Source organism: Procambarus clarkii, chromosome 44 (genome assembly GCF_040958095.1).
Source record: "Procambarus clarkii isolate CNS0578487 chromosome 44, FALCON_Pclarkii_2.0, whole genome shotgun sequence".
NCBI classification, from domain to species: domain Eukaryota; kingdom Metazoa; phylum Arthropoda; class Malacostraca; order Decapoda; family Cambaridae; genus Procambarus; species Procambarus clarkii.
In genome coordinates this window covers 410,169-482,257 of record NC_091193.1, presented here as the reverse complement: position 1 = coordinate 482,257, position 72,089 = coordinate 410,169, and positions in this window count along the sequence as shown.

Genomic DNA, 72,089 nt, shown 5'->3' with positions numbered 1-72,089 from the left:
ATCAATTATGTGTTTGCATAATTTTTATCGTATATTTTTTGAATTAATAACAATAAACTGAAAATTCACAAAAACGTAGAAAAACGGTAAAATATTGCCTAATTCGATGATATTTTGTTTAAATCTCATAAAGTAAAAGGGGATGATAAAGGTCAAAATATTGCTAAATTCGATGATTTTTACTACAAAACAAAATGCAAGAAAACTTGCTTAAAAATGCAAAATTTTCGAAATTCTGAGATTTGAAGGCCAAATCACATATCGTGAGAAAACATGAAGTAGTATCGAAATATTGGTATAAATGAATATGTATACATGTAAAATCACACTACATGAATAACGTGAAAAAAGTCACTTTATTACCATATTTGAGGACTTTAACTTCAAATCATAGAGCGAGGTATCGTATTATTTAGATCCAAGAAAAGACATATGACAATGTTGTTTCAAATACAAATGATAAAAATTAAAGTGTTTTCATTAGAATTAACTAAAATGTTCCTGATTTTCCGTTTATATTACCGATGGAAGATGTACACGTACAACCACTCTAATCCGGCTGAAACGTCGATATATGCAATAAAAACAGAACTTCTCCCCATTCCAATATCTTGCTCAGTATTTTAACGAGAAACAAATAGTTGATTGAAAATGAAGTGTTTAAGGTTAATTTCTAATCAATTATGTGTTTGCATCATTTTTATCGTATATATAATGAATTAATAGCAATAAACTGAAAATTCACAAAAACGTGGATAAACAGCAAAATATTGCCTAATTCGATGATATTTTGTTTATATCACATAAAGGAAAAAGGGTTCATAAACGTCAAAATATTGCTGAATTCAGTGATTTTTAGTACGAAAAAAAATGCAAGAAAACTTGCTTAAAATGCAATATTATGCGAAATTATGAGATTTGAAGGCCAAATCACATATCGTGATACTACACGAAACAGTATCGAAATATTGGTAAAAATGAATATATTTACGTAATATCAAACTACATGAAAAACGTGAAAAAAGTCATTATTATACCAAATTTGAGGATTTTAACTTCGAATCATACAGCGACCTTTCGTATTTTTTAGACCCTAGAAAAGACGTATAAAGATGTTGCTTCCAATACAAATGATAAAAATCAATGTGTTTTCATTAAAATTAACTAAAATGTTCCTGATTTTCGGTTTATATTACCGATGGAAGATGTACACGTAAAACCGCTCTAATCCGGCTGAAACGTCGATATATGCAATAAAAACAGAATTTCTCCCCTTTCCAATATCTTACTCAGTATTTTAACGAGAAACAAATATTTGATTGAAAATGAAGTGTTTAAGGTTAATAATCATAACATCATAATCAATTATGTGTTTGCATCATTTTTATCGTATATTTAATGAACTAATAGCAATAAACTGAAAATTCACAAAAACGTGGATAAACAGCAAAATATTGCCTAATTCGATGATATTTTGTTTATATCACATAAAGGAGAAAGGGATCATAAACGTCAAAATATTGCTGAATTCAATGATTTTTAGTACGAAAAAAAATGCAAGAAAACTTGCTTAAAATGCAATATTATGCGAAATTATGAGATTTGAAGGCCAAATCTCATATCGTGATACTACATGAAACAGTATCGAAATATTGGTAAAAATGAATATATTTACGTAATATCAAACTACATGAAAAACGTGAAAAAAGTCATTATTATACCAAATTTGAGGATTTTAACTTCGAATCATACAGGGACCTTTCGTATTTTTTAGACCCTAGAAAAGACGTATAAAGATGTTGCTTCCAATACAAATGATAAAAATCAATGTGTTTTCATTAAAATTAACTAAAATGTTCCTGATTTTCGGTTTATATTACCGATGGAAGATGTACACGTAAAACCGTTCTAATCCGGCTAAAACGTCGTTATATGCAATAAAAACAGAACTTCTCCCCTTTTCAATATCTTACTCAGTATTTTAACGAGAAACAAATAGATGATTGAAAATGAAGTATTTAAGGTTATTTTCTGATCAATTATGTGTTTGCATAATTTTTATCGTATATATAATGAATTAATAACAATAAACTGAAAATTCACAAAACGTGGAAAAACGGCAAAATATTGCCTATTTCGATGATATTTTGTTTAAGTCACATAAAGGAAAAGGGGATGATAAAGGTCAAAATATTGCTAAATTCGATGATTTTTAGTACAAAACAAAATGGAAGAAAACTTGCTTAAAAATGCAAAATTTGCGAAATTTTGAGATTTGAAGGCCAAATCACATATCGTGAGAAAACATGTAGTATCGAAATATTGGTAAAAACGAATATATATACGTAAAATCACACTACATGAAGAACGTGAAAAAAGTCACTATATTACCATATTTGAGGATTTTACCTTCAAATCATAGAGCGAGGTTTCGTATTATTTAGATCCAAGAAAAGACATATGACAATGTTGTTTCAAATACAAATGATAAAAACCAAAGTGTTTTCATTAGAATTAACTGAAATGTTCCTGATTTTCCGGTTATATTACCGATGGAAGATGTACAGGTAAAACCGCTCTAATCCGGCTGAAACGTCGATATGTGCATTATAAACAGAACTTCTCCCCTTTCCAATATCTTACTCAGTATTTTAACGAGAAACAAATAGTTGATTGAAAATGAAGTGTTTTAGGTTAATTTCTAATCAATTATGTGTTTGCATCATTTTTATCGTATATATAATGAATTAATAGCAATAAACTGAAAATTCACAAAAACGTGGATAAACAGCAAAATATTGCCTAATTCGATGATATTTTGTTTATATCACATAAAGGAAAAAGGGATCGTAAACGTCAAAATTTTGCTGAATTCAATGATTTTTAGTACGAAAAAAAATGCAAGAAAACTTGCTTAAAATGCAATATTATGCGAAATTATGAGATTTGAAGGCCAAATCACATATCGTGATACTACATGAAACAGTATCGAAATATTGGTAAAAATGAATATATTTACGTAATATCAAACTACATGAAAAACGTGAAAAAAGTCATTATTATACCAAATTTGAGGATTTTAACCTCGAATCATACAGCGACCTTTCGTATTTTTTAGACCCGAGAACAGACGTATAAAGATGTTGCTTCAAATGCTTACAAATGATAAAAATCAATGTGTTTTCATTAAAATTAACTAAAATGTTCCTGATTTTCGGTTTATATTTCCGATGGAAGATGTACACGTAAAACCGCTCTAATCCAGCTGAAACGTCGATATATGCAATAAAAACAGAACTTCTCCCCTTTTCAATATCTTACTCAGTATTTTAACGAGAAACAAATAGATGATTGAAAAAGAAGTATTTAACTTTATTTTCTGATCAATTATGTGTTTGCATAATTTTTATCGTATATTTTTTGAATTAATAACAATAAACTGAAAATTCACAAAAACGTGGAAAAACGGCAAAATATTGCCTAATTCGATGATATTTTGTTTAAATCACATAAAGGAAAAGGGGATGATAAAGGTCAAAATATTGCTAAATTCGATGATTTTTAGTACAAAACAAAATGGAAGAAAACTTGCTTAAAAATGCAAAATTTGCGAAATTTTGAGATTTGAAGGCCAAATCACATATCGTGAGAAAACATGTAGTATCGAAATATTGGTAAAAACGAATATATATACGTAAAATCACACTACATGAAGAACGTGAAAAAAGTCACTATATTACCATATTTGAGGATTTTACCTTCAAATCATAGAGCGAGGTTTCGTATTATTTAGATCCAAGAAAAGACATATGACAATGTTGTTTCAAATACAAATGATAAAAACCAAAGTGTTTTCATTAGAATTAACTGAAATGTTCCTGATTTTCCGGTTATATTACCGATGGAAGATGTACAGGTAAAACCGCTCTAATCCGGCTGAAACGTCGATATGTGCATTATAAACAGAACTTCTCCCCTTTCCAATATCTTACTCAGTATTTTAACGAGAAACAAATAGTTGATTGAAAATGAAGTGTTTTAGGTTAATTTCTAATCAATTATGTGTTTGCATCATTTTTATCGTATATATAATGAATTAATAGCAATAAACTGAAAATTCACAAAAACGTGGATAAACAGCAAAATATTGCCTAATTCGATGATATTTTGTTTATATCACATAAAGGAAAAAGGGATCGTAAACGTCAAAATTTTGCTGAATTCAATGATTTTTAGTACGAAAAAAAATGCAAGAAAACTTGCTTAAAGATGCAAAATTTGCGAAATTCTGAGATTTGAAGGCCAAATCACATATCGTGAGAAAACATGAAGTAGTATCAAAATATTGGTAAAAACGAATATATATACGTAAAATCACTCTACATGAATAACGTGAAAAAAGTCAATATATTACCATATTTGAGGATTTTAACTTCAAATCATAGAGCGAGGTATCGTATTATTTAGATCCAAGAAAAGACATATGACAATGTTGTTTCAAATACAAATGATAAAAATCAATGTGTTTTCATTAGAATTAACTAAAATGTTAATGATTTTCCGTTTATATTACTGATGGAAGATGTACACGTAAAACCGTTCTAATCCGGCTGAAACGTCGATATATGCAATAAAAACAGAACTTCTCCCCTTTTAATCCTGATAATCCCCTTTTAATCTCCCTGAGTAATATCTTACTCAGTATTTTAACGAGAAACAAATAGATGATTGAAAATGATGTATTTAAGGTTATTTTCTGATCAATTATGCGTTTGCATAATTTTTATCGTATATATAATGAATTAATAACAATAAACTGAAAATTCACAAAAACGTAGAAAAACGGTAAAATATTGCCTAATTCGATGATATTTTGTTTAAATCTCATAAAGTAAAAGGGGATGATAAAGGTCAAAATATTGCTAAATTCGATGATTTTTACTACAAAACAAAATGCAAGAAAACTTGCTTAAAAATGCTAAATTTGCGAAATTCAGAGATTTGAAGGCCAAATCACATATCGTGAGAAAACATGAAGTAGTATCGAAATATTGGTAAAAATGAATATATATATGTAAAATCACACTACATGAATAACGTGAAAAAGTCACTTTATTACCATATTTGAGGATTTTAACTTCAAATCATAGAGCGAGGTATCGTATTATTTAGATCCAAGAAAAGACATATGACAATGTTGTTTCAAATACAAATGATAAAAATTAAAGTGTTTTCATTAAAATTAACTAAAATGTTCCTGATTTTCCGTTTATATTACAGAAGGAAGATGTACACGTACAACCACTCTAATCCGGCTGAAACGTCGATATATGCAATAAAAACAGAACTTCTCCCCATTCCAATATCTTACTCAGTATTTTAACGAGAAACTAATAGTTGATTGAAAATGAAGTGTTTAAGGTTAATTTCTAATCAATTATGTGTTTGCATCATTTTTATCGTATATATAATGAATTAATAGCAATAAACTGAAAATTCACAAAAACGTGGATAAACAGCAAAATATTGCCTAATTCGATGATATTTTCTTTATATCACATAAAGGAAAAAGGGTTCATAAACGTCAAAATATTGCTGAATTCAGTGATTTTTAGTACGAAAAAAATGCAAGAAAACTTGCTTAAAATGCAATATTATGCGAAATTATGAGATTTAAAGGCCAAATCACATATCGTGATACTACACGAAACAGTATCGAAATATCGGTAAAAATGAATATATTTACGTAATATCAAACTACATGAAAAACGTGAAAAAGTCATTATTATACCAAATTTGAGGATTTTAACTTCGAATCATACAGCGACCTTTCGTATTTTTTAGACCCTAGAAAAGACGTATAAAGATGTTGCTTCCAATACAAATGATAAAAATCAATGTGTTTTCATTAAAATTAACTAAAATGTTCCTGATTTTCCGGTTATAATACCGATGGAAGATGTACACGAGAAACCGCTCTAATCCGGCTGAAACGTCGATATATGCAATAAAAACAGAACTTCTCCCCTTTTCAATATCTTACTCAGTATTTTAACGAGAAACAAATAGATGATTGAAAATGAAGTATTTAGGGTTATTTTCTGATCAATTATGTGTTTGCATAATTTTTATCGTATATTTTTTGAATTAATAACAATAAACTGAAAATTCACAAAAACGTGGAAAAACGGCAAAATATTGCCTAATTTGATGATATTTTGTTTAAATCACATAAAGGAAAAGAGGATGATAAAGGTCAAAATATTGCTAAATTCGATGATTTTTAGTACAAAACAAAATGCAAGAAAATTTGCTTAAAGATGCAAAATTTGCGAAATTCTGAGATTTGAAGGCCAAATCACATATCGTGAGAAAACATGAAGAAGTATCAAAATATTGGTAAAAACGAATATATATACGTAAATTCACACTACATGAATAACGTGAAAAAAGTCAATATATTACCATATTTGAGGATTTTAACTTCAAATCATAGAGCGAGGTTTCGTATTATTTAGATCCAAGAAAAGACATATGACAATGTTGTTTCAAATACAAATGATAAAAATCAATGTGTTTTCATTAGAATTAACTAAAATGTTAATGATTTTTCGTATATAAAACCGATGGAAGATGTACACGTAAAACCACTCTAATCCGGCTGAAACGTCGATATATGCAATAAAAACAGAACTTCTCCAATTCCAATATCTTACTCAGTATTTTAACGAGAAACATATAGTTGATTGAAAATGAAGTGTTTAAGGTTAATTTCTGATCAATTATGTGTTTGCATCATTTGTATCGTATATTTAATGAATTAATAGCAATAAACTGAAAATTCACAAAAACGTGGAAAAACAGCAAAATATTGCCTAATTCGATGATATTTTGTTTAAATCACAATAGGAAAAGAGGATGATAAAGGTCAAAATATTGCTAAATTCGATGATTTTTAGTACAAAACAAAATGCAAGAAAACTTGCTTAAAAATGCAAAATTTGCGAAATTCTGAGATTTGAAGGCAAAATCATATATCGTGAGAAAACATGAAGTAGTATCGAAATATTGGTAAAAACGAATATATAAACGTAAAATCACACTACATAAATAACGTGAAAAAAGTCACAATATTACCATATTTGAGGATTTTAACTTCAAATCATAGAGTGAGGTTTCGTATTATTTAGACCCTAGAAAGACATATGACAATGTTTTTTCAAATACAAATGACAAAAATCAAAGTGTTTTCATTAGAATTAACTGAAATGTTCCTGATTTTCCGGTTATATTACCGATTGAAGATGTACACGTAAGACCGCTCTAATCCGGCTGAAACGTCGATATATGCAATAAAAACAGAACTTCTCCCCTTTTCAATATCTTACTCAGTGTTTTAACGAGAAACAAATAGATGATTGAAAATGAAGTATTTAGAGTTATTTTCTGATCAATTATGTGTTTGCATAATTTGTATCGTATATTTTTTGAATTAATAACAATAAACTGAAAATTCACAAAAACGTGGAAAAACGGCAAAATATTGCCTAATTCGATGATATTTTGTTTAAATCACAGAAAGAAAAAGAGGATGATAAAGGTCAAAATATTGCTAAATTCGGTGATTTTTAGTACAAAACAAAATGCAAGAAAACTTGCTTAAAGATGCAAAATTTACGAAATTCTGAGATTTCAAGGCCAAATCACATATCGTGAGAAAACATGAAGTAGTATCAAAATATTGGTAAAAACGAATATATATACGTAAAATCACACTACATGAATAACGTGAAAAAAGTCAATATATTACCATATTTGAGGATTTTAACTTCAAATCATAGAGCGAGGTATGGTATTATTTGGATCCAAGAAAAGACATATGACAATGTTGTTTCAAATACAAATGATAAAAATTAAAGTGTTTTCATTAGAGTTAACTAAAATGTTCCTGATTTTCCGTTTATATTACCGATGGAAAATGTACACGTACAACCACTCTAATCCGGCTGAAATGTCGATATATGCAATAAAAACAGAACTTCTCCCCATTCCAATATCTTACTCAGTATTTTAACGAGAAACAAATAGTTGATTGAAAATGAAGTGTTTAAGGTTAATTTCTAATCAATTATGTGTTTGCATCATTTTTATCGTATATATAATGAATTAATAGCAATAAACTGAAAATTCACAAAAACGTGGATAAACAGCAAAATATTGCCTAATTCGATGATATTTTGTTTATATCTCATAAAGGAAAAAGGGTTCATAAACGTCAAAATATTGCTGAATTCAGTGATTTTTAGTACGAAAAAAAATGCAAGAAAACTTGCTTAAAATGCAATATTATGCGAAATTATGAGATTTGAAGGCCAAATCACATATCGTGATACTACACGAAACAGTATCGAAATATTGGTAAAAATGAATATATTTACGTAATATCAAACTACATGAAAAACGTGAAAAAAGTCATTATTATACCAAATTTTAGGATTTTAACTTCGAATCATACAGCGACCTTTCGTATTTTTTAGACCCTAGAAAAGACGTATAAAGATGTTGCTTCCAATACAAATGATAAAAATCAATGTGTTTTCATTAAAATTAACTAAAATGTTCCTGATTTTCGGTTTATATTACCGATGGAAGATGTACACTTAAAACCGTTCTAATCCAGCTGAAACGTCGATATATGCAAAAAAACAGGACTTCTCCCCTTTTCAATATCTTACTCAGTATTTTAACGAGAAACAAATAGATGATTGAAAAAGAAGTATTTAACTTTATTTTCTAATCAATTATGTGTTTGCATACTTTTTATCGTATATTTATTGAATTAATAGCAATAAACTGAAAATTCACAAAAACGTGGAAAAACGGCAAAATATTGCCTAATTCGATGATATTTTGTTTAAATCACATAAAGGAAAAGAGGATGATAAAGGTCAAAATATTGCTAAATTCGATGATTTTTAGTACAAAACAAAATGCAAGAAAACTTGCTTAAAAATGCAAAATTTGCGAAATTCTGAGATTTGAAGGCCAAATCACATATCGTGAGAAAACATGAAGTAGTATCGAAATATTGGTAAAAATGAATATATATATGTAAAATCACACTATATGAATAACGTGAAAAAAGTCACTTTATTACCATATTTGAGGATTTTAACTTCAAATCATAGAGCGAGGTATCGTATTATTTGGATCCAAGAAAAGACATATGACAATGTTGTTTCAAATACAAATGATAAAAATTAAAGTGTTTTCATTAAAATTAACTAAAATGTTCCTGATTTTCCGTTTATATTACAGAAGGAAGATGTACACGTACAACCACTCTAATCCGGCTGAAACGTCGATATATGCAATAAAAACAGAACTTCTCCCCATTCCAATATCTTACTCAGTATTTTAACGAGAAACTAATAGTTGATTGAAAATGAAGTGTTTAAGGTTAATTTCTAATCAATTATGTGTTTGCATCATTTTTATCGTATATATAATGAATTAATAGCAATAAACTGAAAATTCACAAAAACGTGGATAAACAGCAAAATATTGCCTAATTCGATGATATTTTCTTTATATCACATAAAGGAAAAAGGGTTCATAAACGTCAAAATATTGCTGAATTCAGTGATTTTTAGTACGAAAAAAATGCAAGAAAACTTGCTTAAAATGCAATATTATGCGAAATTATGAGATTTAAAGGCCAAATCACATATCGTGATACTACACGAAACAGTATCGAAATATCGGTAAAAATGAATATATTTACGTAATATCAAACTACATGAAAAACGTGAAAAAGTCATTATTATACCAAATTTGAGGATTTTAACTTCGAATCATACAGCGACCTTTCGTATTTTTTAGACCCTAGAAAAGACGTATAAAGATGTTGCTTCCAATACAAATGATAAAAATCAATGTGTTTTCATTAAAATTAACTAAAATGTTCCTGATTTTCCGGTTATAATACCGATGGAAGATGTACACGAGAAACCGCTCTAATCCGGCTGAAACGTCGATATATGCAATAAAAACAGAACTTCTCCCCTTTTCAATATCTTACTCAGTATTTTAACGAGAAACAAATAGATGATTGAAAATGAAGTATGTAGGGTTATTTTCTGATCAATTATGTGTTTGCATAATTTTTATCGTATATTTTTTGAATTAATAACAATAAACTGAAAATTCACAAAAACGTGGAAAAACGGCAAAATATTGCCTAATTCGATGATATTTTGTTTAAATCACATAAAGGAAAAGAGGATGATAAAGGTCAAAATATTGCTAAATTCGATGATTTTTAGTACAAAACAAAATGCAAGAAAATTTGCTTAAAGATGCAAAATTTGCGAAATTCTGAGATTTGAAGGCCAAATCACATATCGTGAGAAAACATGAAGAAGTATCAAAATATTGGTAAAAACGAATATATATACGTAAATTCACACTACATGAATAACGTGAAAAAAGTCAATATATTACCATATTTGAGGATTTTAACTTCAAATCATAGAGCGAGGTTTCGTATTATTTAGATCCAAGAAAAGACATATGACAATGTTGTTTCAAATACAAATGATAAAAATCAATGTGTTTTCATTAGAATTAACTAAAATGTTAATGATTTTTCGTATATAAAACCGATGGAAGATGTACACGTAAAACCACTCTAATCCGGCTGAAACGTCGATATATGCAATAAAAACAGAACTTCTCCAATTCCAATATCTTACTCAGTATTTTAACGAGAAACATATAGTTGATTGAAAATGAAGTGTTTAAGGTTAATTTCTGATCAATTATGTGTTTGCATCATTTGTATCGTATATTTAATGAATTAATAGCAATAAACTGAAAATTCACAAAAACGTGGAAAAACAGCAAAATATTGCCTAATTCGATGATATTTTGTTTAAATCACAATAGGAAAAGAGGATGATAAAGGTCAAAATATTGCTAAATTCGATGATTTTTAGTACAAAACAAAATGCAAGAAAACTTGCTTAAAAATGCAAAATTTGCGAAATTCTGAGATTTGAAGGCAAAATCATATATCGTGAGAAAACATGAAGTAGTATCGAAATATTGGTAAAAACGAATATATAAACGTAAAATCACACTACATAAATAACGTGAAAAAAGTCACTATATTACCATATTTGAGGATTTTAACTTCAAATCATAGAGTGAGGTTTCGTATTATTTAGACCCTAGAAAGACATATGACAATGTTGTTTCAAATACAAATGACAAAAATCAAAGTGTTTTCATTAGAATTAACTGAAATGTTCCTGATTTTCCGGTTATATTACCGATTGAAGATGTACACGTAAGACCGCTCTAATCCGGCTGAAACGTCGATATATGCAATAAAAACAGAACTTCTCCCCTTTTCAATATCTTACTCAGTGTTTTAACGAGAAACAAATAGATGATTGAAAATGAAGTATTTAGAGTTATTTTCTGATCAATTATGTGTTTGCATAATTTGTATCGTATATTTTTTGAATTAATAACAATAAACTGAAAATTCACAAAAACGTGGAAAAACGGCAAAATATTGCCTAATTCGATGATATTTTGTTTAAATCACAGAAAGAAAAAGAGGATGATAAAGGTCAAAATATTGCTAAATTCGGTGATTTTTAGTACAAAACAAAATGCAAGAAAACTTGCTTAAAGATGCAAAATTTACGAAATTCTGAGATTTCAAGGCCAAATCACATATCGTGAGAAAACATGAAGTAGTATCAAAATATTGGTAAAAACGAATATATATACGTAAAATCACACTACATGAATAACGTGAAAAAAGTCAATATATTACCATATTTGAGGATTTTAACTTCAAATCATAGAGCGAGGTATGGTATTATTTGGATCCAAGAAAAGACATATGACAATGTTGTTTCAAATACAAATGATAAAAATTAAAGTGTTTTCATTAGAGTTAACTAAAATGTTCCTGATTTTCCGTTTATATTACCGATGGAAAATGTACACGTACAACCACTCTAATCCGGCTGAAATGTCGATATATGCAATAAAAACAGAACTTCTCCCCATTCCAATATCTTACTCAGTATTTTAACGAGAAACAAATAGTTGATTGAAAATGAAGTGTTTAAGGTTAATTTCTAATCAATTATGTGTTTGCATCATTTTTATCGTATATATAATGAATTAATAGCAATAAACTGAAAATTCACAAAAACGTGGATAAACAGCAAAATATTGCCTAATTCGATGATATTTTGTTTATATCTCATAAAGAAAAAAGGGTTCATAAACGTCAAAATATTGCTGAATTCAGTGATTTTTAGTACGAAAAAAAATGCAAGAAAACTTGCTTAAAATGCAATATTATGCGAAATTATGAGATTTGAAGGCCAAATCACATATCGTGATACTACACGAAACAGTATCGAAATATTGGTAAAAATGAATATATTTACGTAATATCAAACTACATGAAAAACGTGAAAAAAGTCATTATTATACCAAATTTTAGGATTTTAACTTCGAATCATACAGCGACCTTTCGTATTTTTTAGACCCTAGAAAAGACGTATAAAGATGTTGCTTCCAATACAAATGATAAAAATCAATGTGTTTTCATTAAAATTAACTAAAATGTTCCTGATTTTCGGTTTATATTACCGATGGAAGATGTACACTTAAAACCGTTCTAATCCAGCTGAAACGTCGATATATGCAAAAAAACAGGACTTCTCCCCTTTTCAATATCTTACTCAGTATTTTAACGAGAAACAAATAGATGATTGAAAAAGAAGTATTTAACTTTATTTTCTAATCAATTATGTGTTTGCATACTTTTTATCGTATATTTATTGAATTAATAGCAATAAACTGAAAATTCACAAAAACGTGGAAAAACGGCAAAATATTGCCTAATTCGATGATATTTTGTTTAAATCACATAAAGGAAAAGAGGATGATAAAGGTCAAAATATTGCTAAATTCGATGATTTTTAGTACAAAACAAAATGCAAGAAAACTTGCTTAAAAATGCAAAATTTGCGAAATTCTGAGATTTGAAGGCCAAATCACATATCGTGAGAAAACATGAAGTAGTATCGAAATATTGGTAAAAATGAATATATATATGTAAAATCACACTATATGAATAACGTGAAAAAAGTCACTTTATTACCATATTTGAGGATTTTAACTTCAAATCATAGAGCGAGGTATCGTATTATTTGGATCCAAGAAAAGACATATGACAATGTTGTTTCAAATACAAATGATAAAAATTAAAGTGTTTTCATTAGAGTTAACTAAAATGTTCCTGATTTTCCGTTTATATTACCGATGGAAAATGGACACGTACAACCACTCTAATCCGGCTGAAACGTCGATATATGCAATAAAAACAGAACTTCTCCCCATTCCAATATCTTACTCAGTATTTTAACGAGAAACAAATAGTTGATTGAAAATGAAGTGTTTAAGGTTAATTTCTAATCAATTATGTGTTTGCATCATTTTTATCGTATATATAATGAATTAATAGCAATAAACTGAAAATTCACAAAAACGTGGATAAACAGCAAAATATTGCCTAATTCGATGATATTTTGTTTATATCTCATAAAGGAAAAATGGTTCATAAACGTCAAAATATTGCTGAATTCAGTGATTTTTAGTACGAAAAAAAATGCAAGAAAACTTGCTTAAAATGCAATATTATGCGAAATTATGAGATTTGAAGGCCAAATCACATATCGTGATACTACACGAAACAGTATCGAAATATTGGTAAAAATGAATATATTTACGTAATATCAAACTACATGAAAAACGTGAAAAAAGTCATTATTATACCAAATTTGAGGATTTTAACTTCGAATCATACAGCGACCTTTCGTATTTTTTAGACCCTAGAAAAGACGTATAAAGATGTTGCTTCCAATACAAATGATAAAAATCAATGTGTTTTCATTAAAATTAACTAAAATGTTCCTGATTTTCGGTTTATATTACCGATGGAAGATGTACACTTAAAACCGTTCTAATCCAGCTGAAACGTCGATATATGCAAAAAAACAGGACTTCTCCCCTTTTCAATATCTTACTCAATATTTTAACGAGAAACAAATAGATGATTGAAAAAGAAGTATTTAACTTTATTTTCTAATCAATTATGTGTTTGCATACTTTTTATCGTATATTTATTGAATTAATAGCAATAAACTGAAAATTCACAAAAACGTGGAAAAACGGCAAAATATTGCCTAATTCGATGATATTTTGTTTAAATCACATAAAGGAAAAGAGGATGATAAAGGTCAAAATATTGCTAAATTCGATGATTTTTAGTACAAAACAATATGCAAGAAAACTTGCTTAAAAATGCAAAATTTGCGAAATTCTGAGATTTGAAGGCCAAATCACATATCGTGAGAAAACATGAAGTAGTATCGAAATATTGGTAAAAATGAATATATATATATGTAAAATCACACTACATGAATAACGTGAAAAAAGTCACTTTATTACCATATTTGAGGATTTAAACTTCAAATCATAGAGCGAGGTATCGTATTATTTAGATCCAAGAAAAGACATATGACAATGTTGTTTCAAATACAAATGATAAAAATCAAAGTGTTTTCATTAGAATTAACTTAAATGTTCCTGATTTTCTGGTTATATTACCGATGGAAGATGTACACGTAAAACCGCTCTAATCCGGCTGAAACGTCGATATATGCAATAAAAACAGAACTTCTCCCCTTTCCAATATCTTACTCAGTATTTTAACGAGAAACAAATAGTTGATTGAAAATGAAGTATTTAAGGTTATTTTCTGATCAATTATGTGTTTGCATAATTTTTATTGTATATATATTGAATTAATAACAATAAACTGAAAATTCACAAAAACGTGGAAAAACAGCAAAATATTGCCTAATTCGATGATATTTTGTTTATATCACATAAAGGAAAAGTGGATGATAAACGTCAAAATATTGCTGAATTCGATGATTTTTAGTACGAAACAAAATGCAAGAAAACTTGCTTAAAAATGCAATATTATGCGAAAATCTGAGATATGAAGGCCAAATCACATATTGTGATACTACATGAAATAGTATCGAAATATTGGTAAAAATGAATATATTTACGTAATCTCAAACTACATGAAAAACGTGAAAAAAGTCATTATTATACCAAATTTGAGGATTTTAACTTCGAATCATAGAGCGACGTTTCGTATTTTTTAGACCCTAGAAAAGACGTATAAAGATGTTGCTTCCAATACATATGATAAAAATCAGCGTGTTTTCATTAAAATTAACTAAAATGTTCCTGGTTTTCGGTTTATATTACCGATGAAAGATGTACACGTAAAACCGTTCTAATCCGGCTAAAACGTCGATATATGCAATAAAAACAGAACTTCTCCCCTTTCCAATATCTTACTCAGTATTTTAACGAGAAACAAATAGTTGATTGAAAATGAAGTATTTAAGGTTATTTTCTGATCAATTATGTGTTTGCATAATTTTTATCGTATATATAATGAATTATTAACAATAAACTGAAAATTCACAAAAACGTAGAAAAACGGTAAAATATTGCCTAATTCGATGATATTTTGTTTAAATCTCATGAAGTAAAAGGGGATGATAAAGGTCAAAATATTGCTAAATTCGATGATTTTTACTACAAAACAAAATGCAAGAAAACTTGCTTAAAAAAGCAAAATTTGCGAAATTCTGAGATTTGAAGGCCAAATCACATATCGTGAGAAAACATGAAGTAGTATCGAAATATTGGTAAAAATGAATATATATATGTAAAATCACACTACATGAATAACGTAAAAAAAATCACTATATTACCATATTTGAGGATTTTAACTTCAAATCATAGAGCGAGGTTTCGTATTATTTAGATCCAAGAAAATACATATGACAATGTTTGTTTCAAATACAAATGATAAAAATCAAGGTGTTTTCATTAGAATTAACTGAAATGTTCCTGATTTTCCAGTTATATTACCGATGGAAGATGTACACGTAAAACCGCTCTTATCCGGCTGAAACGTCGATATATGCAATAAAAACAGAACTTCTCCCCTTTCCAATATCTTACTCAGTATTTTAACGAGAAACAAATAGTTGATTGAAAATGAAGTATTTAAGGTTATTTTATGATCAATTATGTGTTTGCATAATTTTTTATGTATATATATATTGAATTAATAACAATAAACTGAAAATTCACAAAAACGTGGAGAAACGGCAAAATATTGCCTAATTCGATATTTTGTTTAAATCACATAAAGGAAAAGAGGATGATAAAGGTCAAAATATTGCTAAATTCGATGATTTTTAGTACAAAACAAAATGCAAGAAAATTTGCTTAAAGATGCAAAATTTGCGAAATTCTGAGATTTGAAGGCCAAATCACATATCGTGAGAAAACATGAAGTAGTATCAAAATATTGGTAAAAACGCATATATATACGTAAAGTCACACTACATGAATAACGTGAAAAAAGTCAATATATTACCATATTTGAGGATTTTAACTTCAAATCATAGAGCGAGGTTTCGTATTATTTAGATCCAAGAAAAGACATATGACAATGTTGTTTCAAATACAAATGATAAAAATCAATGTGTTTTCATTAGAATTAACTAAAATGTTAATGATTTTTCGTATATAAAGCCGATGGAAGATGTACACGTAAAACCACTCTAATCCGGCTGAAACGTCGATATATGCAATAAAAACAGAACTTCTCCAATTCCAATATCTTACTCAGTATTTTAACGAGAAACAAATAGTTGATTGAAAATGAAGTGTTTAAGGTTAATTTCTGATCAATTATGTGTTTGCATCATTTTTATCGTATATTTAATGAATTAATAGCAATGAACTGAAAATTCAGAAAAACGTGGAAAAACTGCAAAATATTGCCTAATTCGATGATATTTTGTTTATATCACATAAAGGAAAAGGGGATGATAAAGGTCAAAATATTGCTGAATTCGATGATTTTTAGTACGAAACAAAATGCAAGAAAACTTGCTTAAAAATGCAATATTATGCGATAATCTGAGATATGAAGGCCAAATCACATATTGTGATACTACATGAAATAGTATCGAAATATTGGTAAAAATGAATATATTTACGTAATCTCAAACTACATGAAAAACGTGAAAAAAGTCATTATTATACCAAATTTGAGGATTTTAACTTCGAATCATAGAGCGACGTTTCGTATTTTTTAGACCCTAGAAAAGACGTATAAAGACGTTGCTTCCAATACATATGATAAAAATCAGTGTGTTTTCATTAAAATTAACTAAAATGTTCCTGGTTTTCGGTTTATATTACCGATGAAAGATGTACACGTAAAACCGTTCTAATCCGGCTAAAACGTCGATATATGCAATAAAAACAGAACTTCACCCCTTTCCAATATCTTACTCAGTATTTTAACGAGAAACAAATAGTTGATTGAAAATGAAGTATTTAAGGTTATTTTCTGACCAATTATGTGTTTGCATAATTTTTATTGTATATTTATTGAATTAATAACAATAAACTGAAAATTCACAAAAACGTGGAAAAACGGCAAAATATTGCCTAATTCGATGATATTTTGTTTATATCACATAAAGGAAAAGGGGATGATAAAGGTCAAAATATTGCTAAATTCGATGATTTTTAGTACAAAACAAAATGCAACAAAACTTGCTTAAAAATGTAAAATTTTCGAAATTCTGAAATATGAAGGCCAAATCACATATCGTAAGAAAACATGAAGCAGTATCGAAATATTGCTAAAAACGAATATATATACGTAAAAGCACACTACATGAATAACGTGAAAAAAGTCATTATTATACCAAATTTGAGGATTTTAACTTCGAATCGTAGAGCGACGTTTCGTATTTTTTAGACCCTAAAAAAGACGTATAAAGATGTTGCTTCCAATACAAATAATAAAAATCAATGTGTTTTCATTAAAATTAACTAAAATGTTCCTGATTTTCGGTTTATATTACCGATGGAAGATGTACACTTAAAACCGTTCTAATCCAGCTGAAACGTCGATATATGCAAAAAAACAGGACTTCTCCCCTTTTCAATATCTTACTCAGTATTTTAACGAGAAACAAATAGATGATTGAAAAAGAAGTATTTAACTTTATTTTCTAATCAATTATGTGTTTGCATACTTTTTATCGTATATTTATTGAATTAATAGCAATAAACTGAAAATTCACAAAAACGTGGAAAAACGGCAAAATATTGCCTAATTCGATGATATTTTGTTTAAATCACATAAAGGAAAAGAGGACGATAAAGGTCAAAATATTGCTAAATTCGATGATTTTTAGTACAAAACAAAATGCAAGAAAACTTGCTTAAAAATGCAAAATTTGCGAAATTCTGAGATTTGAAGGCCAAATCACATATCGTGAGAAAACATGAAGTAGTATCGAAATATTGGTAAAAATGAATATATATATGTAAAATCACACTATATGAATAACGTGAAAAAAGTCACTTTATTACCATATTTGAGGATTTTAACTTCAAATCATAGAGCGAGGTATCGTATTATTTGGATCCAAGAAAAGACATATGACAATGTTGTTTCAAATACAAATGATAAAAATTAAAGTGTTTTCATTAGAGTTAACTAAAATGTTCCTGATTTTCCGTTTATATTACCGATGGAAAATGGACACGTACAACCACTCTAATCCGGCTGAAACGTCGATATATGCAATAAAAACAGAACTTCTCCCCATTCCAATATCTTACTCAGTATTATAATGAGAAACAAATAGTTGATTGAAAATGAAGTGTTTAAGGTTAATTTCTAATCAATTATGTGTTTGCATAATTTTTATCGTATATTTATTGAATTAATAGCAATAAACTGAAAATTCACAAAAAGTGGATAAACAGCAAAATATTGCCTAATTCGATGATATTTTGTTTATATCACATAAAGGAAAAAGCGTTCATAAACGTCAAAATATTGCTGAATTCAGTGATTTTTAGTATGAAAAAAATGCAAGAAAACTTGCTTAAAATGCAATATTATGCGAAATTATGAGATTTGAAGGCCAAATCACATATCGTGATACTACACGAAACAGTATCGAAATATTGGTAAAAATGAATATATTTACGTAATATCAAACTACATGAAAAACGTGAAAAAAGTCATTATTATACCAAATTTGAGGATTTTAACTTCGAATCATACAGCGACCTTTCGTATTTTTTAGACCCTAGAAAAGACGTATAAAGATGTTGCTTCCAATACAAATGATAAAAATCAATGTGTTTTCATTAAAATTAACTAAAATGTTCCTGATTTTCGGTTTATATTACCGATGGAAGATGTACACTTAAAACCGTTCTAATCCAGCTGAAACGTCGATATATGCAAAAAAACAGGACTTCTCCCCTTTTCAATATCTTACTCAATATTTTAACGAGAAACAAATAGATGATTGAAAAAGAAGTATTTAACTTTATTTTCTAATCAATTATGTGTTTGCATACTTTTTATCGTATATTTATTGAATTAATAGCAATAAACTGAAAATTCACAAAAACGTGGAAAAACGGCAAAATATTGCCTAATTCGATGATATTTTGTTTAAATCACATAAAGGAAAAGAGGATGATAAAGGTCAAAATATTGCTAAATTCGATGATTTTTAGTACAAAACAATATGCAAGAAAACTTGCTTAAAAATGCAAAATTTGCGAAATTCTGAGATTTGAAGGCCAAATCACATATCGTGAGAAAACATGAAGTAGTATCGAAATATTGGTAAAAATGAATATATATATATATGTAAAATCACACTACATGAATAACGTGAAAAAAGTCACTTTATTACCATATTTGAAGATTTAAACTTCAAATCATAGAGCGAGGTATCGTATTATTTAGATCCAAGAAAAGACATATGACAATGTTGTTTCAAATACAAATGATAAAAATCAAAGTGTTTTCATTAGAATTAACTTAAATGTTCCTGATTTTCTGGTTATATTACCGATGGAAGATGTACACGTAAAACCGCTCTAATCCGGCTGAAACGTCGATATATGCAATAAAAACAGAACTTCTCCCCTTTCCAATATCTTACTCAGTATTTTAACGAGAAACAAATAGTTGATTGAAAATGAAGTATTTAAGGTTATTTTCTGATCAATTATGTGTTTGCATAATTTTTATTGTATATATATTGAATTAATAACAATAAACTGAAAATTCACAAAAACGTGGAAAAACAGCAAAATATTGCCTAATTCGATGATATTTTGTCTATATCACATAAAGGAAAAGTGGATGATAAACGTCAAAATATTGCTGAATTCGATGATTTTTAGTACGAAACAAAATGGAAGAAAACTTGCTTAAAAATGCAATATTATGCGAAAATCTGAGATATGAAGGCCAAATCACATATTGTGATACTACATGAAATAGTATCGAAACATTGGTAAAAATGAATATATTTACGTAATCTCAAACTACAAGAAAAACGTGAAAAAAGTCATTATTATACCAAATTTGAGGATTTTAACTTCGAATCATAGAGCGACGTTTCGTATTTTTTAGACCCTAGAAAAGACGTATAAAGATGTTGCTTCCAATACATATGATAAAAATCAGCGTGTTTTCATTAAAATTAACTAAAATGTTCCTGGTTTTCGGTTTATATTACCGATGAAAGATGTACACGTAAAACCGTTCTAATCCGGCTAAAACGTCGATATATGCAATAAAAACAGAACTTCTCCCCTTTCCAATATCTTACTCAGTATTTTAACGAGAAACAAATAGTTGATTGAAAATGAAGTATTTAAGGTTATTTTCTGATCAATTATGTGTTTGCATAATTTTGATCGTATATATAATGAATTATTAACAATAAACTGAAAATTCACAAAAACGTAGAAAAACGGTAAAATATTGCCTAATTCGATGATATTTTGTTTAAATCTCATGAAGTAAAAGGGGATGATAAAGGTCAAAATATTGCTAAATTCGATGATTTTTACTACAAAACAAAATGCAAGAAAACTTGCTTAAAAATGCAAAATTTGCGAAATTCTGAGATTTGAAGGCCAAATCACATATCGTGAGAAAACATGAAGTAGTATCGAAATATTGGTAAAAATGAATATATATATGTAAAATCACACTACATGAATAACGTAAAAAAAATCACTATATTACCATATTTGAGGATTTTAACTTCAAATCATAGAGCGAGGTTTCGTATTATTTAGATCCAAGAAAAGACATATGACAATGTTTGTTTCAAATACAAATGATAAAAATCAAGGTGTTTTCATTTGAATTAACTGAAATGTTCCTGATTTTCCAGTTATATTACCGATGGAAGATGTACACGTAAAACCGCTCTTATCCGGCTGAAACGTCGATATATGCAATAAAAACAGAACTTCTCCCCTTTCCAATATCTTACTCAGTATTTTAACGAGAAACAAATAGTTGATTGAAAATGAAGTATTTAAGGTTATTTTATGATGAATTATGTGTTTGCATAATTTTTTATGTATATATATATTGAATTAATAACAATAAACTGAAAATTCACAAAAACGTGGAAAAACGGCAAAATATTGCCTAATTCGATATTTTGTTTAAATCACATAAAGGAAAAGAGGATGATAAAGGTCAAAATATTGCTAAATTCGATGATTTTTAGTACAAAACAAAATGCAAGAAAATTTGCTTAAAGATGCAAAATTTGCGAAATTCTGAGATTTGAAGGCCAAATCACATATCGTGAGAAAACATGAAGTAGTATCAAAATATTGGTAAAAACGCATATATATACGTAAAGTCACACTACATGAATAACGTGAAAAAAGTCAATATATTACCATATTTGAGGATTTTAACTTCAAATCATAGAGCGAGGTTTCGTATTATTTAGATCCAAGAAAAGACATATGACAATGTTGTTTCAAATACAAATGATAAAAATCAATGTGTTTTCATTAGAATTAACTAAAATGTTAATGATTTTTCGTATATAAAGCCGATGGAAGATGTACACGTAAAACCACTCTAATCCGGCTGAAACGTCGATATATGCAATAAAAACAGAACTTCTCCAATTCCAATATCTTACTCAGTATTTTAACGAGAAACAAATAGTTGATTGAAAATGAAGTGTTTAAGGTTAATTTCTGATCAATTATGTGTTTGCATCATTTTTATCGTATATTTAATGAATTAATAGCAATGAACTGAAAATTCAGAAAAACGTGGAAAAACTGCAAAATATTGCCTAATTCGATGATATTTTGTTTATTTCACATAAAGGAAAAGGGGATGATAAAGGTCAAAATATTGCTGAATTCGATGATTTTTAGTACGAAACAAAATGCAAGAAAACTTGCTTAAAAAATGCAAAATTTTCGAAATTCTGAAATATGAAGGCCAAATCACATATCGTAAGAAAACATGAAGCAGTATCGAAATATTGCTAAAAAACGAATATATATACGTAAAAGCACACTACATGAATAACGTGAAAAAAGTCATTATTATACCAAATTTGAGGATTTTAACTTCGAATCGTAGAGCGACGTTTCGTATTTTTTAGACCCTAAAAAAGACGTATAAAGATGTTGCTTCCAATACAAATAATAAAAATCAATGTGTTTTCATTAAAATTAACTAAAATGTTCCTGATTTTTGGTTTATATTACCGATGGAAGATGTACACGTAAAACCGTTCTAATCCGGCTGAAACGTCGATATATGCAATAAAAACAGAACTTCTCCCCTTTTCAATATCTTACTCAGTATTTTAAGGAGAAACAAATAGATCATTGAAAATTAAGTATTTAAGGTAATTTTCTGATCAATTATGTGTTTGCATAATTTTTATCGTATATTTATTGAATTAATAGCAATAAACTGAAAATTCACAAAAACGTGGAAAAACAGCAAAATATTGCCTAATTCGATGATATTTTGTTTATATCACATAAAGGAAAAGGAGATGATAAAGGTCAAAATATTGCTAAATTCGATGATTTTTAGTACAAAACAAAATGCAACAAAACTTGCTTAAAAATGCAAAATTTTCGAAATTTTGAGATATGAAGGCCAAATCACATATCGTGAGAAAACATGAAGCAGTATCGAAATATTGGTAAAAACGAATATATATACGTAAAAGCACACTACATGAATAACGTGAAAAAAGTCATTATTATATCAAATTTGAGGATTTTAACTTCGAATCATAGAGAGAGGTTTCGTATTTTTTAGACCCTAGAAAAGACGTATAAAGATGTTGCTTCCAATACAAATAATAAAAATCAATGTGTTTTCATTAAAATTAACTAAAATGTTCCTGATTTTTGGTTTATATTACCGATGGAAGATGTACACGTAAAACCGTTCTAATACGGCAGAAACGTCGATATATGCAATAAAAACAGAACTTCTCCCCTTTTTAATATCTTACTCAGTATTTTAACGAGAAACAAATAGTTGATTGAAAATGAAGTGTTTAAGGTTAATTTCTAATCAATTATGTGTTTGCATAATTTTTATCGTATATTTATTGAATTAATAGCAATAAACTGAAAATTCACAAAAAGTGGATAAACAGCAAAATATTGCCTAATTCGATGATATTTTGTTTATATCACATAAAGGAAAAAGCGTTCATAAACGTCAAAATATTGCTGAATTCAGTGATTTTTAGTATGAAAAAAATGCAAGAAAACTTGCTTAAAATGCAATATTATGCGAAATTATGAGATTTGAAGGCCAAATCACATATCGTGATACTACACGAAACAGTATCGAAATATTGGTAAAAATGAATATATTTACGTAATATCAAACTACATGAAAAACGTGAAAAAAGTCATTATTATACCAAATTTGAGGATTTTAACTTCGAATCATACAGCGACCTTTCGTATTTTTTAGACCCTAGAAAAGACGTATAAAGATGTTGCTTCCAATACAAATGATAAAAATCAATGTGTTTTCATTAAAATTAACTAAAATGTTCCTGATTTTCGGTTTATATTACTGATGGAAGATGTACACTTAAAACCGTTCTAATCCAGCTGAAACGTCGATATATGCAAAAAAACAGGACTTCTCCCCTTTTCAATATCTTACTCAATATTTTAACGAGAAACAAATAGATGATTGAAAAAGAAGTATTTAACTTTATTTTCTAATCAATTATGTGTTTGCATACTTTTTATCGTATATTTATTGAATTAATAGCAATAAACTGAAAATTCACAAAAACGTGGAAAAACGGCAAAATATTGCCTAATTCGATGATATTTTGTTTAAATCACATAAAGGAAAAGAGGATGATAAAGGTCAAAATATTGCTAAATTCGATGATTTTTAGTACAAAACAATATGCAAGAAAACTTGCTTAAAAATGCAAAATTTTCGAAATTCTGAGATTTGAAGGCCAAATCACATATCGTGAGAAAACATGAAGTAGTATCGAAATATTGGTAAAAATGAATATATATATATGTAAAATCACACTACATGAATAACGTGAAAAAAGTCACTTTATTACCATATTTGAGGATTTAAACTTCAAATCATAGAGCGAGGTATCGTATTATTTAGATCCAAGAAAAGACATATGACAATGTTGTTTCAAATACAAATGATAAAAATCAAAGTGTTTTCATTAGAATTAACTTAAATGTTCCTGATTTTCTGGTTATATTACCGATGGAAGATGTACACGTAAAACCGCTCAAATCCGGCTGAAACGTCGATATATGCAATAAAAACAGAACTTCTCCCCTTTCCAATATCTTACTCAGTATTTTAACGAGAAACAAATAGTTGATTGAAAATGAAGTATTTAAGGTTATTTTCTGATCAATTATGTGTTTGCATAATTTTTATTGTATATATATTGAATTAATAACAATAAACTGAAAATTCACAAAAACGTGGAAAAACAGCAAAATATTGCCTAATTCGATGATATTTTGTTTATATCACATAAAGGAAAAGTGGATGATAAACGTCAAAATATTGCTGAATTCGATGATTTTTAGTACGAAACAAAATGGAAGAAAACTTGCTTAAAAATGCAATATTATGCGAAAATCTGAGATATGAAGGCCAAATCACATATTGTGATACTACATGAAATAGTATCGAAACATTGGTAAAAATGAATATATTTACGTAATCTCAAACTACAAGAAAAACGTGAAAAAAGTCATTATTATACCAAATTTGAGGATTTTAACTTCGAATCATAGAGCGACGTTTCGTATTTTTTAGACCCTAGAAAAGACGTATAAAGATGTTGCTTCCAATACATATGATAAAAATCAGCGTGTTTTCATTAAAATTAACTAAAATGTTCCTGGTTTTCGGTTTATATTACCGATGAAAGATGTACACGTAAAACCGTTCTAATCCGGCTAAAACGTCGATATATGCAATAAAAACAGAACTTCTCCCCTTTCCAATATCTTACTCAGTATTTTAACGAGAAACAAATAGTTGATTGAAAATGAAGTATTTAAGGTTATTTTCTGATCAATTATGTGTTTGCATAATTTTGATCGTATATATAATGAATTATTAACAATAAACTGAAAATTCACAAAAACGTAGAAAAACGGTAAAATATTGCCTAATTCGATGATATTTTGTTTAAATCTCATGAAGTAGAAGGGGATGATAAAGGTCAAAATATTGCTAAATTCGATGATTTTTACTACAAAACAAAATGCAAGAAAACTTGCTTAAAAATGCAAAATTTGCGAAATTCTGAGATTTGAAGGCCAAATCACATATCGTGAGAAAACATGAAGTAGTATCGAAATATTGGTAAAAATGAATATATATATGTAAAATCACACTACATGAATAACGTAAAAAAAATCACTATATTACCATATTTGAGGATTTTAACTTCAAATCATAGAGCGAGGTTTCGTATTATTTAGATCCAAGAAAAGACATATGACAATGTTTGTTTCAAATACAAATGATAAAAATCAAGGTGTTTTCATTTGAATTAACTGAAATGTTCCTGATTTTCCAGTTATATTACCGATGGAAGATGTACACGTAAAACCGCTCTTATCCGGCTGAAACGTCGATATATGCAATAAAAACAGAACTTCTCCCCTTTCCAATATCTTACTCAGTATTTTAACGAGAAACAAATAGTTGATTGAAAATGAAGTATTTAAGGTTATTTTATGATGAATTATGTGTTTGCATAATTTTTTATGTATATATATATTGAATTAATAACAATAAACTGAAAATTCACAAAAACGTGGAAAAACGGCAAAATATTGCCTAATTCGATATTTTGTTTAAATCACATAAAGGAAAAGAGGATGATAAAGGTCAAAATATTGCTAAATTCGATGATTTTTAGTACAAAACAAAATGCAAGAAAATTTGCTTAAAGATGCAAAATTTGCGAAATTCTGAGATTTGAAGGCCAAATCACATATCGTGAGAAAACATGAAGTAGTATCAAAATATTGGTAAAAACGCATATATATACGTAAAGTCACACTACATGAATAACGTGAAAAAAGTCAATATATTACCATATTTGAGGATTTTAACTTCAAATCATAGAGCGAGGTTTCGTATTATTTAGATCCAAGAAAAGACATATGACAATGTTGTTTCAAATACAAATGATAAAAATCAATGTGTTTTCATTAGAATTAACTAAAATGTTAATGATTTTTCGTATATAAAGCCGATGGAAGATGTACACGTAAAACCACTCTAATCCGGCTGAAACGTCGATATATGCAATAAAAACAGAACTTCTCCAATTCCAATATCTTACTCAGTATTTTAACGAGAAACAAATAGTTGATTGAAAATGAAGTGTTTAAGGTTAATTTCTGATCAATTATGTGTTTGCATCATTTTTATCGTATATTTAATGAATTAATAGCAATGAACTGAAAATTCAGAAAAACGTGGAAAAACTGCAAAATATTGCCTAATTCGATGATATTTTGTTTATTTCACATAAAGGAAAAGGGGATGATAAAGGTCAAAATATTGCTGAATTCGATGATTTTTAGTACGAAACAAAATGCAAGAAAACTTGCTTAAAAAATGCAAAATTTTCGAAATTCTGAAATATGAAGGCCAAATCACATATCGTAAGAAAACATGAAGCAGTATCGAAATATTGCTAAAAACGAATATATATACGTAAAAGCACACTACATGAATAACGTGAAAAAAGTCATTATTATACCAAATTTGAGGATTTTAACTTCGAATCGTAGAGCGACGTTTCGTATTTTTTAGACCCTAAAAAAGACGTATAAAGATGTTGCTTCCAATACAAATAATAAAAATCAATGTGTTTTCATTAAAATTAACTAAAATGTTCCTGAATTTCGGTTTATATTACCGATGGAAGATGTACACGTAAAACCGTTCTAATCCGGCTGAAACGTCGATATATGCAATAAAAACAGAACTTCTCCCCTTTTCAATATCTTACTCAGTATTTTAAGGAGAAACAAATAGATCATTGAAAATTAAGTATTTAAGGTAATTTTCTGATCAATTATGTGTTTGCATAATTTTTATCGTATATTTATTGAATTAATAGCAATAAACTGAAAATTCACAAAAACGTGGAAAAACAGCAAAATATTGCCTAATTCGATGATATTTTGTTTATATCACATAAAGGAAAAGGAGATGATAAAGGTCAAAATATTGCTAAATTCGATGATTTTTAGTACAAAACAAAATGCAACAAAACTTGCTTAAAAATGCAAAATTTTCGAAATTTTGAGATATGAAGGCCAAATCACATATCGTGAGAAAACATGAAGCAGTATCGAAATATTGGTAAAAACGAATATATATACGTAAAAGCACACTACATGAATAACGTGAAAAAAGTCATTATTATATCAAATTTGAGGATTTTAACTTCGAATCATAGAGAGAGGTTTCGTATTTTTTAGACCCTAGAAAAGACGTATAAAGATGTTGCTTCCAATACAAATAATAAAAATCAATGTGTTTTCATTAAAATTAACTAAAATGTTCCTGATTTTTGGTTTATATTACCGATGGAAGATGTACACGTAAAACCGTTCTAATACGGCAGAAACGTCGATATATGCAATAAAAACAGAACTTCTCCCCTTTTTAATATCTTACTCAGTATTTTAACGAGAAACAAATAGTTGATTGAAAATGAAGTGTTTAAGGTTAATTTCTAATCAATTATGTGTTTGCATAATTTTTATCGTATATTTATTGAATTAATAGCAATAAACTGAAAATTCACAAAAAGTGGATAAACAGCAAAATATTGCCTAATTCGATGATATTTTGTTTATATCACATAAAGGAAAAAGCGTTCATAAACGTCAAAATATTGCTGAATTCAGTGATTTTTAGTATGAAAAAAATGCAAGAAAACTTGCTTAAAATGCAATATTATGCGAAATTATGAGATTTGAAGGCCAAATCACATATCGTGATACTACACGAAACAGTATCGAAATATTGGTAAAAATGAATATATTTACGTAATATCAAACTACATGAAAAACGTGAAAAAAGTCATTATTATACCAAATTTGAGGATTTTAACTTCGAATCATACAGCGACCTTTCGTATTTTTTAGACCCTAGAAAAGACGTATAAAGATGTTGCTTCCAATACAAATGATAAAAATCAATGTGTTTTCATTAAAATTAACTAAAATGTTCCTGATTTTCGGTTTATATTACTGATGGAAGATGTACACTTAAAACCGTTCTAATCCAGCTGAAACGTCGATATATGCAAAAAAACAGGACTTCTCCCCTTTTCAATATCTTACTCAATATTTTAACGAGAAACAAATAGATGATTGAAAAAGAAGTATTTAACTTTATTTTCTAATCAATTATGTGTTTGCATACTTTTTATCGTATATTTATTGAATTAATAGCAATAAACTGAAAATTCACAAAAACGTGGAAAAACGGCAAAATATTGCCTAATTCGATGATATTTTGTTTAAATCACATAAAGGAAAAGAGGATGATAAAGGTCAAAATATTGCTAAATTCGATGATTTTTAGTACAAAACAATATGCAAGAAAACTTGCTTAAAAATGCAAAATTTGCGAAATTCTGAGATTTGAAGGCCAAATCACATATCGTGAGAAAACATGAAGTAGTATCGAAATATTGGTAAAAATGAATATATATATATGTAAAATCACACTACATGAATAACGTGAAAAAAGTCACTTTATTACCATATTTGAGGATTTAAACTTCAAATCATAGAGCGAGGTATCGTATTATTTAGATCCAAGAAAAGACATATGACAATGTTGTTTCAAATACAAATGATAAAAATCAAAGTGTTTTCATTAGAATTAACTTAAATGTTCCTGATTTTCTGGTTATATTACCGATGGAAGATGTACACGTAAAACCGCTCTAATCCGGCTGAAACGTCGATATATGCAATAAAAACAGAACTTCTCCCCTTTCCAATATCTTACTCAGTATTTTAACGAGAAACAAATAGTTGATTGAAAATGAAGTATTTAAGGTTATTTTCTGATCAATTATGTGTTTGCATAATTTTTATTGTATATATATTGAATTAATAACAATAAACTGAAAATTCACAAAAACGTGGAAAAACAGCAAAATATTGCCTAATTCGATGATATTTTGTTTATATCACATAAAGGAAAAGTGGATGATAAACGTCAAAATATTGCTATATTCGATGATTTTTAGTACGAAACAAAATGCAAGAAAACTTGCTTAAAAATGCAATATTATGCGAAAATCTGAGATATGAAGGCCAAATCACATATTGTGATACTACATGAAATAGTATCGAAATATTGATAAAAATGAATATATTTACGTAATCTCAAACTACATGAAAAACGTGAAAAAAGTCATTATTATACCAAATTTGAGGATTTTAACTTCGAATCATAGAGCGACGTTTCGTATTTTTTAGACCCTAAAAAAGACGTATAAAGATGTTGCTTCCAATACATATGATAAAAATCAGCGTGTTTTCATTAAAATTAACTAAAATGTTCCTGGTTTTCGGTTTATATTACCGATGAAAGATGTACACGTAAAACCGTTCTAATCCGGCTAAAACGTCGATATATGCAATAAAAACAGAACTTCTCCCCTTTCCAATATCTTACTCAGTATTTTAACGAGAAACAAATAGTTGATTGAAAATGAAGTATTTAAGGTTATTTTCTGATCAATTATGTGTTTGCATAATTTTTATCGTATATTTAATGAATTAATAGCAATAAACTGAAAATTCCCAAAAACGTGGAAAAACAGCAAAATATTGCCTAATTCGATGATATATTGTTTATATCACATAAAGGAAAAGGGGATGATAAACGTCAAAATATTCCTGAATTCGATGACTTTTAGTACGAAAAAAAATGCAAGAAAACTTGCTTAAAATGCAATATTATGCGAAATTATGAGATTTGAAGGCCAAATCACATATCGTGATACTACATGAAACAGTATCGAAATATTGGTAAAAATGAATATATTTACGTAATATCAAACTACATGAAAAACGTGAAAAAAGTCATTATTATACCAAATTTGAGGATTTTAACCTCGAATCATACAGCGACCTTTCGTATTTTTTAGACCCGAGAAAAGACGTATAAAGATGTTGCTTCAAATGCTTACAAATGATAAAAATCAATGTGTTTTCATTAAAATTAACTAAAATGTTCCTGATTTTCCGTTTATATTACCGAAGGAAGATGTACACGTACAACCACTCTAATCCGGCTGAAACGTCGATATATGCAATAAAAACAGAACTTCTCCCCATTCCAATATCTTAATCAGTATTTTAACGAGAAACAAATAGTTGATTGAAAATGAAGTGTTTAAGGTTAATTTCTAATCAATTATGTGTTTGCATCATTTTTATCGTATATATAATGAATTGATAGCAATAAACTGAAAATTCACAAAAACGTGGATAAACAGCAAAATATTGCCTAATTCGATGATATTTTGTTTATATCACATAAAGGAAAAAGGGTTCATAAACGTCAAAATATTGCTGAATTCAGTGATTTTTAGTACGAAAAAAATGCAAGAAAACTTGCTTAAAATGCAATATTATGCGAAATTATGAGATTTGAAGGCCAAATCACATATCGTGATACTACACGAAACAGTATCGAAATATCGGTAAAAATGAATATATTTACGTAATATCAAACTACATGAAAAACGTGAAAAAGTCATTATTATACCAAATTTGAGGATTTTAACTTCGAATCATACAGCGACCTTTCGTATTTTTTAGACCCTAGAAAAGACGTATAAAGATGTTGCTTCCAATACAAATGATAAAAATCAATGTGTTTTCATTAAAATTAACTAAAATGTTCCTGATTTTCGGTTTATATTACCGATGGGAGATGTACACTTAAAACAGTTCTAATCCAGCTGAAACGTCGATATATGCAATAAAAACAGAACTTCTCCCCTTTTCAATATCTTACTCAGTATTTTAACGAGAAACAAATAGTTGATTGAAAATGAAGTGTTTAAGGTTAATTTCTAATCAATTATGTGTTTGCATCCTTTTTATCGTATATTTAATGAATTAATAGCAAAAAACTGAAAATTCCCAAAAACGTGGAAAAACAGCAAAATATTGCCTAATTCGATGATATATTGTTTATATCACATAAAGGAAAAGGGGATGATAAACGTCAAAATATTCCTGAATTCGATGATTTTTAGTACGAAACAAAATGCAAGAAAACTTGCTTAAAATGCAATATTATGCGAAAATCTGAGATATGAAGGCCAAATCACATATCGTGATACTACATGAAATAGTATCGAAATATTGGTAAAAATGAATATATTTACGTAATATCAAACTACATGAAAAACGTGAAAAAAGTCATTATTATACCAAATTTGAGGATTTAACTTCGAATCATACAGCGACGTTTCGTATTTTTTAGACCCTAGAAAAGACGAATAAAGATGTTGCTTCCAATACAAATGATAAAAATCAATGTATTTTCATTTAAATTAACTAAAATGTTCCTTATTTTCGGTTTATATTACTGATATAAGATGTACACGTAAAACTGTTCTAATCCGGCTGAAACGTCGATATTTCCAATAAAAACAGAACTTCTCCCCTTTTAAATATCTTACTCAGTATTTTAACGAGAAACAAATAGATGATTGAAAAAGAAGTATTTAACTTTATTTTCTGATCAATTATGTGTTTGCATACTTTTTATCGTATATTTATTGAATTAATAACAATAAACTGAAAATTCACAAAAACGTGGAAAAACGGCAAAATATTGCCTAATTCGATGATATTTTGTTTAAATCACATAAAGGAGAAGAGGATGATAAAGGTCAAAATATTGCTAAATTCGATGATTTTTAGTACAAAACAATATGCAAGAAAACTTGCTTAAAATGCAAAATTTGCGAAATTCTGAGATTTGAAGGCCAAATCACATATCGTGAGAAAACATGAAGTCGTATCAAAATATTGGTAAAAACGAATATATATACGTAAATTCACACTACATGAATAACGTGAAAAAAGTCAATATATTACCATATTTGAGGATTTTAACTTCAAATCATAGAGCGAGGTTTCGTATTATTTAGATCCATGAAAAGACATATGACAATGTTGTTTCAAATACAAATGATAAAAATCAATGTGTTTTCATTAGAATTAACTAAAATGTTAATGATTTTTCGTATATAAAACCGATGGAAGATGTACACGTAAAACCACTCTAATCCGGCTGGAACGTCGATATATGCAATAAAAACAGAACTTCTCCAATTCCAATATCTTACTCAGTATTTTAACGAGAAACATATAGTTGATTGAAAATGAAGTGTTTAAGGTTAATTTCTGATCAATTATGTGTTTGCATCATTTGTATCGTATATTTAATGAATTAATAGCAATAAACTGAAAATTCACAAAAACGTGGAAAAACAGCAAAATATTGCCTAATTCGATGATATTTTGTTTAAATCACAATAGGAAAAGAGGATGATAAAGGTCAAAATATTGCTAAATTCGATGATTTTTAGTACGAAACAAAATGCAAGAAAACTTGCTTAAAAATGCAAAATTTGCGAAATTCTGAGATTTGAAGGCAAAATCATATATCGTGAGAAAACATGAAGTAGTATCGTAATATTGGTAAAAACGAATATATAAACGTAAAATCACACTACATAAATAACGTGAAAAAGTCACTATATTACCATATTTGAGGATTTTAACTTCAAATCATAGAGTGAGGTTTCGTATTATTTAGACCCTAGAAAGACATATGACAATGTTGTTTCAAATACAAATGACAAAAATCAAAGTGTTTTCATTAGAATTAACTGAAATGTTCCTGATTTTCCGGTTATATTACCGATTGAAGATGTACACGTAAGACCGCTCTAATCCGGCTGGAACGTCGATATATGCAATAAAAACAGAACTTCTCCAATTCCAATATCTTACTCAGTATTTTAACGAGAAACATATAGTTGATTGAAAATGAAGTGTTTAAGGTTAATTTCTAATCAATGATGTGTTTGCATCATTTTTATCGTATATTTAATAAATTAATATCAATAAACTGAAAATTCAGAAAAACGTGGAAAAACAGCAAAATATTGCCTAATTCGATGATATTTTGTTTATATCACATAAAGGAAAAGGGGATGATAAACGTCAAAATATTGCTGAATTCGATGATTTTTAGTACGAAACAAAATGCAAGAAAACTTGCTTAAGAATGCAAAATTTTCGAAATTCTGAAATATGAAGGCCAAATCACATATCGTAAGAAAACATGAAGCAGTATCGAAATATTGGTAAAAACGAATATATATACGTAAAAGCACACTACATGAATAACGTGAAAAAAGTCATTATTATACCAAATTTGAGGATTTTAACTTCGAATCATAGAGCGACGTTTCGTATTTTTTAGACCCTAAAAAAGACGTATAAAGATGTTGCTTGTAATACAAATAATAAAAATCAATGTGTTTTCATTAAAATTAACTAAAATGTTCCTGATTTTCGGTTTATATTACCGATGGAAGATGTACACGTAAAACCGTTCTAATCCGGCTGAAACGTCGATATATGCAATAAAAACAGAACTTCTCCCCTTTTCAATATCTTACTCAATATTTTAAGGAGAAACAAATAGATCATTGAAAATGAAGTATTTAAGGTTATTTTCTGATCAATTATGTGTTTGCATAATTTTTATCGTATATTTATTGAATTAATAGCAATAAACTGAAAATTCACAAAAACGTGGAAAAACAGCAAAATATTGCCTAATTCGATGATATTTTGTTATATCACATAAAGGAAAAGGGGATGATAAACGTCAAAATATTGCTGAATTCGATGATTTTTAGTACGAAACAAAATGCAAGAAAACTTGCTTAAGAATGCAAAATTTTCGAAATTCTGAAATATGAAGGCCAAATCACATATCGTAAGAAAACATGAAGCAGTATCGAAATATTGGTAAAAACGAATATATATACGTAAAAGAACACTATATGAATAACGTGAAAAAAGTCGTTATTATACCAAATATGAGGATTTTAACTTCGAATCATAGAGCGACGTTTCGTATTTTTTAGACCCTAGAAAAGACGTATAAAGATGTTGCTTCCAATACAAATAATAAAAATCAATGTGTTTTCATTAGAATTAACTAAAATGTTAATGATTTTTCCGTTTATATTACTGATGGAAGATGTACACGTAAAACCACTCTAATCCGGCTGAAACGTCGATATATGCAATAAAAACAGAACTTCTCCCCATTCCAATATCTTACTCAGTATTTTAAGCAAGTTTTCCAAGTACACGTAAAACCACTCTAATCCGGCTGAAACGTCGATATATGCAATAAAAACAGAACTTCTCCCCATTCCAATATCTTACTCAGTATTTTAACGAGAAACAAATAGTTGATTGAAAATGAAGTGTTTAAGGTTAATTTCTAATCAATTATGTGTTTGCATCATTTTTATCGTATATATAATGAATTAATAGCAATAAACTGAAAATTCACAAAAACGTGGATAAACAGCAAAATATTGCCTTATTCGATGATATTTTGTTTATATCACATGAAGGAAAAAGGGTTCATAAACGTCAAAATATTGCTGAATTCAATGATTTTTAGTACGAAAAAAATGCAACAAAACTTGCTTAAAATGCAATATTATGCGAAATTATGAGATTTGAAGGCCAAATCACATATCGTGATACTACATGAAACAGTATCGAAATATTGGTAAAAATGAATATATTTACGTAATATCAAACTACATGAAAAACGTGAAAAAGTCATTATTATACCAAATTTGCGGATTTTAACTTCGACTCATAGAGCGAAGTTTCGTATTTTTTAGACCCTAGAAAAGACGTATAAAGATGTTCCTTCCAATACAAATGATAAAAATCAATGTGTTTTCATTAAAATTAACTAAAATGTTCCTGATTTTCGGTTTATATTACCGATGGAAGATGTACACGTAAAACCGTTCTAATCCGGCTGAAACGTCGATATATGCAATAAAAACAGAACTTCTCCCCTTTTCAATATCTTACTCAGTATTTTAACAAGACACAAATAGATGATTGAAAATGAAGTGTTTAAGGTTATTTTCTGATCAATTATGTGTTTGCATAATTTTTATCGTATATATAATGAATTAATAACAATAAACTGAAAATTCACAAAACGTGGAAAAACAGCAATATATTGCCTAATTCGATGATATTTTGTTTATATCACATAAAGGAAAAGGAGATGATAAACGTCAAAATATTGCTGAATTCGATGATTTTTAGTACGAAACAAAATGCAAGAAAACTTGCTTAAAATGCAATATTATGCGAAAATCTGTGATATGAAGGCCAAATCACATATCGTGATACTACATGAAATAATATCGAATTATTGGTAAAAATGAATATATTTACGTAATATCAAACTACATGAAAAACGTGAAAAAAGTCATTATTATACTAAATTTGAGGATTTTAACTTCGAATCATAGAGCGACGTTTTGTATTTTTAGACCCTAGAAAAGACGTATAAAGATGTTCCTTCCAATACAAATGATAAAAATCAATGTATTTTCATTAAAATTAACTAAAATGTTCCTGATTTTCGGTTTATATTACCGGTGGAAGATGTACACGTAAAACCGCTCTAATCCGGCTGAAACGTCGATATATGCAATAAAAACAGAACTTCTCCCCTTTTCAATATCTTACTCAGTATTTTAACGAGAAACAAATAGATGATTGGAAATGAAGTATTTAGGGTTATTTTCTGATCAATTATGTGTTTGCATAATTTTTATCGTATATTTTTTGAATTAATAACAATAAACTGAAAATTCACAAAAACGTGGAAAAACGGCAAAATATTGCCTAATTCGATGATATTTTGTTTATATCACATAAAGGAAAAAGGGATGATAAACGTCAAAATATTGCTGAATTCGATGATTTTTAGTACGAAACAGAATGCAAGAAAACTTGCTTAAAATGCAATATTATGCGAAATTCTGAGATTTCAAGGCCAAATCACATATCGTGAGAAAACATGAAGTAGTATCAAAATATTGGTAAAAACGAATATATATACGTAAAATCACACTACATGAATAACGTAAAAAAAGTCAATATATTACCATATTTGAGGATTTTAACTTCAAATCAAAGAGCGAGGTTTCGTATTATTTAGATCCAAGAAAAGACATATGACAATGTTGTTTCAAATACAAATGATAAAAATCAATGTGTTTTCATTAGAATTAACTAAAATGTTATTGATTTTCCGTTTATATTACTGATGGAAGATGTACACGTAAAACCGTTCTAATCCGACTGAAACGTCTATATATGCAATAAAAACAGAACTTCTCCCCTTTTAATCCTGATAATCCCCTTTTAATCTCCCTGAGTAATATCTTACTCAGTATTTTAACGAGAAACAAATAGATGATTGAAAATGATGTATTTAAGGTTATTTTCTGATCAATTATGCGTTTGCATAATTTTTATCGTATATATAATGAATTAATAACAATAAACTAAAAATTCACAAAAACGTAGAAAAACGGTAAAATATTGCCTAATTCGATGATATTTTGTTTAAATCTCATAAAGTAAAAGGGGATGATAAAGGTCAAAATATTGCTAAATTCGATGATTTTTACTACAAAACAAAATGCAAGAAAACTTGCTTAAAAATGCAAAATTTGCGAAATTTTGAGATTTGAAGGCCAAATCACATATCGTGAGAAAACATGAAGTAGTATTGAAATATTGGTAAAAATGAATATATATATATGTAAAATCACACTACATGAATAACGTGAAAAAAGTCACTTTATTACTATATTTGAGGATTTTAACTTCAAATCATAGAGCGAGGTATTGTATTATTTAGATCCAAGAAAAGACATATGACAATGTTGTTTCAAATACAAATGATAAAAATTAAAGTGTTTTCATTAGAGTTAACTAAAATGTTCCTGATTTTCCGTTTATATTACCGATGGAAGATGTACACGTACAACCACTCTAATCCGGCTGAAACGTCGATATATGCAATAAAAACAGAACTTCTCCCCATTCCAATATCTTACTCAGTATTTTAACGAGAAACAAATAGTTAATTGAAAATGAAGTGTTTAAGGTTAATTTCTAATCAATTATGTGTTTGCATAATTTTTATTGTATATTTATTGAATTAATAACAATAAACTGAAAATTCACAAAAACGTGGAAAAACGGCAAAATATTGCCTAATTCGATGATATTTTGTTTATATCACATAAAGGAAAAGGGGATGATAAAGGTCAAAATATTGCTAAATTCGATGATTTTTAGTACAAAACAAAATGCAACAAAACTTGCTTAAAAATGCAAAATTTTCGAAATTCTGAGATATGAAGGCCAAATCACATATCGTGAGAAAACATGAAGCAGTATCGAAATATTGGTAAAAACGAATATATATACGTAAAAGCACACTACATGAATAACGTGAAAAAGTCACTATATTACCATATTTGAGGATTTTAACTTCAAATAATAGAGCGAGGTTTCGAATTATTTAGATCCAAGAAAAGACATATGACAATGTTGTTTCAAATACAAATGATAAAAATCAAAATGTTTTCATTAGAATTAACTGAAATGTTCCTGATTTTCCGGTTATAATACCGATGGAAGATGTACACGAGAAACCGCTCTAATCCGGCTGAAACGTCGATATATGCAATAAAAACAGAACTTCTCCCCTTTTCAATATCTTACTCAGTATTTTAACGAGAAACAAATAGATGATTGAAAATGAAGTATTTAGGGTTATTTTCTGATCAATTATGTGTTTGCATAATTTTTATCGTATATTTTTTGAATTAATAACAATAAACTGAAAATTCACAAAAACGTGGAAAAACGGCAAAATATTGCCTAATTCGATGATATTTTGTTTAAATCACATAAAGGAAAAGAGGATGATAAAGGTCAAAATATTGCTAAATTCGGTGATTTTTAGTACAAAACAAAATGCAAGAAAACTTGCTTAAAGATGCAAAATTTACGAAATTCTGAGATTTCAAGGCCAAATCACATATCGTGAGAAAACATGAAGTAGTATCAAAATATTGGTAAAAACGAATATATATACGTAAAATCACACTACATGAATAACGTGAAAAAAGTCAATATATTACCATATTTGAGGATTTTAACTTCAAATCATAGAGCGAGGTTTCGTATTATTTAGATCCAAGAAAAGACATATGACAATGTTGTTTCAAATACAAATGATAAAAATCAATGTGTTTTCATTAGAATTAACTAAAATGTTAATGATTTTCCGTTTATATTACTGATGGAAGATGTACACGTAAAACCGTTCTAATCCGGCTGAAACGTCGATATATTCAATAAAAACAGAACTTCTCCCCTTTTAATCCTGATAATCCCCTTTTAATCTCCCTGAGTAATATCTTACTCAGTATTTTAACGAGAAACAAATAGATGATTGAAAATGATGTATTTAAGGTTATTTTCTGATCAATTATGCGTTTGCATAATTTTTATCGTATATATAATGAATTAATAACAATAAACTGAAAATTCACAAAAACGTAGAAAAACGGTAAAATATTGCCTAATTCGATGATATTTTGTTTAAATCTCATAAAGTAAAAGGGGATGATAAAGGTCAAAATATTGCTAAATTCGATGATTTTTACTACAAAACAAAATGCAAGAAAACTTGCTTAAAAATGCAAAATTTGCGAAATTCTGAGATTTGAAGGCCAAATCACATATCGTGAGAAAACATGACGTAGTATCGAAATATTGGTAAAAATGAATATATATATATGTAAAATCACACTACATGAATAACGTGAAAAAAGTCACTTTATTACCATATTTGAGGATTTTAACTTCAAATCATAGAGAGAGGTATCGTATTATTTAGATCCAAGAAAAGACATATGACAATGTTGTTTCAAATACAAATGATAAAAATTAAAGTGTTTTCATTAGAGTTAACTAAAATGTTCCTGATTTTCCGTTTATATTACCGATGGAAGATGTACACGTACAACCACTCTAATCCGGCTGAAACGTCGATATATGCAATAAAAACAGAACTTCTCCCCATTCCAATATCTTACTCAGTATTTTAAGCAAGTTTTCCAAGTACACGTAAAACCACTCTAATCCGGCTGAAACGTCGATATATGCAATAAAAACAGAACTTCTCCCCATTCCAATATCTTACTCAGTATTTTAACGAGAAACAAATAGTTGATTGAAAATGAAGTGTTTAAGGTTAATTTCTAATCAATTATGTGTTTGCATCATTTTTATCGTATATATAATGAATTAATAGCAATAAACTGAAAATTCACAAAAACGTGGATAAACAGCAAAATATTGCCTTATTCGATGATATTTTGTTTATATCACATGAAGGAAAAAGGGTTCATAAACGTCAAAATATTGCTGAATTCAATGATTTTTAGTACGAAAAAAATGCAACAAAACTTGCTTAAAATGCAATATTATGCGAAATTATGAGATTTGAAGGCCAAATCACATATCGTGATACTACATGAAACAGTATCGAAATATTGGTAAAAATGAATATATTTACGTAATATCAAACTACATGAAAAACGTGAAAAAGTCATTATTATACCAAATTTGCGGATTTTAACTTCGACTCATAGAGCGAAGTTTCGTATTTTTTAGACCCTAGAAAAGACGTATAAAGATGTTCCTTCCAATACAAATGATAAAAATCAATGTGTTTTCATTAAAATTAACTAAAATGTTCCTGATTTTCGGTTTATATTACCGATGGAAGATGTACACGTAAAACCGTTCTAATCCGGCTGAAACGTCGATATATGCAATAAAAACAGAACTTCTCCCCTTTTCAATATCTTACTCAGTATTTTAACGAGACACAAATAGATGATTGAAAATGAAGTGTTTAAGGTTATTTTCTGATCAATTATGTGTTTGCATAATTTTTATCGTATATATAATGAATTAATAACAATAAACTGATAATTCACAAAACGTGGAAAAACAGCAAAATATTGCCTAATTCGATGATATTTTGTTTATATCACATAAAGGAAAAGGAGATGATAAACGTCAAAATATTGCTGAATTCGATGATTTTTAGTACGAAACAAAATGCAAGAAAACTTGCTTAAAATGCAATATTATGCGAAAATCTGTGATATGAAGGCCAAATCACATATCGTGATACTACATGAAATAATATTGAATTATTGGTAAAAATGAATATATTTACGTAATATCAAACTACATGAAAAACGTGAAAAAAGTCATTATTATACCAAATTTAATGATTTTAACTTCGACTCATAGAGCGAAGTTTCGTATTTTTAGACCCTAGAAAAGACGTATAAAGATGTTCCTTCCAATACAAATGATAAAAATCAATGTATTTTCATTAAAATTAACTAAAATGTTCCTGATTTTCGGTTTATATTACCGGTGGAAGATGTACACGTAAAACCGTTTTAATCCGGCTGAAACGTCGATATATGCAATAAAAACAGAACTTCTCCCCTTTTCAATATCTTACTCAGTATTTTAACGAGAAACAAATAGATGATTGAAAATGAAGTATTTAGGTGAATTTCTAATCAATTATGTGTTTGCATCATTTTTATCGTATATATAATGAATTAATAGCAATAAACTGAAAATTCCCAAAAACGTGGAAAAATAGCAAAATATTGCCTAATTCGATGATATTTTGTTTATATCACATAAAGGAAAAAGGGATGATAAACGTCAAAATATTGCTGAATTCGATGATTTTTAGTACGAAACAGAATGCAAGAAAACTTGCTTAAAATGCAATATTATGCGAAAATCTGATATATGAAGGCCAAATAACATATCGTGATACTACATGAAATAGTATCGAAATATTGGTAAAAATGAATATATATACGTAATATCAAAGTACATGAAAAACGTGAAAAAAGTCATTATTATACTAAATTTGAGGATTTTAACTTCGAATCATAGAGCGACGTTTTGTATTTTTTAGACCCTAGAAAAGACGTATAAAGATGTTGCTTCCAATACAAATGATAAAAATCAATGTATTTTCATTAAAATTAACTAAAATGTTCCTGATTTTCGGTTTATATTACCGATGGAAGATGTACACGTAAAACCGCTCTAATCCGGCTGAAACGTCGATATATGCAATAAAAACAGAACTTCTCCCCTTTTCAATATCTTACTCAGTATTTTAACGAGAAACAAATAGATGATTGGAAATGAAGTATTTAGGGTTATTTTCTGATCAATTATGTGTTTGCATAATTTTTATCGTATATTTTTTGAATTAATAACAATAAACTGAAAATTCACAAAAACGTGGAAAAACGGCAAAATATTGCCTAATTCGATGATATTTTGTTTAAATCACATTAAGGAAAAGAGGATGATAAAGGTCAAAATATTGCTAAATTCGATGATTTTTAGTACAAAACAAAATGCAAGAAAACTTGCTTAAAGATGCAAAATTTGCGAAATTCTGAGATTTCAAGGCCAAATCACATATCGTGAGAAAACATGAAGTAGTATCAAAATATTGGTAAAAACGAATATATATACGTAAAATCACACTACATGAATAACGTAAAAAAAGTCAATATATTACCATATTTGAGGATTTTAACTTCAAATCAAAGAGCGAGGTTTCGTATTATTTAGATCCAAGAAAAGACATATGACAATGTTGTTTCAAATACAAATGATAAAAATCAATGTGTTTTCATTAGAATTAACTAAAATGTTATTGATTTTCCGTTTATATTACTGATGGAAGATGTACACGTAAAACCGTTCTAATCCGACTGAAACGTCTATATATGCAATAAAAACAGAACTTCTCCCCTTTTAATCCAGATAATCCCCTTTTAATCTCCCTGAGTAATATCTTACTCAGTATTTTAACGAGAAACAAATAGATGATTGAAAATGATGTATTTAAGGTTATTTTCTGATCAATTATGCGTTTGCATAATTTTTATCGTATATATAATGAATTAATAACAATAAACTAAAAATTCACAAAAACGTAGAAAAACGGTAAAATATTGCCTAATTCGATGATATTTTGTTTAAATCTCATAAAGTAAAAGGGGATGATAAAGGTCAAAATATTGCTAAATTCGATGATTTTTACTACAAAACAAAATGCAAGAAAACTTGCTTAAAAATGCAAAATTTGCGAAATTTTGAGATTTGAAGGCCAAATCACATATCGTGAGAAAACATGAAGTAGTATTGAAATATTGGTAAAAATGAATATATATATATGTAAAATCACACTACATGAATAACGTGAAAAAAGTCACTTTATTACTATATTTGAGGATTTTAACTTCAAATCATAGAGCGAGGTATTGTATTATTTAGATCCAAGAAAAGACATATGACAATGTTGTTTCAAATACAAATGATAAAAATTAAAGTGTTTTCATTAGAGTTAACTAAAATGTTCCTGATTTTCCGTTTATATTACCGATGGAAGATGTACACGTACAACCACTCTAATCCGGCTGAAACGTCGATATGTGCAATAAAAACAGAACTTCTCCCCATTCCAATATCTTACTCAGTATTTTAACGAGAAACAAATAGTTAATTGAAAATGAAGTGTTTAAGGTTAATTTCTAATCAATTATGTGTTTGCATCATTTTTATCGTATATTTAATGAATTAATAGCAATAAACAGAAAATTCACAAAAACGTGGAAAAACAGCAAAATATTGCCTAATTCGATGATATTTTGTTTATATCACATAAAGGAAAAGTGGATGATAAACGTCAAAATATTGCTGAATTCGATGATTTTTACTACAAAACAAAATGCAAGAAAACTTGCTTAAAAATGCAAAATTTGCGAAATTCTGAGATTTGAAGGCCAAATCACATATCGTGAGAAAACATGAAGTAGTATCGAAATATTGGTAAAAATGAATATATATATGTAAAATCACACTACATGAATAACGTGAAAAAAGTCACTTTATTACCATATTTGAGGATTTTAACTTCAAATCATAGAGCGAGGTATCGTATTATTTATATCCAAGAAAAGACATATGACAATGTTGTTTCAAATACAAATGATAAAAATTAAAGTGTTTTCATTAGAGTTAACTAAAATGTTCCTGATTTTCCGTTTATATTACCGATGGAAGATGTACACGTACAACCACTCTAATCCGGCTGAAACGTCGATATATGCAATAAAAACAGAACTTCTCCCCATTCCAATATCTTACTCAGTATTTTAACGAGAAACAAATAGTTAATTGAAAATGAAGTGTTTAAGGTTAATTTCTAATCAATTATGTGTTTGCATCATTTTTATCGTATATTTAATGAATTAATAGCAATAAACAGAAAATTCACAAAAACGTGGAAAAACAGCAAAATATTGCCTAATTCGATGATATTTTGTTTATATCATATAAAAGGAAAAGTGGATGATAAACGTCAAAATATTGCTGAATTCGATGATTTTTAGTACGAAACAAAATGCAAGAAAACTTGCTTAAAAATGCAATATTATGCGATAATCTGAGATATGAAGGCCAAATCACATATTGTGATACTACATGAAATAGTATCGAAATATTGGTAAAAATGAATATATTTACGTAATCTCAAACTACATGAAAAACGTGAAAAAGTCATTATTATACCAAATTTGCGGATTTTAACTTCGACTCATAGAGCGAAGTTTCGTATTTTTTAGACCCTAGAAAAGACGTATAAAGATGTTCCTTCCAATACAAATGATAAAAATCAATGTGTTTTCATTAAAATTAACTAAAATGTTCCTGATTTTCGGTTTATATTACCGATGGAAGATGTACACGTAAAACCGTTCTAATCCGGCTGAAACGTCGATATATGCAATAAAAACAGAACTTCTCCCCTTTTCAATATCTTACTCAGTATTTTAACGAGACACAAATAGATGATTGAAAATGAAGTGTTTAAGGTTATTTTCTGATCAATTATGTGTTTGAATAATTTTTATCGTATATATAATGAATTAATAACAATAAACTGAAAATTCACAAAACGTGGAAAAACAGCAAAATATTGCCTAATTCGATGATATTTTGTTTATATCACATAAAGGAAAAGGAGATGATAAACGTCAAAATATTGCTGAATTCGATGATTTTTAGTACGAAACAAAATGCAAGAAAACTTGCTTAAAATGCAATATTATGCGAAAATCTGTGATATGAATGCCAAATCACATATCGTGATACTACATGAAATAATATCGAATTATTGGTAAAAATGAATATATTTACGTAATATCAAACTACATGAAAAACGTGAAAAAAGTCATTATTATACCAAATTTAATGATTTTAACTTCGACTCATAGAGCGAAGTTTCGTATTTTTAGACCCTAGAAAAGACGTATAAAGATGTTCCTTCCAATACAAATGATAAAAATCAATGTATTTTCATTAAAATTAACTAAAATGTTCCTGATTTTCGGTTTATATTACCGGTGGAAGATGTACACGTAAAACCGTTTTAATCCGGCTGAAACGTCGATATATGCAATAAAAACAGAACTTCTCCCCTTTTCAATATCTTACTCAGTATTTTAACGAGAAACAAATAGATGATTGAAAATGAAGTATTTAGGTGAATTTCTAATCAATTATGTGTTTGCATCATTTTTATCGTATATATAATGAATTAATAGCAATAAACTGAAAATTCCCAAAAACGTGGAAAAATAGCAAAATATTGCCTAATTCGATGATATTTTGTTTATATCACATAAAGGAAAAAGGGATGATAAACGTCAAAATATTGCTGAATTCGATGATTTTTAGTACGAAACAGAATGCAAGAAAACTTGCTTAAAATGCAATATTATGCGAAAATCTGATATATGAAGGCCAAATAACATATCGTGATACTACATGAAATAGTATCGAAATATTGGTAAAAATGAATATATATACGTAATATCAAAGTACATGAAAAACGTGAAAAAAGTCATTATTATACTAAATTTGAGGATTTTAACTTCGAATCATAGAGCGACGTTTTGTATTTTTTAGACCCTAGAAAAGACGTATAAAGATGTTGCTTCCAATACAAATGATAAAAATCAATGTATTTTCATTAAAATTAACTAAAATGTTCCTGATTTTCGGTTTATATTACCGATGGAAGATGTACACGTAAAACCGCTCTAATCCGGCTGAAACGTCGATATATGCAATAAAAACAGAACTTCTCCCCTTTTCAATATCTTACTCAGTATTTTAACGAGAAACAAATAGATGATTGGAAATGAAGTATTTAGGGTTATTTTCTGATCAATTATGTGTTTGCATAATTTTTATCGTATATTTTTTGAATTAATAACAATAAACTGAAAATTCACAAAAACGTAGACAAACGGTAAAATATTGCCTAATTCGATGATATTTTGTTTAAATCTCATAAAGTAAAAGGGGATGATAAAGGTCAAAATATTGCTAAATTCGATGATTTTTACTACAAAACAAAATGCAAGAAAACTTGCTTAAAAATGCAAAATTTGCGAAATTTTGAGATTTGAAGGCCAAATCACATATCGTGAGAAAACATGAAGTAGTATTGAAATATTGGTAAAAATGAATATATATATATGTAAAATCACACTACATGAATAACGTGAAAAAAGTCACTTTATTACTATATTTGAGGATTTTAACTTCAAATCATAGAGCGAGGTATTGTATTATTTAGATCCAAGAAAAGACATATGACAATGTTGTTTCAAATACAAATGATAAAAATTAAAGTGTTTTCATTAGAGTTAACTAAAATGTTCCTGATTTTCCGTTTATATTACCGATGGAAGATGTACACGTACAACCACTCTAATCCGGCTGAAACGTCGATATATGCAATAAAAACAGAACTTCTCCCCATTCCAATATCTTACTCAGTATTTTAACGAGAAACAAATAGTTAATTGAAAATGAAGTGTTTAAGGTTAATTTCTAATCAATTATGTGTTTGCATCATTTTTATCGTATATTTAATGAATTAATAGCAATAAACAGAAAATTCACAAAAACGTGGAAAAACAGCAAAATATTGCCTAATTCGATGATATTTTGTTTATATCACATAAAGGAAAAGTGGATGATAAACGTCAAAATATTGCTGAATTCGATGATTTTTACTACAAAACAAAATGCAAGAAAACTTGCTTAAAAATGCAAAATTTGCGAAATTCTGAGATTTGAAGGCCAAATCACATATCGTGAGAAAACATGAAGTAGTATCGAAATATTGGTAAAAATGAATATATATATGTAAAATCACACTACATGAATAACGTGAAAAAAGTCACTTTATTACCATATTTGAGGATTTTAACTTCAAATCATAGAGCGAGGTATCGTATTATTTAGATCCAAGAAAAGACATATGACAATGTTGTTTCAAATACAAATGATAAAAATTAAAGTGTTTTCATTAGAGTTAACTAAAATGTTCCTGATTTTCCGTTTATATTACCGATGGAAGATGTACACGTACAACCACTCTAATCCGGCTGAAACGTCGATATATGCAATAAAAACAGAACTTCTCCCCATTCCAATATCTTACTCAGTATTTTAACGAGAAACAAATAGTTAATTGAAAATGAAGTGTTTAAGGTTAATTTCTAATCAATTATGTGTTTGCATCATTTTTATCGTATATTTAATGAATTAATAGCAATAAACAGAAAATTCACAAAAACGTGGAAAAACAGCAAAATATTGCCTAATTCGATGATATTTTGTTTATGTCATATAAAAGGAAAAGTGGATGATAAACGTCAAAATATTGCTGAATTCGATGATTTTTAGTACGAAACAAAATGCAAGAAAACTTGCTTAAAAATGCAATATTATGCGATAATCTGAGATATGAAGGCCAAATCACATATTGTGATACTACATGAAATAGTATCGAAATATTGGTAAAAATGAATATATTTACGTAATCTCAAACTACATGAAAAACGTGAAAAAAGTCATTATTATACCAAATTTGAGGATTTTAACTTCGAATCATAGAGCGACGTTTCGTATTTTTTAGACCCTAGAAAAGACGTATAAAGATGTTGCTTCCAATACATATGATAAAAATCAGTGTGTTTTCATTAAAATTAACTAAATGTTCCTGGTTTTCGGTTTATATTACCAATGAAAGATGTACACGTAAAACCGTTCTAATCCGGCTAAAACGTCGATATATGCAATAAAAACAGAACTTCACCCCTTTCCAATATCTTACTCAGTATTTTAACGAGAAACAAATAGTTGATTGAAAATGAAGTATTTAAGGTTATTTTCTGACCAATTATGTGTTTGCATAATTTTTATTGTATATTTATTGAATTAATAACAATAAACTGAAAATTCACAAAAACGTGGAAAAACGGCAAAATATTGCCTAATTCGATGATATTTTGTTTATATCACATAAAGGAAAAGGGGATGATAAAGGTCAAAATATTGCTAAATTCGATGATTTTTAGTACAAAACAAAATGCAACAAAACTTGCTTAAAAATGCAAAATTTTCGAAATTCTGAGATATGAAGGCCAAATCACATATCGTGAGAAAACATGAAGCAGTATCGATATATTGGTAAAAACGAATATATATACGTAAAAGCACACTACATGAATAACGTGAAAAAGTCACTATATTACCATATTTGAGGATTTTAACTTCAAATAATAGAGCGAGGTTTCGAATTATTGAGATCCAAGAAAAGACATATGACAATGTTGTTTCAAATACAAATGATAAAAATCAAAATGTTTTCATTAGAATTAACTGAAATGTTCCTGATTTTCCGGTTATAATACCGATGGAAGATGTACACGAGAAACCGCTCTAATCCGGCTGAAACGTCGATATATGCAATAAAAACAGAACTTCTCCCCTTTTCAATATCTTACTCAGTATTTTAACGAGAAACAAATAGATGATTGAAAATGAAGTATTTAGGGTTATTTTCTGATCAATTATGTGTTTGCATAATTTTTATCGTATATTTTTTGAATTAATAACAATAAACTGAAAATTCACAAAAACGTGGAAAAACGGCAAAATATTGCCTAATTCGATGATATTTTGTTTAAATCACATAAAGGAAAAGAGGATGATAAAGGTCAAAATATTGCTAAATTCGGTGATTTTTAGTACAAAACAAAATGCAAGAAAACTTGCTTAAAGATGCAAAATTTACGAAATTCTGAGATTTCAAGGCCAAATCACATATCGTGAGAAAACATGAAGTAGTATCAAAATATTGGTAAAAACGAATATATATACGTAAAATCACACTACATGAATAACGTGAAAAAAGTCAATATATTACCATATTTGAGGATTTTAACTTCAAATCATAGAGCGAGGTTTCGTATTATTTAGATCCAAGAAAAGACATATGACAATGTTGTTTCAAATACAAATGATAAAAATCAATGTGTTTTCATTAGAATTAACTAAAATGTTAATGATTTTCCGTTTATATTACTGATGGAAGATGTACACGTAAAACCGTTCTAATCCGGCTGAAACGTCGATATATTCAATAAAAACAGAACTTCTCCCCTTTTAATCCTGATAATCCCCTTTTAATCTCCCTGAGTAATATCTTACTCAGTATTTTAACGAGAAACAAATAGATGATTGAAAATGATGTATTTAAGGTTATTTTCTGATCAATTATGCGTTTGCATAATTTTTATCGTATATATAATGAATTAATAACAATAAACTGAAAATTCACAAAAACGTAGAAAAACGGTAAAATATTGCCTAATTCGATGATATTTTGTTTAAATCTCATAAAGTAAAAGGGGATGATAAAGGTCAAAATATTGCTAAATTCGATGATTTTTACTACAAAACAAAATGCAAGAAAACTTGCAAAAAAATGCAAAATTTGCGAAATTCTGAGATTTGAAGGCCAAATCACATATCGTGAGAAAACATGACGTAGTATCGAAATATTGGTAAAAATGAATATATATATATGTAAAATCACACTACATGAATAACGTGAAAAAAGTCACTTTATTACCATATTTGAGGATTTTAACTTCAAATCATAGAGAGAGGTATCGTATTATTTAGATCCAAGAAAAGACATATGACAATGTTGTTTCAAATACAAATGATAAAAATTAAAGTGTTTTCATTAGAGTTAACTAAAATGTTCCTGATTTTCCGTTTATATTACCGATGGAAGATGTACACGTACAACCACTCTAATCCGGCTGAAACGTCGATATATGCAATAAAAACAGAACTTCTCCCCATTCCAATATCTTACTCAGTATTTTAACGAGAAACAAATAGTTGATTGAAAATGAAGTGTTTAAGGTTAATTTCTAATCAATTATGTGTTTGCATCATTTTTATCGTATATATAATGAATTATTAGCAATAAACTGAAAATTCACAAAAACGTGGATAAACAGCAAAATATTGCCTAATTCGATGATATTTTGTTTATATCACATAAAGGAAAAAGGGTTCATAAACGTCAAAATATTGCTGAATTCAGTGATTTTTAGTACGAAAAAAATGCAAGAAAACTTGCTTAAAATGCAATATTATGCGAAAATATGAGATTTGAAGGCCAAATCACATATCGTGATACTACACGAAACAGTATCGAAATATTGGTAAAAATGAATATATTTACGTAATATCAAACTACATGAAAAACGTGAAAAAAGTCATTATTATACCAAATTTGAAGATTTTAACTTCGAATCATACAGCGACCTTTCGTATTTTTTAGACCCTAGAAAAGACGTATAAAGATGTTGCTTCCAATACAAATGATAAAAATCAATGTGTTTTCATTAAAATTAACTAAAATGTTCCTGATTTTCGGTTTATATTACCGATGGAAGATGTACACTTAAAACCGTTCTAATCCAGCTGAAACGTCGATATATGCAAAAAAACAGAACTTCTCCCCTTTTCAATATCTTACTCAGTATTTTAACGAGAAACAAATAGTTGATTGAAAATGAAGTGTTTAAGGTTAATTTCTAATCAATTATGTGTTTGCATCATTTTTATCGTATATTTAATGAATTAATAGCAATAAACTGAAAATTCCCAAAAACGTGGAAAAACAGCAAAATATTGCCTAATTCGATGATATATTGTTTATATCACATAAAGGAAAAGGGGATGATAAACGTCAAAATATTGCTGAATTCGATGATTTTTAGTACGAAACAAAATGTAAGAAAACTTGCTTAAAATGCAATATTATGCGAAAATCTGAGATATGAAGGCCAAATCACATATCGTGATACTACATGAAATAGTATCGAAATATTGGTAAAAATGAATATATTTACGTAATATCAAACTACATGAAAAACGTGAAAAAAGTCATTATTATACCAAATTTGAGGATTTTAACTTCGAATCATAGAGCGACGTTTCGTATTTTTTAGACCCTAGAAAAGATGTATAAAGATGTTGCTTTCAATACAAATGATAAAAATCAATGTATTTTCATTTAAATTAACTAAAATGTTCCTGATTTTCGGTTTATATTACCGATGGAAGATGTACACGTAAAACCGTTCTAATCCGGCTGAAACGTCGATATTTGCAATAAAAACAGAACTTCTCCCCATTCCAATATCTTACTCAGTATTTTAAGCAAGTTTTCCAAGTACACGTAAAACCACTCTAATCCGGCTGAAACGTCGATATATGCAATAAAAACAGAACTTCTCCCCATTCCAATATCTTACTCAGTATTTTAACGAGAAACAAATAGTTGATTGAAAATGAAGTGTTTAAGGTTAATTTCTAATCAATTATGTGTTTGCATCATTTTTATCGTATATATAATGAATTAATTGCAATAAACTGAAAATTCACAAAAACGTGGATAAACAGCAAAATATTGCCTTATTCGATGATATTTTGTTTATATCACATGAAGGAAAAAGGGTTCATAAACGTCAAAATATTGCTGAATTCAATGATTTTTAGTACGAAAAAAATGCAACAAAACTTGCTTAAAATGCAATATTATGCGAAATTATGAGATTTGAAGGCCAAATCACATATTGTGATACTACATGAAACAGTATCGAAATATTGGTAAAAATGAATATATTTACGTAATATCAAACTACATGAAAAACGTGAAAAAGTCATTATTATACCAAATTTGCGGATTTTAACTTCGACTCATAGAGCGAAGTTTCGTATTTTTTAGACCCTAGAAAAGACGTATAAAGATGTTCCTTCCAATACAAATGATAAAAATCAATGTGTTTTCATTAAAATTAACTAAAATGTTCCTGATTTTCGGTTTATATTACCGATGGAAGATGTACACGTAAAACCGTTCTAATCCGGCTGAAACGTCGATATATGCAATAAAAACAGAACTTCTCCCCTTTTCAATATCTTACTCAGTATTTTAACGAGACACAAATAGATGATTGAAAATGAAGTGTTTAAGGTTATTTTCTGATCAATTATGTGTTTGCATAATTTTTATCGTATATATAATGAATTAATAACAATAAACTGAAAATTCACAAAACGTGGAAAAACAGCAAAATATTGCCTAATTCGATGATATTTTGTTTATATCACATAAAGGAAAAGGAGATGATAAACGTCAAAATATTGCTGAATTCGATGATTTTTAGTACGAAACAAAATGCAAGAAAACTTGCTTAAAATGCAATATTATGCGAAAATCTGTGATATGAAGGCCAAATCACATATCGTGATACTACATGAAATAATATCGAATTATTGGTAAAAATGAATATATTTACGTAATATCAAACTACATGAAAAACGTGAAAAAAGTCATTATTATACCAAATTTAATGATTTTAACTTCGACTCATAGAGCGAAGTTTCGTATTTTTAGACCCTAGAAAAGACGTATAAAGATGTTCCTTCCAATACAAATGATAAAAATCAATGTATTTTCATTAAAATTAACTAAAATGTTCCTGATTTTCGGTTTATATTACCGGTGGAAGATGTACACGTAAAACCGTTTTAATCCGGCTGAAACGTCGATATATGCAATAAAAACAGAACTTCTCCCCTTTTCAATATCTTACTAAGTATTTTAACGAGAAACAAATAGATGATTGAAAATGAAGTATTTAGGTGAATTTCTAATCAATTATGTGTTTGCATCATTTTTATCGTATATATAATGAATTAATAGCAATAAACTGAAAATTCCCAAAAACGTGGAAAAATAGCAAAATATTGCCTAATTCGATGATATTTTGTTTATATCACATAAAGGAAAAAGGGATGATAAACGTCAAAATATTGCTGAATTCGATGATTTTTAGTACGAAACAGAATGCAAGAAAACTTGCTTAAAATGCAATATTATGCGAAAATCTGATATATGAAGGCCAAATAACATATCGTGATACTACATGAAATAGTATCGAAATATTGGTAAAAATGAATATATATACGTAATATCAAAGTACATGAAAAACGTGAAAAAAGTCATTATTATACTAAATTTGAGGATTTTAACTTCGAATCATAGAGCGACGTTTTGTATTTTTTAGACCCTAGAAAAGACGTATAAAGATGTTGCTTCCAATACAAATGATAAAAATCAATGTATTTTCATTAAAATTAACTAAAATGTTCCTGATTTTCGGTTTATATTACCGATGGAAGATGTACACGTAAAACCGCTCTAATCCGGCTGAAACGTCGATATATGCAATAAAAACAGAACTTCTCCCCTTTTCAATATCTTACTCAGTATTTTAACGAGAAACAAATAGATGATTGGAAATGAAGTATTTAGGGTTATTTTCTGATCAATTATGTGTTTGCATAATTTTTATCGTATATTTTTTGAATTAATAACAATAAACTGAAAATTCACAAAAACGTGGAAAAACGGCAAAATATTGCCTAATTCGATGATATTTTCTTTAAATCACATTAAGGAAAAGAGGATGATAAAGGTCAAAATATTGCTAAATTCGATGATTTTTAGTACAAAACAAAATGCAAGAAAACTTGCTTAAAGATGCAAAATTTGCGAAATTCTGAGATTTCAAGGCCAAATCACATATCGTGAGAAAACATGAAGTAGTATCAAAATATTGGTAAAAACGAATATATATACGTAAAATCACACTACATGAATAACGTAAAAAAAGTCAATATATTACCATATTTGAGGATTTTAACTTCAAATCAAAGAGCGAGGTTTCGTATTATTTAGATCCAAGAAAAGACATATGACAATGTTGTTTCAAATACAAATGATAAAAATCAATGTGTTTTCATTAGAATTAACTAAAATGTTATTGATTTTCCGTTTATATTACTGATGGAAGATGTACACGTAAAACCGTTCTAATCCGACTGAAACGTCTATATATGCAATAAAAACAGAACTTCTCCCCTTTTAATCCTGATAATCCCCTTTTAATCTCCCTGAGTAATATCTTACTCAGTATTTTAACGAGAAACAAATAGATGATTGAAAATGATGTATTTAAGGTTATTTTCTGATCAATTATGCGTTTGCATAATTTTTATCGTATATATAATGAATTAATAACAATAAACTAAAAATTCACAAAAACGTAGAAAAACGGTAAAATATTGCCTAATTCGATGATATTTTGTTTAAATCTCATAAAGTAAAAGGGGATGATAAAGGTCAAAATATTGCTAAATTCGATGATTTTTACTACAAAACAAAATGCAAGAAAACTTGCTTAAAAATGCAATATTATGCGATAATCTGAGATATGAAGGCCAAATCACATATTGTGATACTACATGAAATAGTATCGAAATATTGGTAAAAATGAATATATTTACGTAATCTCAAACTACATGAAAAACGTGAAAAAAGTCATTATTATACCAAATTTGAGGATTTTAACTTCGAATCATAGAGCGACGTTTCGTATTTTTTAGACCCTAGAAAAGACGTATAAAGACGTTGCTTCCAATACATATGATAAAAATCAGTGTGTTTTCATTAAAATTAACCAAAATGTTCCTGGTTTTCGGTTTATATTACCGATGAAAGATGTACACGTAAAACCGTTCTAATCCGGCTAAAACGTCGATATATGCAATAAAAACAGAACTTCACCCCTTTCCAATATCTTACTCAGTATTTTAACGAGAAACAAATAGTTGATTGAAAATGAAGTATTTAAGGTTATTTTCTGACCAATTATGTGTTTGCATAATTTTTATTGTATATTTATTGAATTAATAACAATAAACTGAAAATTCACAAAAACGTGGAAAAACGGCAAAATATTGCCTAATTCGATGATATTTTGTTTATATCACATAAAGGAAAAGGGGATGATAAAGGTCAAAATATTGCTAAATTCGATGATTTTTAGTACAAAACAAAATGCAACAAAACTTGCTTAAAAATGTAAAATTTTCGAAATTCTGAGATATGAAGGCCAAATCACATATCGTGAGAAAACATGAAGCAGTATCGAAATATTGGTAAAAACGAATATATATACGTAAAAGCACACTACATGAATAACGTGAAAAAGTCACTATATTACCATATTTGAGGATTTTAACTTCAAATAATAGAGCGAGGTTTCGAATTATTTAGATCCAAGAAAAGACATATGACAATGTTGTTTCAAATACAAATGATAAAAATCAAAATGTTTTCATTAGAATTAACTGAAATGTTCCTGATTTTCCGGTTATAATACCGATGGAAGATGTACACGAGAAACCGCTCTAATCCGGCTGAAACGTCGATATATGCAATAAAAACAGAACTTCTCCCCTTTTCAATATCTTACTCAGTATTTTAACGAGAAACAAATAGATGATTGAAAATGAAGTATTTAGGGTTATTTTCTGATCAATTATGTGTTTGCATAATTTTTATCGTATATTTTTTGAATTAATAACAATAAACTGAAAATTCACAAAAACGTGGAAAAACGGCAAAATATTGCCTAATTCGATGATATTTTGTTTAAATCACATAAAGGAAAAGAGGATGATAAAGGTCAAAATATTGCTAAATTCGGTGATTTTTAGTACAAAACAAAATGCAAGAAAACTTGCTTAAAGATGCAAAATTTACGAAATTCTGAGATTTCAAGGCCAAATCACATATCGTGAGAAAACATGAAGTAGTATCAAAATATTGGTAAAAACGAATATATATACGTAAAATCACACTACATGAATAACGTGAAAAAAGTCAATATATTACCATATTTGAGGATTTTAACTTCAAATCATAGAGCGAGGTTTCGTATTATTTAGATCCAAGAAAAGACATATGACAATGTTGTTTCAAATACAAATGATAAAAATCAATGTGTTTTCATTAGAATTAACTAAAATGTTAATGATTTTCCGTTTATATTACTGATGGAAAATGTACACGTAAAACCGTTCTAATCCGGCTGAAACGTCGATATATTCAATAAAAACAGAACTTCTCCCCTTTTAATCCTGATAATCCCCTTTTAATCTCCCTGAGTAATATCTTACTCAGTATTTTAACGAGAAACAAATAGATGATTGAAAATGATGTATTTAAGGTTATTTTCTGATCAATTATGCGTTTGCATAATTTTTATCGTATATATAATGAATTAATAACAATAAACTGAAAATTCACAAAAACGTAGAAAAACGGTAAAATATTGCCTAATTCGATGATATTTTGTTTAAATCTCATAAAGTAAAAGGGGATGATAAAGGTCAAAATATTGCTAAATTCGATGATTTTTACTACAAAACAAAATGCAAGAAAACTTGCTTAAAAATGCAAAATTTGCGAAATTCTGAGATTTGAAGGCCAAATCACATATCGTGAGAAAACATGACGTAGTATCGAAATATTGGTAAAAATGAATATATATATATGTAAAATCACACTACATGAATAACGTGAAAAAAGTCACTTTATTACCATATTTGAGGATTTTAACTTCAATTCATAGAGAGAGGTATCGTATTATTTAGATCCAAGAAAAGACATATGACAATGTTGTTTCAAATACAAATGATAAAAATTAAAGTGTTTTCATTAGAGTTAACTAAAATGTTCCTGATTTTCCGTTTATATTACCGATGGAAGATGTACACGTACAACCACTCTAATCCGGCTGAAACGTCGATATATGCAATAAAAACAGAACTTCTCCCCATTCCAATATCTTACTCAGTATTTTAACGAGAAACAAATAGTTGATTGAAAATGAAGTGTTTAAGGTTAATTTCTAATCAATTATGTGTTTGCATCATTTTTATCGTATATATAATGAATTAATAGCAATAAACTGAAAATTCACAAAAACGTGGATAAACAGCAAAATATTGCCTAATTCGATGATATTTTGTTTATATCACATAAAGGAAAAAGGGTTCATAAACGTCAAAATATTGCTGAATTCAGTGATTTTTAGTACGAAAAAAATGCAAGAAAACTTGCTTAAAATGCAATATTATGCGAAAATATGAGATTTGAAGGCCAAATCACATATCGTGATACTACACGAAACAGTATCGAAATATTGGTAAAAATGAATATATTTACGTAATATCAAACTACATGAAAAACGTGAAAAAAGTCATTATTATACCAAATTTGAAGATTTTAACTTCGAATCATACAGCGACCTTTCGTATTTTTTAGACCCTAGAAAAGACGTATAAAGATGTTGCTTCCAATACAAATGATAAAAATCAATGTGTTTTCATTAAAATTAACTAAAATGTTCCTGATTTTCGGTTTATATTACCGATGGAAGATGTACACTTAAAACCGTTCTAATCCAGCTGAAACGTCGATATATGCAAAGAAACAGAACTTCTCCCCTTTTCAATATCTTACTCAGTATTTTAACGAGAAACAAATAGTTGATTGAAAATGAAGTGTTTAAGGTTAATTTCTAATCAATTATGTGTTTGCATCATTTTTATCGTATATTTAATGAATTAATAGCAATAAACTGAAAATTCCCAAAAACGTGGAAAAACAGCAAAATATTGCCTAATTCGATGATATATTGTTTATATCACATAAAGGAAAAGGGGATGATAAACGTCAAAATATTGCTGAATTCGATGATTTTTAGTACGAAACAAAATGTAAGAAAACTTGCTTAAAATGCAATATTATGCGAAAATCTGAGATATGAAGGCCAAATCACATATCGTGATACTACATGAAATAGTATCGAAATATTGGTAAAAATGAATATATTTACGTAATATCAAACTACATGAAAAACGTGAAAAAAGTCATTATTATACCAAATTTGAGGATTTTAACTTCGAATCATAGAGCGACGTTTCGTATTTTTTAGACCCTAGAAAAGATGTATAAAGATGTTGCTTTCAATACAAATGATAAAAATCAATGTATTTTCATTTAAATTAACTAAAATGTTCCTGATTTTCGGTTTATATTACCGATGGAAGATGTACACGTAAAACCGTTCTAATCCGGCTGAAACGTCGATATTTGCAATAAAAACAGAACTTCTCCCCATTCCAATATCTTACTCAGTATTTTAAGCAAGTTTTCCAAGTACACGTAAAACCACTCTAATCCGGCTGAAACGTCGATATATGCAATAAAAACAGAACTTCTCCCCATTCCAATATCTTACTCAGTATTTTAACGAGAAACAAATAGTTGATTGAAAATGAAGTGTTTAAGGTTAATTTCTAATCAATTATGTGTTTGCATCATTTTTATCGTATATATAATGAATTAATTGCAATAAACTGAAAATTCACAAAAACGTGGATAAACAGCAAAATATTGCCTTATTCGATGATATTTTGTTTATATCACATGAAGGAAAAAGGGTTCATAAACGTCAAAATATTGCTGAATTCAGTGATTTTTAGTACGAAAAAAATGCAACAAAACTTGCTTAAAATGCAATATTATGCGAAATTATGAGATTTGAAGGCCAAATCACATATTGTGATACTACATGAAACAGTATCGAAATATTGGTAAAAATGAATATATTTACGTAATATCAAACTACATGAAAAACGTGAAAAAGTCATTATTATACCAAATTTGCGGATTTTAACTTCGACTCATAGAGCGAAGTTTCGTATTTTTTAGACCCTAGAAAAGACGTATAAAGATGTTCCTTCCAATACAAATGATAAAAATCAATGTGTTTTCATTAAAATTAACTAAAATGTTCCTGATTTTCGGTTTATATTACCGATGGAAGATGTACACGTAAAACCGTTCTAATCCGGCTGAAACGTCGATATATGCAATAAAAACAGAACTTCTCCCCTTTTCAATATCTTACTCAGTATTTTAACGAGACACAAATAGATGATTGAAAATGAAGTGTTTAAGGTTATTTTCTGATCAATTATGTGTTTGCATAATTTTTATCGTATATATAATGAATTAATAACAATAAACTGAAAATTCACAAAACGTGGAAAAACAGCAAAATATTGCCTAATTCGATGATATTTTGTTTATATCACATAAAGGAAAAGGAGATGATAAACGTCAAAATATTGCTGAATTCGATGATTTTTAGAACGAAACAAAATGCAAGAAAACTTGCTTAAAATGCAATATTATGCGAAAATCTGTGATATGAAGGCCAAATCACATATCGTGATACTACATGAAATAATATCGAATTATTGGTAAAAATGAATATATTTACGTAATATCAAACTACATGAAAAACGTGAAAAAAGTCATTATTATACCAAATTTAATGATTTTAACTTCGACTCATAGAGCGAAGTTTCGTATTTTTAGACCCTAGAAAAGACGTATAAAGATGTTCCTTCCAATACAAATGATAAAAATCAATGTATTTTCATTAAAATTAACTAAAATGTTCCTGATTTTCGGTTTATATTACCGGTGGAAGATGTACACGTAAAACCGTTTCAATCCGGCTGAAACGTCGATATATGCAATAAAAACAGAACTTCTCCCCTTTTCAATATCTTACTAAGTATTTTAACGAGAAACAAATAGATGATTGAAAATGAAGTATTTAGGTGAATTTCTAATCAATTATGTGTTTGCATCATTTTTATCGTATATATAATGAATTAATAGCAATAAACTGAAAATTCCCAAAAACGTGGAAAAATAGCAAAATATTGCCTAATTCGATGATATTTTGTTTATATCACATAAAGGAAAAAGGGATGATAAACGTCAAAATATTGCTGAATTCGATGATTTTTAGTACGAAACAGAATGCAAGAAAACTTGCTTAAAATGCAATATTATGCGAAAATCTGATATATGAAGGCCAAATAACATATCGTGATACTACATGAAATAGTATCGAAATATTGGTAAAAATGAATATATATACGTAATATCAAAGTACATGAAAAACGTGAAAAAAGTCATTATTATACTAAATTTGAGGATTTTAACTTCGAATCATAGAGCGACGTTTTGTATTTTTTAGACCCTAGAAAAGACGTATAAAGATGTTGCTTCCAATACAAATGATAAAAATCAATGTATTTTCATTAAAATTAACTAAAATGTTCCTGATTTTCGGTTTATATTACCGATGGAAGATGTACACGTAAAACCGCTCTAATCCGGCTGAAACGTCGATATATGCAATAAAAACAGAACTTCTCCCCTTTTCAATATCTTACTCAGTATTTTAACGAGAAACAAATAGATGATTGGAAATGAAGTATTTAGGGTTATTTTCTGATCAATTATGTGTTTGCATAATTTTTATCGTATATTTTTTGAATTAATAACAATAAACTGAAAATTCACAAAAACGTGGAAAAACGGCAAAATATTGCCTAATTCGATGATATTTTCTTTAAATCACATTAAGGAAAAGAGGATGATAAAGGTCAAAATATTGCTAAATTCGATGATTTTTAGTACAAAACAAAATGCTTTTAACTTGCTTAAAGATGCAAAATTTGCGAAATTCTGAGATTTCAAGGCCAAATCACATATCGTGAGAAAACATGAAGTAGTATCAAAATATTTGTAAAAACGAATATATATACGTAAAATCACACTACATGAATAACGTAAAAAAAGTCAATATATTACCATATTTGAGGATTTTAACTTCAAATCAAAGAGCGAGGTTTCGTATTATTTAGATCCAAGAAAAGACATATGACAATGTTGTTTCAAATACAAATGATAAAAATCAATGTGTTTTCATTAGAATTAACTAAAATGTTATTGATTTTCCGTTTATATTACTGATGGAAGATGTACACGTAAAACCGTTCTAATCCGACTGAAACGTCTATATATGCAATAAAAACAGAACTTCTCCCCTTTTAATCCTGATAATCCCCTTTTAATCTCCCTGAGTAATATCTTACTCAGTATTTTAACGAGAAACAAATAGATGATTGAAAATGATGTATTTAAGGTTATTTTCTGATCAATTATGCGTTTGCATAATTTTTATCGTATATATAATGAATTAATAACAATAAACTAAAAATTCACAAAAACGTATAAAAACGGTAAAATATTGCCTAATTCGATGATATTTTGTTTAAATCTCATAAAGTAAAAGGGGATGATAAAGGTCAAAATATTGCTAAATTCGATGATTTTTACTACAAAACAAAATGCAAGAAAACTTGCTTAAAAATGCAATATTATGCGATAATCTGAGATATGAAGGCCAAATCACATATTGTGATACTACATGAAATAGTATCGAAATATTGGTAAAAATGAATATATTTACGTAATCTCAAACTACATGAAAAACGTGAAAAAAGTCATTATTATACCAAATTTGAGGATTTTAACTTCGAATCATAGAGCGACGTTTCGTATTTTTTAGACCCTAGAAAAGACGTATAAAGACGTTGCTTCCAATACATATGATAAAAATCAGTGTGTTTTCATTAAAATTAACTAAAATGTTCCTGGTTTTCGGTTTATATTACCGATGAAAGATGTACACGTAAAACCGTTCTAATCCGGCTAAAACGTCGATATATGCAATAAAAACAGAACTTCACCCCTTTCCAATATCTTACTCAGTATTTTAACGAGAAACAAATAGTTGATTGAAAATGAAGTATTTAAGGTTATTTTCTGACCAATTATGTGTTTGCATAATTTTTATTGTATATTTATTGAATTAATAACAATAAACTGAAAATTCACAAAAACGTGGAAAAACGGCAAAATATTGCCTAATTCGATGATATTTTGTTTATATCACATAAAGGAAAAGGGGATGATAAAGGTCAAAATATTGCTAAATTCGATGATTTTTAGTACAAAACAAAATGCAACAAAACTTGCTTAAAAATGCAAAATTTTCGAAATTCTGAGATATGAAGGCCAAATCACATATCGTGAGAAAACATGAAGCAGTATCGAAATATTGGTAAAAACGAATATATATACGTAAAAGCACACTACATGAATAACGTGAAAAAGTCACTATATTACCATATTTGAGGATTTTAACTTCAAATAATAGAGCGAGGTTTCGAATTATTTAGATCCAAGAAAAGACATATGACAATGTTGTTTCAAATACAAATGATAAAAATCAAAATGTTTTCATTAGAATTAACTGAAATGTTCTTGATTTTCCGGTTATAATACCGATGGAAGATGTACACGAGAAACCGCTCTAATCCGGCTGAAACGTCGATATATGCAATAAAAACAGAACTTCTCCCCTTTTCAATATCTTACTCAGTATTTTAACGAGAAACAAATAGATGATTGAAAATGAAGTATTTAGGGTTATTTTCTGATCAATTATGTGTTTGCATAATTTTTATCGTATATTTTTTGAATTAATAACAATAAACTGAAAATTCACAAAAACGTGGAAAAACGGCAAAATATTGCCTAATTCGATGATATTTTGTTTAAATCACATAAAGGAAAAGAGGATGATAAAGGTCAAAATATTGCTAAATTCGGTGATTTTTAGTACAAAACAAAATGCAAGAAAACTTGCTTAAAGATGCAAAATTTACGAAATTCTGAGATTTCAAGGCCAAATCACATATCGTGAGAAAACATGAAGTAGTATCAAAATATTGGTAAAAACGAATATATATACGTAAAATCACACTACATGAATAACGTGAAAAAAGTCAATATATTACCATATTTGAGGATTTTAACTTCAAATCATAGAGCGAGGTTTCGTATTATTTAGATCCAAGAAAAGACATATGACAATGTTGTTTCAAATACAAATGATAAAAATCAATGTGTTTTCATTAGAATTAACTAAAATGTTAATGATTTTCCGTTTATATTACTGATGGAAAATGTACACGTAAAACCGTTCTAATCCGGCTGAAACGTCGATATATTCAATAAAAACAGAACTTCTCCCCTTTTAATCCTGATAATCCCCTTTTAATCTCACTGAGTAATATCTTACTCAGTATTTTAACGAGAAACAAATAGATGATTGAAAATGATGTATTTAAGGTTTTTTTCTGATCAATTATGCGTTTGCATAATTTTTATCGTATATATAATGAATTAATAACAATAAACTGAAAATTCACAAAAACGTAGAAAAACGGTAAAATATTGCCTAATTCGATGATATTTTGTTTAAATCTCATAAAGTAAAAGGGGATGATAAAGGTCAAAATATTGCTAAATTCGATGATTTTTACTACAAAACAAAATGCAAGAAAACTTGCTTAAAAATGCAAAATTTGCGAAATTCTGAGATTTGAAGGCCAAATCACATATCGTGAGAAAACATGACGTAGTATCGAAATATTGGTAAAAATGAATATATATATATGTAAAATCACACTACATGAATAACGTGAAAAAAGTCACTTTATTACCATATTTGAGGATTTTAACTTCAAATCATAGAGAGAGGTATCGTATTATTTAGATCCAAGAAAAGACATATGACAATGTTGTTTCAAATACAAATGATAAAAATTAAAGTGTTTTCATTAGAGTTAACTAAAATGTTCCTGATTTTCCGTTTATATTACCGATGGAAGATGTACACGTACAACCACTCTAATCCGGCTGAAACGTCGATATATGCAATAAAAACAGAACTTCTCCCCATTCCAATATCTTACTCAGTATTTTAACGAGAAACAAATAGTTGATTGAAAATGAAGTGTTTAAGGTTAATTTCTAATCAATTATGTGTTTGCATCATTTTTATCGTATATATAATGAATTAATAGCAATAAACTGAAAATTCACAAAAACGTGGATAAACAGCAAAATATTGCCTAATTCGATGATATTTTGTTTATATCACATAAAGGAAAAAGGGTTCATAAACGTCAAAATATTGCTGAATTCAGTGATTTTTAGTACGAAAAAAATGCAAGAAAACTTGCTTAAAATGCAATATTATGCGAAAATATGAGATTTGAAGGCCAAATCACATATCGTGATACTACACGAAACAGTATCGAAATATTGGTAAAAATGAATATATTTACGTAATATCAAACTACATGAAAAACGTGAAAAAAGTCATTATTATACCAAATTTGAAGATTTTAACTTCGAATCATACAGCGACCTTTCGTATTTTTTAGACCCTAGAAAAACGTATAAAGATGTTGCTTCCAATACAAATGATAAAAATCAATGTGTTTTCATTAAAATTAACTAAAATGTTCCTGATTTTCGGTTTATATTACCGATGGAAGATGTACACTTAAAACCGTTCTAATCCAGCTGAAACGTCGATATATGCAAAAAAACAGAACTTCTCCCCTTTTCAATATCTTACTCAGTATTTTAACGAGAAACAAATAGTTGATTGAAAATGAAGTGTTTAAGGTTAATTTCTAATCAATTATGTGTTTGCATCATTTTTATCGTATATTTAATGAATTAATAGCAATAAACTGAAAATTCCCAAAAACGTGGAAAAACAGCAAAATATTGCCTAATTCGATGATATATTGTTTATATCACATAAAGGAAAAGGGGATGATAAACGTCAAAATATTGCTGAATTCGATGATTTTTAGTACGAAACAAAATGCAAGAAAACTTGCTTAAAATGCAATATTATGCGAAAATCTGAGATATGAAGGCCAAATCACATATCGTGATACTACATGAAATAGTATCGAAATATTGGTAAAAATGAATATATTTACGTAACATCAAACTTCATGAAAAACGTGAAAAAAGTCATTATTATACCAAATTTGAGGATTTTAACTTCGAATCATAGAGCGACGTTTCGTATTTTTTAGACCCTAGAAAAGATGTATAAAGATGTTGCTTTCAATACAAATGATAAAAATCAATGTATTTTCATTTAAATTAACTAAAATGTTCCTGATTTTCGGTTTATATTACAGATGGAAGATGTACACGTAAAACCGTTCTAATCCGGCTGAAACGTCGATATTTGCAATAAAAACAGAACTTCTCCCCTTTTCAGTATCTTACTCAGTATTTTAACGAGAAACAAATAGATGATTGAAAAAGAAGTATTTAACTTTATTTTCTGATCAATTATGTGTTTGCATACTTTTTATCGTATATTTATTGAATTAATAACAATAAACTGAAAATTCACAAAAACGTGGAAAAACGACAAAATATTGCCTAATTCGATGATATTTTGTTTAAATCACATAAAGGAAAAGAGGATGATAAAGGTCAAAATATTGCAAAAATTCGATGAATTTTAGTACAAAACAATATGCAAGAAAACTTGCTTAAAAATGCAAAATTTGCGAAATTCTGAGATTTGAAGGCCAAATCACATATCATGAGAAAACATGAAGTAGTATCGAAATATTGGTAAAAATGAATATATATATGTAAAATCACACTACATGAATAACGTAAAAAAAATCACTATATTACCATATTTGAGGATTTTAACTTCAAATCATAGAGCGAGGTTTCGTATTATTTAGATCCAAGAAAAGACATATGACAATGTTTGTTTCAAATACAAATGATAAAAATAAAGGTGTTTTCATTAGAATTAACTTAAATGTTCCTGATTTTCCAGTTATATTACCGATGGAAGATGTTCACGTAAAACCGCTCTTATCCGGCTGAAACGTCGATATATGCAATAAAAACAGAACTTCTCCCCTTTCCAATATCTTACTCAGTATTTTAACGAGAAACAAATAGTTGATTGAAAATGAAGTATTTAAGGTTATTTTCTGATCAATTATGTGTTTGCATAATTTTTATTGTATATTTATTGAATTAATAACAATAAACTGAAAATTCACAAAAACGTGGAAAAACGGCAAAATATTGCCTAATTCGATGATATTTTGTTTATATCACATAAAGGAAAAGGGGATGATAAAGGTCAAAATATTGCTAAATTCGATGATTTTTAGTACAAAACAAAATGCAACAAAACTTGCTTAAAAATGCAAAATTTTCGAAATTCTGAGATATGAAGGCCAAATCACATATCGTGAGAAAACATGAAGCAGTATCGAAATATTGGTAAAAACGAATATATATATGTAAAATCACACTACATGAATAACGTGAAAAAAGTCACTTTATTACCAAATTTGAGGATTTTAACTTCGAATCATAGAGCGACGTTTCGTATTTTTTAGACCCTAGAAAAGACGTATAAAGATGTTGCTTCCAATACAAATAATAAAAATCAATGTGTTTTCATTAGAATTAACTAAAATGTTAATGATTTTCCGTTTATATTACTGATGGAAGATGTACACGTAAAACCACTCTAATCCGGCTGAAACGTCGATATATGCAATAAAAACAGAACTTCTCCCCATTCCAATATCTTACTCAGTATTTTAAGCAAGTTTTCCAAGTACACGTAAAACCACTCTAATCCGGCTGAAACGTCGATATATGCAATAAAAACAGAACTTCTCCCCATTCCAATATCTTACTCAGTATTTTAACGAAGAAACAAATAGTTGATTGAAAATGAAGTGTTTAAGGTTAATTTCTAATCAATTATGTGTTTGCATCATTTATATCGTATATATAATGAATTAATAGCAATAAACTGAAAATTCACAAAAACGTGGATAAACAGCAAAATATTGCCTTATTCGATGATATTTTGTTTATATCACATCAAGGAACAAGGGTTGATAAACGTCAAAATATTGCTGAATTCAATGATTTTTAGTACGAAAAAAAATGCAAGAAAACTTGCTTAAAATGCAATATTATGCAAAATTATGAGATTTGAAGGCAAACCACATATCGTGATACTATATGAAACAGTATCGAAATATTGGTAAAAATGAATATATTTACGTAATATCAAACTACATGAAAAACGTGAAAAAGTCATTATTATACCAAATTTCCGGATTTTAACTTCGAATCATACAGCGACCTTTCGTATTTTTTAGACCCGAGAAAAGACGTATAAAGATGTTGCTTCCAATACAAATGATAAAAATCAATGTGTTTTCATTAAAATTAACTAAAATGTTCCTGATTTTCGGTTTATATTACCGATGGAAGATGTACACGTAAAACCGTTCTAATCCGGCGGAAACGTCGATATATGCAATAAAAACAGAACTTCTCCCCTTTTCAATATCTTACTCAGTATTTTAACGAGACACAAATAGATGATTGAAAATGAAGTATTTAAGGTTATTTTCTGATCAATTATGTGTTTGCATAATTTTTATCGTATATATAATGAATTAATAACAATAAACTGAAAATTCACAAAACGTGGAAAAACGGCAAAATATTGCCTAATTCGATGATATTTTGTTTATATCACATAAAGGAAAAGGAGATGATAAACGTCAAAATATTGCTGAATTCGATGATTTTTAGTACGAAACAAAATGCAAGAAAACTTGCTTAAAATGCAATATTATGCGAAAAATCTGTGATATGAAGGCCAAATCACATATCGTGATACTACATGAAATAATATCGAATTATTGGTAAAAATGAATATATTTACGTAATATCAAACTACATGAAAAACGTGAAAAAAGTCATTTTTATACCAAATTTGAGGATTTTAACTTCGAATCATAGAGCGACGTTTCGTATTTTTTAGACCCTAGAAAAGATGTATAAAGATGTTGCTTTCAATACAAATGATAAAAATCAATGTATTTTCATTTAAATTAACTAAAATGTTCCTGATTTTCGGTTTATATTACCGATGGAAGATGTACACGTAAAACCGTTCTAATCCGGCTGAAACGTCGATATTTGCAATAAAAACAGAACTTCTCCCCTTTTCAATATCTTAGTATTTTAACGAGAAACAAATAGATGATTGAAAAAGAAGTATTTAACTTTATTTTCTAATCAATTATGTGTTTGCATACTTTTTATCGTATATTTATTGAATTAATAGCAATAAACTGAAAATTCACAAAAACGTGGAAAAACGGCAAAATATTGCCTAATTCGATGATATTTTGTTTAAATCACATAAAGGAAAAGAGGATGATAAAGGTCAAAATATTGCTAAATTCGATGATTTTTAGTACAAAACAATATGCAAGAAAACTTGCTTAAAAATGCAAAATTTGCGAAATTCTGAGATTTGAAGGCCAAATCACATATCGTGAGAAAACATGAAGCAGTATCGAAATATTGGTAAAAATGAATATATATATATGTAAAATCACACTACATGAATAACGTGAAAAAAGTCACTTTATTACCATATTTGAGGATTTAAACTTCAAATCATAGAGCGAGGTATCGTATTATTTAGATCCAAGAAAAGACATATGACAATGTTGTTTCAAATACAAATGATAAAAATCAAAGTGTTTTCATTAGAATTAACATAAATGTTCCTGATTTTCTGGTTATATTACCGATGGAAGATGTACACGTAAAACCGCTCTAATCCGGCTGAAACGTCGATATATGCAATAAAAACAGAACTTCTCCCCTTTCCAATATCTTACTCAGTATTTTAACGAGAAACAAATAGTTGATTGAAAATGAAGTATTTAAGGTTATTTTCTGATCAATTATGTGTTTGCATAATTTTTATTGTATATATATATTGAATTAATAACAATAAACTGAAAATTCACAAAAACGTGGAAAAACAGCAAAATATTGCCTAATTCGATGATATTTTGTTTATATCACATAAAGGAAAAGTGGATGATAAACGTCAAAATATTGCTGAATTCGATGATTTTTAGTACGAAACAAAATGCAAGAAAACTTGCTTAAAAATGCAATATTATGCGAAAATCTGAGATATGAAGGCCAAATCACATATTGTGATACTACATGAAATAGTATCGAAATATTGGTAAAAATGAATATATTTACGTAATCTCAAACTACATGAAAAACGTGAAAAAAGTCATTATTATACCAAATTTGAGGATTTTAACTTCGAATCATAGAGCGACGTTTCGTATTTTTTAGACCCTAGAAAAGACGTATAAAGATGTTGCTTCCAATACATATGATAAAAATCAGCGTGTTTTCATTAAAATTAACTAAAATGTTCCTGGTTTTCGGTTTATATTACCGATGAAAGATGTACACGTAAAACCGTTCTAATCCGGCTAAAACGTCGATATATGCAATAAAAACAGAACTTCTCCCCTTTCCAATATCTTACTCAGTATTTTAACGAGAAACAAATAGTTGATTGAAAATGAAGTATTTAAGGTTATTTTCTGATCAATTATGTGTTTGCATAATTTTTATCGTATATATAATGAATTATTAACAATAAACTGAAAATTCACAAAAACGTAGAAAAACGGTAAAATATTGCCTAATTCGATGATATTTTGTTTAAATCTCATGAAGTAAAAGGGGATGATAAAGGTCAAAATATTGCTAAATTCGATGATTTTTACTACAAAACAAAATGCAAGAAAACTTGCTTAAAAATGCAAAATTTGCGAAATTCTGAGATTTGAAGGCCAAATCACATATCGTGAGAAAACATGAAGTAGTATCGAAATATTGGTAAAAATGAATATATATATGTAAAATCACACTACATGAATAACGTAAAAAAAATCACTATATTACCATATTTGAGGATTTTAACTTCAAATCATAGAGCGAGGTTTCGTATTATTTAGATCCAAGAAAAGACATATGACAATGTTTGTTTCAAATACAAATGATAAAAATCAAGGTGTTTTCATTATAATTAACTGAAATGTTCCTGATTTTCCAGTTATATTACCGATGGAAGATGTACACGTAAAACCGCTCTTATCCGGCTGAAACGTCGATATATGCAATAAAAACAGAACTTCTCCCCTTTCCAATATCTTACTCAGTATTTTAACGAGAAACAAATAGTTGATTGAAAATGAAGTATTTAAGGTTATTTTCTGATCAATTATGTGTTTGCATAATTTTTATTGTATATATATTGAATTAATAACAATAAACTGAAAATTCACTAAAACGTGGAAAAACGGCAAAATATTGCCTAATTCGATGATATTTTGTTTAAATCACATAAAGGAAAAGAGGATGATAAAGGTCAAAATATTGCTAAATTCGATGATTTTTAGTACAAAACAAAATGCAAGAAAATTTGCTTAAAGATGCAAAATTTGCGAAATTCTAAAATTTGAAGGCCAAATCACATATCGTGAGAAAACATGAAGTAGTATCAAAATATTGGTAAAAACGCATATATATACGTAAAGTCACACTACATGAATAACGTGAAAAAAGTCAATATATTACCATATTTGAGGATTTTAACTTCAAATCATAGAGCGAGGTTTCGTATTATTTAGATCCAAGAAAAGACATATGACAATGTTGTTTCAAATACAAATGATAAAAATCAATGTGTTTTCATTAGAATTAACTAAAATGTAAATGATTTTTCGTATATAAAGCCGATGGAAGATGTACACTTAAAACTACTCTAATCCGGCTGAAACGTCGATATATGCAATAAAAACAGAACTTCTCCAATTCCAATATCTTACTCAGTATTTTAACGAGAAACAAATAGTTGATTGAAAATGAAGTGTTTAAGGTTAATTTCTGATCAATTATGTGTTTGCATCATTTTTATCGTATATTTAATGAATTAATAGCAATGAACTGAAAATTCAGAAAAACGTGGAAAAACTGCAAAATATTGCCTAATTCGATGATATTTTGTTTATATCACATAAAGGAAAAGGGGATGATAAAGGTCAAAATATTGCTGAATTCGATGATTTTTAGTGCGAAACAAAATGCAAGAAAACTTGCTTAAAAAATGCAAAATTTTCGAAATTCTGAAATATGAAGGCCAAATCACATATCGTAAGAAAACATGAAGCAGTATCGAAATATTGGTAAAAACGAATATATATACGTAAAAGCACACTACATGAATAACGTGAAAAAAGTCATTATTATACCAAATTTGAGGATTTTAACTTCGAATCGTAGAGCGACGTTTCGTATTTTTTAGACCCTAAAAAAGACGTATAAAGATGTTGCTTCCAATACAAATAATAAAAATCAATGTGTTTTCATTAAAATTAACTAAAATGTTCCTGATTTTTGGTTTATATTACCGATGGAAGATGTACACGTAAAACCGTTCTAATCCGGCTGAAACGTCGATATATGCAATAAAAACAGAACTTCTCCCCTTTTTAATATCTTACTCAGTATTTTAACGAGAAACAAATAGTTGATTGAAAATGAAGTGTTTAAGGTTAATTTCTAATCAATTATGTGTTTGCATAATTTTTATCGTATATTTATTCAATTAATAGCAATAAACTGAAAATTCACAAAAAGTGGATAAACAGCAAAATATTGCCTAATTCGATGATATTTTGTTTATATCACATAAAGGAAAAAGCGTTCATAAACGTCAAAATATTGCTAAATTCAGTGATTTTTAGTATGAAAAAAATGCAAGAAAACTTGCTTAAAATGCAATATTATGCGAAATTATGAGATTTGAAGGCCAAATCACATATCGTGATACTACACGAAACAGTATCGAAATATTGGTAAAAATGAATATATTTACGTAATATCAGACTACATGAAAAACGTGAAAAAAGTCATTATTATACCAAATTTGAGGATTTTTACTTCAAATCATACAGCGACCTTTCGTATTTTTTAGACCCTAGAAAAGACGTATAAAGATGTTACTTCCAATACGAATGATAAAAATCAATATGTTTTCATTAAAATTAACTAAAATGTTCCTGATTTTCGGTTTATA